Source organism: Mustela nivalis, assembly GCF_964662115.1.
Source record: "Mustela nivalis genome assembly, chromosome: 1".
NCBI classification, from domain to species: domain Eukaryota; kingdom Metazoa; phylum Chordata; class Mammalia; order Carnivora; family Mustelidae; genus Mustela; species Mustela nivalis.
This window is the reverse complement of record NC_139020.1, coordinates 187,281,625-187,353,713: the sequence shown is the minus strand read 5'-3', so window position 1 is coordinate 187,353,713 and position 72,089 is coordinate 187,281,625. Positions and strand designations below refer to the sequence as shown.

The 72,089-nt window shown below is 38.9% G+C and overlaps 1 long non-coding RNA gene and 1 pseudogene across 2 annotated transcripts; both read left to right on the top strand.

Annotated features, from left to right (window-relative positions):
- Positions 1-18,639: 18,639 nt before the first annotated feature.
- Positions 18,640-70,904, top strand: LOC309846997. Its single transcript, XR_014302246.1, has 3 exons — positions 18,640-18,716; positions 54,009-54,178; positions 70,748-70,904. It is a non-coding gene; the product is annotated as an uncharacterized lncRNA (long non-coding RNA).
- Positions 44,249-49,312, top strand: LOC309842380 (large ribosomal subunit protein uL1 pseudogene; annotated as a pseudogene). Its single transcript has 2 exons — positions 44,249-44,362; positions 48,835-49,312. The product of its transcript is annotated as a large ribosomal subunit protein uL1 pseudogene (transcript).
- Positions 70,905-72,089: the final 1,185 nt, after the last annotated feature.

The window sequence follows — 72,089 nt, the reverse complement described above, 5'->3', positions numbered from 1 at the left end:
GGTCATGGTGGATAATCTTTTTAATGTGCTGGTGGATCCTATTTGCTAGGATCTTGTTGAGAATCTTAGCATCCATATTCATCAGGGATATTGGTCTGAAATTCTCCTTTTTGGTGGTGTCTTTGCCTGGTTTGGGGATCAGGGTAATGCTGGCTTCATAAAAAGAGTCTGGAAGTTTTCCTTCTGTTTCAATTTTTTGAAACAGCTTCAGGAGAATAGGTGCAAAGTCAATGTGCAGAAATTAGTTGCTTTCTTATATGCTAACAATGAAAATACAGAAAGGAAAATTAGAGAATCGATTCCATTTACTGTAGCACCAAGAACCAGGAGATACATGGGAATAAACCTAACCAAAGAGTTAAAGGATCTGTACTCGAGGAACTATAAAACACTCATGAATGAAATTGAAGAAGACACAAAAAGATGGAAGACCATTCCATGCTCTTGGATCGGTAGAATAAACATTGTTAAAATGTCTATACTGCCTAGAGCAATCTATACTTTCAATGCCATTCTAATCAAAATTCCACTGGTATTTTTCAAAGAGCTGGAACAAATAATCCTAAAATTTGTATGGAATCAGAAGAGACGCCAAATTGCTAAGGAAATGTTGAAAAAGAAAAACAAAACGGGGGCATCACGTTACCTGATTTCAAGCTTTACTACAAAGCTGTGATCACCAAGACAGGATGGTACTGGCATAAAAACAGACACATAGACCAGTGGAACAGAGTACAAAGCAGGAAAAAATATACAGTGGAAAAAAGACAGTCTCTTCAATAAATGGTGCTGGGAAAATTGGACAGCTATATGTAGAAGAATGAAACTTGACCATTCTCTTACACCGTACACAAAGATAAACTCAAAATGGATAAAAGACCTCAATGTGAGACAGGAATCCATCAGAATCCTAGAGAACATAGGCAGTAACCTCTTTGATATCAACCAAAGCAACTTCTTTCAAGATATGTCTCCAAAGGCAAAGGAAACAAAAGTGAAAATGAACTTTTGGGACTTCATCAAGATCAAAAGCTTCTGCACAGCAAAGGAAACATGTAGCAAAACAAAGAGGCAACCCACAGAATGGGAGAAGATATTTGCAAATGACAGCACAGACAAAAGGCTGATATCCAGGATCTATAAAGAACTTCTCAAACTCAACACACACAAAACAGATAATCATGTCAAAAAATGGGCAGAAGACATGAACAGACACTTCTCCAATGAAGACATACAAATGGCTATCAGACACAGGAAAAAATGCTCATCATCACTAGTCATCAGGGAGATTCAAATTAAAACCACATTGAGATACCACCTTACACCAGTTAGAATGGCCAAAATTAGCAAGACAGTGTGTTGGAGAAGATGTGGAGAAAGGGGAAACCTCTTACACTGTTGGTGAAAATGCAAGTTGGTGCAGCCACTTTGGAGAACAGTGTGGAGATTCCTTAAGAAATTAAAAATAGAGCTTCCCTATGACTCTGTAATTGCACTACTGGGTATTTACCCCAAAGATACAGATGTAGTAAACAGAAGGGCCATCTGTACCCAATGTTCATAGCAGCAATGGCCAAAGTCACCGAACTGTGGAAAGAACCAAGATGCCCTTCAACATATGAATGGATAAAGAAGATATGGTCCATATATACAATGGAGTATTATGCCTCCATCAGAAAGGATGAATACCCAACTTTTGTATCAACATGGACGGGACTGGAAGAGATTATACTAAGTGAAATAAGTCAAGCAGAGAGAGTCAATTATCATATGGTTTCACTTATTTGTGGAGCATAACAAATAACAAGGAGGACATTGGGAGATGGAGAGGAGAAGGGAGATGAGGGAAATTGGAAGGGGAGATGAACCATAAGAGACTATGGACTCTGAAAAACAATCTGAGGGTTTTGAAGGGGTGGGGTGTGGGAGGTTAGGGGAGCGAGGTGGTGGGTATTATGGAAGGCACATATGGCATGGAGCACTGGGTGTGGTGCATAAACAATGAATTCTGTTGTGCTGAAAAGAAATTTAAAAAAAAAAAAGAAAGAAAAAGGTTTTCCTCTCTGATAGTGACAAAGACAGAAAAATTCTTGCTTTCATGGAAACCACATCCTACCTGGAAAACATATACAGAAAGAGCAAATACACAAACGAATACTTACAGATTATAACATTGCAGTGAATCAAATTATCAGGTGGGTCATGAAGAGCTAGTATTCACTGGTTAACCCCAGTACAAGGACACTATTTGTTAACACTGGAGTCTGTTCTGAGTGGTTGGTACCTATGCCTAAGGACGGTTAAATACATAGAACATCACACGTGCTGGTCTAGGAGGCTCTCTTCAAAGGGATGACTTGGAGGCTGAGTCCAAAAGCGTGAGACAGAACCATCACTGGGAGAGATAGGAAAGAGCATTGCAGGCATAGGGAGGGGCATACACGAAGGCCCCTGCCCCTCAAGCGATTAAAAAAAAAAAGACTTCAAAACAGATCAAGCAAGCCTATTGAAGAGAGTCTTTCTGAAACAGGGTTAGGAGGCCACAGGGAGGAGAAATTTATGTCTGTCCTCATTGGAAGAACCATGAACTTTTTGCCAGCTACAACCCCTCAGCCTGGACTTAACCCCCTACTCACCATGACACCTGCCTGAGTTGTGGGCAATCTTCATTTGGAAAGGAGTCAATACATTCCTTGTTTGCATATCGACTCAACGAATTCCCATTAACCTGGTTCCTATTCCTGTTTTGCTAATGGGCCTGGTTGACAACTGCATTCCAGAACCTTTCACCTTTATAGCCCTGGCCCCTCTTTGTCTTCCTGGGAACACAGTTCAAGTTTCTACCTGAATCTCTGCTCCCAAATTGAAATTCTAATTGCCCAAATAAATGCCTATTTGCTTAAACGTTCAGTGAATTCATCCTTGGTTGACAAAACTGGAAATGCCAAAGTGAAGTAGAACAGGGGAGGGTGAAGGGTAGACAAGGCCACATCACACAAGACATGGCGACACCTCTGTTTGGGACTTCAGAATCTGGGAGGGTCACCCCTGAAATCGTCAGTCTCTCTGATGATTGTGGATGCTTATAGATAAGTAAAGGGAGATATCAAGGAAAAAGAGAGGGGGCACTTAGAAAGTCAGGACAACAATGAACTACTAGACAGTCAATTAAAGAGTAAAGACCTGGTGGGAGCTACAGATATCAGTTAGAAAGTGGAAGTTAAGGCGCCTGGGTAACTCAGTTGGTTAAGTGACTGCCTTCAGCTCAGGTCATAATCCTGGAGTCCTGGGATCGAGTCCCACATCAGGCTCCCTACTCAGCAGGGAGTCTGCTTCTCCCCCTGACCCTCTCCCCTCTCCTGCTCTCTCTCTCTCACTCTCTCTCTCTCTCTCAAGTAAATAAATAAAATCGTTTGTAAAAAAGGGGGGGTGCACCTGGGTGACTCAGTGGGTTAAGCCTCTTCCTTTGGCTCAGGTCATGAACTCAGGGTCCAGGGACTGAGCCCTGCATCGGGCTCTCTGCTCAGCAGGGAGCCTGCTTCCCAGCCCCCTGCCTGCCTCTCTGCTGACTTGTGATCTCTCTCTCTGTGCAATAAATAAAATCTTAAAAAAAAAAAAAAAAAAAAGGAAGTAAAAGTTATCTGACCTTCAGAAATTGTGGGGGTAGGGGTAAGAAAGAGTCCTGATAATTATTTTGGCCCCTGCAACCCAGACTCTTACCACTTTATCATGTGGTATGTTTGAATACTGGGGAGGAGGCCAGTGGAGCTGAATTCAGAGGCAGAAATATAAAGATCGAGGGCTTTTATCAACCTGTACAATATGGTTCCCAAACTTCTGGCCTGCCAATGTGCTTTGGTTTTCTTTTACAGGAAATGTAAAGAAAGGAAGGGTCACACAGTGATTTCTGAACTTAAAAGAAATAACATTAAAAAGGTCTCTTTAGCTCTCATCAAGTAAGAGGGGTCCTGATCTCTCCTAGAGATAGGCCCTAACACCGGGGCCTCCTAGAAAGTAGGCAGGTCTGCTGAAAGCACTTTTTATAATCAACAATGAAGGGAAGAGCCTCCAAAATTACATGACTCCAATATTCCTCGAATTCTGTCTGGCCTCATTTATTAAAGACTTGGATTTATTTTCTCTAAAGGAGAGTAAATTTTATGTCATCCTCGAGGAAATGCAGTATTTAAAGTTAACCTTATTACAAGAGGGATTCCTGGAAAGATATAATGAAATCCAGCAGTTGGCGGATTGAAGCTGGAGGTCACTCTAATTAAGAAACTAAAGAGTAAATGGAATGCAAACAATCCTATTTCACACTAAACAATTTAACGTGGGGGAATCATTTTAACATAATGACTCAAGGGCAGATTACATTCTCCCATGCATAGCCACAGCCCCTACTGACTACCACCCCAGACACTGATGCATATCTACAAACAGTTTGGGGCCTAGAGGCTGGTGAAATAAATTGTGTGAATCAATTTAAAATGCAGCCAGATGTTTTTGACTCAGAAAGCTGGGGCTGGGGGCCACGGGGCAGCGTAGATCCCCAGAAAGCCCACCCGACAGAAGACTGAGGCAGAAGCCATTCTCCCATGGTCAGTAATTGGCTAACGTGACCTCTTTCCTACCTTGCTATCTTTTCATTCCATTAAGGAAGAATTCATATCAAGAAATTATTTCATTTGATAAGCATTCTTCCTCATTTTAGAGAACTCTGAGGAAAACAAAGATGAGTTAACCTGAATGTTGATCTCAGGAAGTTTCGTTATTAAGAGAAATGATGTGTGCATGTACAAGTTTAAATAAGGAAGACAGTCAGAAAGTAATGATCGATGTGTGAAAAAGTCACCTGCAGGGATTTCATGGAAACATTACTGTAGTGGGGGAAAGAAGTTTTAAATAGGTAGTGAGGAATGATACTGTGTTTTAAAAGTACCTATTAATAATGATGGGATAGTTTGTAGCCATTAAAAAGGATGTTGGAGAAAGTATTTAAGAACGTGGAAAACTGTTGACAAAATATTATTAAGTGAAAAAAAGCAGCTAAATAAATGTTATCTACAGTGTGACTCTGTTTTTTAAAGAAAAAAAGAAAACATGTTTTTATATTGGTTTGTTTGTACAATGGAGGAAAAAAATATTTACTGAAAGATGAACAATGCTTATCTTTTGGTGGTATGAGTGGTTATTTACTTTCTTTTAATTTTTTGGGTTGCCTATATTTTCCACAGTAAGTGTATACTATTTTTTGACAACTGAAAATGAAAAAATATATTAAAAGAAGGTTTTAAAAAGAAGACAGAAATGGAGCACAGAACAATTTAGAAGAGGCAGAGAATGTCTGACTACCAGGTACCATCCATTTATTATTCCAACATTTCTTACTGAGCATCTCACAGGGAAAGTTGGTCTATAACTGGCAAGAGCAACTAAATACTCACATTTTTAGGGCTTAAACTACAGCATGTCTAAATACAGAAAGAATCTGCTGATAAGGATTCCCTTTAAATACTTTCCTGTGTGCTTGGATCATGCCTTGCTCAAGAGATGTTACTTTAACAACAAAAACAAATAGAATTAAAACAGAAGAAAAGGAAGGCGGAGGAAAAGAGATTGTCTAATAGATTTCAGGCTCTTGTTTTACTATGAATTTAACCATCATTTGGGAATAAAACAAGCAGTCTTAGAACGAACTCACAGCTTCATTTTACTACTTCATTCTTAAAAAAGGTTAATACTTGCCCACCACCTTACATGATTTTGTCTGTTTCCTTTCTCTTTCTCTCTGTGGCTTTAATGAGTTACCTTCAAAAGATAATTTGGATATTTGCTTCAGTTTTCTTGGGGGTTTTTTGGCCACCCATGCCTTGGCAGGTCTCACCTTGTGTGGATATGAGTACTCATGCTACATCTCGTCTGCACCCACTATTTCATGAATCAAGTGTTAACTAACTTTGTAGCAAAACAAATCCATCTGGAAATTGGCATTTCCACGATGTGTTCTTAAAACTGATGTTCATCATTCCCGACGTGTGAGCATATGTGAAAACTCTGAATACATTTAAAGCAAGGAGCCCCGGAAAGGCTAGGCATACGTTTAGAAGCCCGAATGCGTGCTGCAAGGGGAGGGCATACTCCGAGAGCTCTGAAGGTTGACTGTTGCTGGTATCAAGGCATGCTAAATATTTGACCATTTCAATGGAGTGCCACTATTCTGAACATGTTCCACCTTCTCTATTTACCAAAAGATTACTTCCCAATTGGAAAAAGGATTACAGTTATAACAAGTTAAAATACATAGCCTTTTTTCTTCATTAGTTAATTTATTTATACCCGGCCCTGCATCTGGCAAGAGGATTTGAGGTAGCTCAAACAGGACTTGATGAACTGAATTATCCAAGGATGCATTCCTTTCCCATGCTGATTGCTACTTCCAAATGGATCACAGTAGTAAACTTAATAGCAAAGTAATGATTCAACACCATTAACATCTTTGTACTGCCTACCATTTGCCAGACTGCCAAGTACTCTGCAAACATTTTCTTATATAACCTGCACAACAACCCTATGAGTAGACAGTATCTTTGTCCCCATTTCATTAAAAAGTAAAATGAGGGTTTTTTGTTTTTTGGGTTTTTTTTTTTGTTAATATTGTATTCATTTGAGAGAGAGACAGAGAGAACACATGTGCATGTGCATGGGTTGGGGTAGGGCAGAGGGAGAGGGAGAAGAAGACTCCCCACTGAGCAGGCAGTCCAAGTCTGGGCTCGATACCAGGACCCCAAGATCATGAACTAAGCCGAGGACAAAATGCAGATGCTTAACCAACTGAGCCACCTAGGCACCCCTAAAATAAGGCTTGGAGAAATGGAATACTCAACAACATTTAATTAGTAAGAGGTGAGGCTGGGATTAGAATCCAAGCCTTTTCCAGAAAGTTGCCTCCCTACCAACCCCTACCACTATGTTCCTGGTGGGAGGTGTTAGGCTAGAAGAAAAGTTTCTCATCAGTCACTTGAGTCCAGAAGTCCCTGAATGACAACCTGGAGATGGATGATTAAGGTCGAAGGTACAAAGACAAAACGTGTGATTATCTGGAGTTGCTCAGACTGGTACAGAAACAAAATATAATGAGTTCTTATGTGCCGTGGCACCTGAGGCATCACCTGATTTGAGGATGGTGACCACATCTATTATCCTCACCAGTCTATCCCCAGTCCCCAGCATGTTTCTTGCAGGGAATATGTGGTGAATGAATGAATATACTATTAGGTTCACCAGATCAGAAAAGGAACCTTCTTAGGAGGTGAGAATGTTGAAGAGCTATGACCTTCAGGAATTAAAGAACAGAGCAGAAAGATAAGTGACTTTCCCTCAATAAGTCTACCTCCTGATAACCACACTCCATATAATCCTTCCCATGATTATTGGCCAGGCTTATTGTTTTGCTTTTAATAAACAGAATACAACAGAAGTGATGGGATGTCCCTTCCAAGATTAGATTAGAAAAAGGCTGTGTGTCTTCTGAATTTGTCTCTTTCTGGTGCTTTCTCTCTCCTTCTCTCTCAGATGACCACTGTCACTTCCTGTGAATAATCAGGCCCAGATGGAGAAAAACCTGGGGCCTGCCAGCAACCAAAAAGGGAACTTAGAAATAGAACTTTAGAAGCTTATTATCAGCCATAAAAGTAAACTTGGACATGGATTCTGGAGGTCCCGGCCACATGTGGCCTGCACCCTCATGAGAGAATGAACTCGGAGCACCCCCCTTAATCTGTGCCTATATTCCCCACCCAGAGAAACTATGAAATAATAAACAAGTATTGTTTTAAACTGCTCAGTTTTAGGGTAATTTGTCATGCAGCAATCTATAACTAATATATTCACTAATAACTTTCGATGAAATGAAGACCATTAACAGGTGCTGAAGCTATGAAAGGGGTATAGGACCACTTAGAACTGCCCTGTTTGTCACTTCCTGGTTGGTTTCCTCATAGTGATTATCTATGAACATCCTTACAATAGAGAGGGACCATGCCCTTATTTTCAGGGGCAGCAAAGGTGTGGGGCAGGCTGGGGATTCTCAGACAACAGGTCCTAGAGAGGGAGGACCCTCCAGAGGATGTACACATCACGGCATAGGGAATACAGTTGATGGTATTGTGATAGCGTTGTATAGTGACACATGGTAGCTACATTTGTGAGCCAAGTATAAGGTCTAGACTTGTCGAATCACAATGTTGTACACCTGAAACTAATGTAACATTGTGTGTCAGCTAGACTTCAATTTTTAAAAAAAAATGTACCTGTTGTCATAGCTTTGAAAAGGGAAGACAGCCAGACATTCCACTCCTGGAATGTATCCAGGACTAAAAATTAAGTCCGTGGAAAATTCATCTTGGTTCCTTTGTGCTCGTAACACTTACACTGGGTAATGTATCAACTAGAATTAGGTTTAGCTATATAAAACAGGAACCTTCCCAAGTAACACTGCCTTAAAGGAAAACAAACTTATTTCTCTCTCTTTCTCTCTCACGTAGGAAACTTCTCACATAGGAGGAAGCCATCTGAGGACTAGCCTAGCAGTTCCAAAAAGTCATCCAGGTCCAGGCTCCTCCCATCCATCCTCAATGAGATGCCTAGAAGGCAGCCCCACCCTCCCTCTTCTGACAGAACAGTTAGATCTCTGCACCAAGATCCTCACTCCAGCAGCTCCAGGCTGGAAAGGGCAAGCAAGAGCACACCCACCACTTTCAATAGAATTCCTAGAGTCCCATGAGACACTTTTGTTTATATCTCATTAACCAGAACTTGCTCATATGGGCATGCCCAGCTGCAAAGGACACTGGAAGTCTTGCCCAGCTGGATTTCAAGGTCCTGTCACTAAAAAGAAGGGGAGAACAGACATTGGGGAGGAAAGAAGTACCCTTTACTACAGGTATTCAGAATAAGAAAGCACCAATGGTTTGTCATTCTAAGAATTCCATGATCTGACTCAGCTCATATTTGTAACTTTCTCATGTTTCTTTAATTTCCTCAAGCAGGATTACTCAGCACGTTTTATGCCTTCCCATGCTGGCTGTACCACTGGAGTCCCAGTCCCCAGGTAACTATGTATCCGCCTCCCATACGAGTTCCTCTGTGGTTCTTTTCTCAGTCCTCACCTTCCTCTGAAAGTTCATAGCACTGAATTTGTGCCTTTGTCCAATTTAATAGGGAGGAAAAAATCATGTACTTTTCAACTGCCAGACATTGCATTAGGAATGCAAATGTGAATTTAAAAAAAGGACCCAGCCCTCAAAAAATGTATCATAATCAATTGATAAATGTTTCTTAAATAATGAATGACTAATCTGCTTCAAAGTCTCACATCCAACTTTGGTTACATATAGTTTTTATAATCATGTGTGTAACAAAGGATGAAGCATGGCTCATGTATACCTAATTCAATACAATTTTGCTTTCATCTCCTAGGTGCTTGGCATTATGTTTTCCCATGACCCCTTCAGCCTTCATTCACACATATGTGCAAGGCAATGGGCATAAAAAGAAAAACCTGATCCCTTCATTTGGGGATTTGGGGAAGAGACAGACAAATAAATACATTATTACAATACAATACTGTGAGATAATAGAGAATATATATATATAGAATATATATTTTTGAAGAATATATATATATTATAAAGAAAAAAAAATATATATATATAAGTCTCTGCCCCTGGTTCCTGGCACAGAGCTCCTAAATGCTTGTAATTTCTTGGGTAATAAGAGCATCTTTGGTTCTAATGAGGTGACTCTGGGTGGGGCTCTTGGATGGAGCTGGTCACCAGAAAGACACAAGTCATGAATAGAAGCTTAGAATTTTCAGTCCTGCCCCCACCGTTCTCCCAGAGGGGCTGCAAATGGAGTTAATGATCTATCATGCCCATGTGATGAAGCTCTCAGATAAGTCCAAATACTGCAGGGGTTCAGAGAACTTCCAGGTAGATGAACACATCCACATACAGGGAGGGTGCTGCCCTCTAACTCCAGAGAGATGGAAGTATGCAGTACGGTATTGTCAACCTTGCTGAGACCTTGATTTTTTAGACTTCTGAACTCCTGGAATGTGAGAAAATAAACTTGCTGTTTAAGCCACCCAATTTGTGGTAATTCATTATGGCAGCTCTAGAAAACTAATTCAAGATTTAAAGAAATGTTAAGGAAACCACATCGACAAGACTGAGTGACTATGAGGGAAGATTTCGTGGTTTCTGGTTGAGCCAACTGGGCAGATGGAACTTTGAAATAAAAGCTTTTTCTCTCCACCCAAGAAAGGACGGAAGCGGGAGGGGGAAAATGTTGCAGCTGTAGACAAGTGGCTTTGGAGTTGCCTAAGGGCCACGGAGGTGACAGCTCTGGGATGAAGATTAGACGTAGCAGCCCTTGAAACTATTAGAGTGAATCTTGCCCACAAGTTGAACCTTTCACATGTGAGGTGATTTGGGAATATTCTACAACAGTATGCACTAAACTGCTACAACGTGGAGCATAACTATTTCGAGAAGCTTGACTTCAGGGAAATTAATGTTAATGTGGAAAAAATGGTCCACTTTTCTATAGTAATGAGCAGGGTTGTTTCATTTTTATTATTAATTGGCACAGACCTACATTAGCCTCTGGCCAAGCAGGCTGTACCAACTCTGAGATCAGTTTTCATCATCTATGTGGTTGGTCACAGAACGTTAGATCCAAGAGGACACATAGTGTCCAGCTTCCCTCCTTACAGATGGAAAAGCAGAGACTTCAAGGAGAATGACTTGCCCAGGGTCAGGAAGAGGACCAGGTGAGATCCCAGCACAGGCTTGCCTTCATCCTGAAGCTCACATAATAAAGTAAATCATGAAAAACCCCATCTGAAGGAAAACAAGGTGTAGTTGGATCTATAAAAGTCGAGTGATGAAGAAAATGAACAGATGAAAATATTGTCAAGCTCCAGAGCCAGAAAGACCTCATTTCAAATCCAAATAACCATCCAGGCATATCACTAAGTATGCTTTTGATTTTTTTTTTTTTAATCTCAACAGTGAGAAAATTATTGGTTGGCATAATTGAAAAAGTCCAGCATCAGGGAGGGGTTTGAATGTGGTTTGAGCAGGGCTCCAATTTGTTTCCACTGCCTTCTAGGTTCCCCTCTGCCTTTAGCGGCTTCACCGTCAACTTGTTTCCCACAGTAGCGACGTGGGTCCACCTCATGCCCGGAGCACACAGAATCTGCATGCTGGTATGCAAAGGGCAGGGAACAGGGAGAGATCTGCCATGGTTCCCACAAGAGGGGGCATATGATCTGCAGAGAATTTTAAAATAACAATAAAACCTACACAAGTGGTTCTATTATTATCATCACAAAGCAGTGGCAACATGAAACCAGGTCAGTGATCAAATGCTTCTCCCAGCTAGGTTTACCGCAACCACACCCAATGCCTGGCCTGTCAGTACATCTGTGCTCCAGAATTTCCAATGAAAATTCCGACAACCACACAGATTGGACTGGATTAAGTCAAGTACTTGCACTTAAACTGATAATCCTGGCCCAAAGGAGCTTGGAATGTGCTGATTAAGTCACTGGCTGATTCCCAAGGCAGGATCAGCTTTCCCAAATGCCTGGAGCTTCCCAGTTGGTTTGGAATGGATGAGATGGGGAAAGATCAATCACACCTGTGACCTCGGGCAAGTTACTGGGCCTAAATCTCAGATATATGCTAGATACAGTCCTAGAAGCTCTACATATATGTAAATTCCAACAGCAGGAGGTAGCTAATCTGATTATCCCTACTATCAATCAGTAGCCTAACAGAAAACAAATAGCACACTCAAGTTAAAGCCCTTGAAGGAAGGCTTATTTGCAAAGAAGCTCTTTTTAAAGGTGTAGGTTGGGTGTAGGGAATCACTAGGGAGCCTGCAGAGAGATCTAAGAATACAGCAGCTCAACTGTCACTACCCTCAGGCCTACAAGGACAAGGGGAGATGGTTTCAGCAACCAGAGAGAAGCCATGACATTCGGCTAAGAGCATAAGGCAAATTCCCAGGACGGGAAGTGGGAAATAAAAACCCCACCCTTGTTCTCCTTCTCCCAGCTATGGCAGGGACTCCTGTTGGCCAGTCCCAACAGAAAGCATAGGGTGCCATAGCGTGCTGATGGCATTCATACAGCTAGCTTCTTGGAGCAGAAATTGGAGTAGAAAGTATTTGGATTTGGGGGGACAGATTTGGAAGGACAGAGAGAAGATATCTAACACACTCCATTTTATGGACAGGGAAACTAAGATTTGGAGAGGTTAAGTCATTCATCTGATCCAGAGCATATACTCTTTTCTTTTTTTAAAATTTTTGTTTATTTGTCAGACAGAGCACAAGTAGGGGGAGCAGCAGAGGAAGAGGAAGGAAGCAGGATCCCCGCTGAACAAGGAGCCTGATGTGGGGCTCAATCCCAGGAACCTGCATGACCCAAGCCAGCAGCAGACACTTAAAGGAGCTCCCAGGCATCCCAAACATAAACTCTTTTTATTCCTTTTTCTTTTCTCCCCCTCCCCCACCGGCTTTACTGAGGTCTAATTGCCAAATCGGAGTATATACTTTTATACTGTACAGTCTTTCAGAGCAAGTAAAACCGAAGGTGGAGGGCCAGATACATAATATATGCTTCACAGATGTTATTTTTCCACTTCATTTTAGTCTCCACTGGCAAAAAGAAACCACTGATAAAATCAGAATGTCCAGATCCTTCCCAGGCAGGAGCTCCCCCCAGCAAATGAACTAAGGCTCCCTCCCAGGGAGTGGGCCCATCTTGCAATCCACACTGTGCCGAAGCGCCCCAGAGACCACAATATAAATGTAAAAGACATGCTGCTTTTCCTCTCTGCATTTCTAAACTAACTCGAATCACTGACTATACACGAAAATAAATCAAAATGTGAGAGTCTGTGAACAGTATCCATTCAAGGTGCAATTGATTTGTTACACAATGCACACCATAACCAGAGCCACACAGACTAAGTAAACAGGATGTCTGACTATATGCACATTCTCCAGCAAGCAGTGCCTGCATGGCCCCTCTTCCCAAAAAAATCAAAGTGTCCGACTGGCTTCCTCTTAATCCAATTCACACTTGCCTCATTCTTGTAGGAAAGGTATTATTTATCATTCCAGTGTCACCGGTGGGCTCAGAAGGGTGACATGATTTACCTATTGTCAAACGAGTTTTCATAACAGCCAAACTCCATTTGACACATTCCTTTCAGCAAACCAAATATGCTGTCGGTCCATACCTTGAATGTGTCAAAATAATTTGCAAGCGACACCCACATCCCCATTCCGTTTGATAGACTTGGGTTAGTCATTTGGAAGAGTTGCTAAGGAGATTATTCAGTAAAGAGGAATGCCAGAAAATCAGAGCTGCGGGGGCTTCGCCTCACTTGGTTGAGGCTGATAATTAATTACAATACTGCCGTGTACAAGAGCTGATGGTGGGCAGGGTGTGGCTGCTAGTCCCCAGGTTCCCATATCTCTTCAAATGCTCACAAGCACCCAATGAGGGGGTACTTCTGTCTCTGCTGTTTAACAGAGGAGCAGTATGAGTCTGGAGAGATTGTCACTGGCCTGGAGGCAGGGTCAGCTTCTTGAGCATACAACTTTAGAAAGGACTAATACTCAGCTCAAAGCTCTACTGTTGCCATCTTGAAATCCTTATCAACTTCTGAACAATGGGACCTGCATTTGCATCTTGCACTGGGCCCTGCAAATAATGGAGCAAGCCCTGCCTGGAGTCGGGACTAGGCACTGGACTAAGCAGAGGGGGTCAACAAGAAGGTCAAGTGCCTGCTTTCATGGAACTGCCATCCCACCAAGGTTGAGAAAGATGGCAATAAAGGGAACAGCAAGATAACTAGAGATCATGACGAATGCTGTGAAGAAAGTAAACTGAGGAATGGGATCAAGTGAATGTGGGTGAGCAGGGCGCCACCTTATACAGGGTGATCCCCTCCAAATAGGTGACACTTACTAAGGTGTGATGCTGAGGAAGAGCCAGCCCAGCAGGAGAGGAGCCAGGAGAGAGGCTTGTGCCAAGAGAGTGCCAGCGAGAACAAAGATCAGAGGAGGCAGCAGTCAGACATGCTAAAGAGCCAGGAAGAGACCGAAGTCCCTCAGCTGTATGATGGGGCTGAAGCATAGCGAGAGGCCAGGTGCAAGGTACAGTTGGGAATCAGAACCCAGATCTCACGGGAGCTTTTATTTATTTATTTATTTTTAAGATTTTATTTATTTGTCAGAGAAAGAAAGGGAGAGAGAGTGAGCACAGGCAGACAGAATGGCAGGCAGAGGCAGAGGGAGAAGCAGGCTCCCTGCCAAGCAAGGAGTCCGATGTGGGACTCGATCCCAGGACACTGGGATTATGACCTGAGCCGAAGGCAGCTGCTTAACCAACTGAGCCACCCAGGCGTCCCTCACAGGGCCTTTTAGGCCAAGGGTGGAAGCTTGGATGGGAGGCCAAGGACTCACACTAAGATAGCACCAGAAGTGCCACTGAAGCATATTTAAGATTACTCAGATTATTAGGTGGAAAATGGGGGTGAGAGGAGGACAAGGGGCAGAGGAGCAAATCCCAGTTACAGTGCCACCACCCAGCACAGCGTCCAAAAGGACCAGCCGGCTAGAATGTGAGGATTGCATAAAGGCGTCCAGAGAGTCTACACATGTAATAACAACACACATCTATATGGTACTATGTGTGTATAAATATTTCTAAATAAAACGAAAAAAATTCAATATGCACAAATATATCATATTGCAAATTTATATCCGATGTGTTACTTTGTGCTAGGTTAGTGCATTTTTGTATAGAAACTCAAGATTTGAAATTCCTTTGCCATCTTTGCTTATTTGAATAGTCTCCTAGGATTGCATGACGAGATGATTAACAACACCATCACCATTTAAAACTATTATTAAGCACTTCCTAAAACTACACAACCAGATCAAAATAAATGGGATTCTGGGCCCATAGAAAACAGTAATTATCCCAAATCCACAATTTCACATTTGGTGTTCCCCAGCTTGTCACTTGCATAGCTTTAAAGAACACAGCATGCTACATATTTAAAGACATATTTGGGTTTTGTATTCTTAAAGACTGATTTGTCTATTCTATGTCCACTCAGCAAATGATAATAAAGAGAATACTGACAAACAAGGTGGATTGCCTGTCCTAAAGCTTCACACATATTTACTTATGAAATCTGACAAGGTCAGAAAAACCCCCCATCCCTTTCACAGGTGAGACAACTACGTTTCACAGAATTAGTAACTCCTCCTGTGAAGGACATAATAATAAGTCATGCAGCTATTTGCTGTCAGGGTTAGGATAAACACCCAGAAAGAAGTTCTGCTCCTGTGCCATGCTCTCAACTAGAGACTGGCAGCCTGAGTTGGTAAACTATATAGCCCATGGGCCAAATCTGGTCCTTTGCCTGGTTTTGTTTGTTTTTTAAGATTTTATTTATTTGCCAGAGAGAGAACAAGCAAGGGGAGCAGCAGGCAGAGGGGAGAAGCAGGACCCCTCCCTCACCCTCTCCCAACCCCCAAGAAAGGAGCCTGATGCAGGACTCCATCCCAGAATCCTGAGCCAAAGGCAGATGCTTAACTGACTGAGCCACCCAGGCGCCCCCTTTTGCCTGATTTTGTAAATAGTGTTTTATGGAAAGTTACTGGAACAGCCAAAACCATGTTGTCTACATCTACTTCGGCTATAACAGCTGAGCTGAATAGTTGTGACAGAGATTGTATGGCCCATAAAGCCTAAAATACTTATTACCTGGTCCTTTCTGGAAAACATGTGCTGATCCCTGCTTTAAACCACATAGAAAACTTATTGTCTGTGTGGCAGCCACTGTTTCAGGCATTCAGGGATAGAGAGCACGTAGAATTAATGAAGTTCCTGCTTTCATGGTGCTTATAATTATGTGATGGGTTGTGCAAGATTTTGTGTATGTGTGTACGCAGAGGGGCCATGTTCTGCTGCTAAAAATTTTGACCATCAAAAGTTAGATGATCCCTTACATCTCATTTCTTTGTTTAAAACAAACAAACAAAAAAATCTGGTAGTACCAGAGCCTTGGGTGTCTTAAAATTACTTAGGAAGAAAAAGCAATTGATATGATTCTAGGGACTTCTGTCACAAGCAAGTTACAAGGAGTGTGGGCTCTGACCCAGCAGGGTAATTCTCATGTATAAAATACACCTGCCTATTAGAATTGTACAGCTGGTTTGTTCTTGACAAGTATGCCAATAAAAAGATAATTAATAGAAACAAAGATTGCTAAAATTGATAAACATTTATATAACCAAATCTGAGCTTGCAACCGAAAAGGAAAGCTGGCAAATACTGCAGGAATTAAACTACTTTTGAATCAAAGCTCTACCTGCAGTATTTACTTTTCCCTCACGTCCTCAGTAGTCTCTATTAAGAATTTGTGATTGTGAATGTTACCACGGCAACCTGTTTAAAGGGGCTGCGAAGAGATGCACCTCAGGCTTCCCTATAGCTGACACTCGCCAGTGATGCTCATCTTTGACTAGAGGGGTAGAGTACAGACTCGTGATATAACCAGCATCCTAACTGAGGGACTCGGGTGGTTTTTTTTTTTTTTTTTTTTTGGTCGTGTTATCAGATAATAAATTAAGATTCATTGAATTCCTAATATGAGCTGAATCCAGGTAAGATTTCACATTTGTAATCAAAATGTGGTAAAAATCCCTCAATAGAGAATAGTTTGCTGATCATATTATCATAATTGTGGATTGAGTGATAGATGACATTAACAGTCTAAACACAGATTTTCTTCTCTTTTTAAAAATTCACTCTTAATTCTAACTTGTGGCCTTCCTTCGTGAATTTTAAAGCCACTAATTTGGGATTTGTGATTCAAATTCAATCAAAATGTATTGAGTTCCTAGCAGGTGCCTTCACATGCATCTTTCATTTAATTCTCTAACTACACGACTATTCTTGGAAGTAGATATTATCTCATCTATTTTGTAGATGAGTAAACAGAAGCTCAGAGAGGTTAACTAACTTGCCCAAGGTTACCCAGTGAGAAAAGGGAAGAGCTGACAAATTAATTAATCTACTGATGACATTGCCAGGTCCAAGCTAATGTCTATCATTGCTTAGCAATATTTTCTTCATAGATTGTTGATGATGTATGGGGGGGGGGAAGGATGGATATAAATGAAGCCATTATTTTCACATCTCTAACATCTCTATTCAAATCCCTAACATGTTTGATGATGACAAATAACTCCCTTACTTATCAAAATAGTTTAGAGGATTTTCTAGAAAATACTTGACTTATAGTTGAACTTCCTGAATAACCTTGAAAGAAGTTCCAGATATTCTCCTTTTGTTCCTCCAGACCCATCTGTCATCATTGTTCACCCTATTCTATGCTCTGGGAGGCCTTGGCAGACCAAATATCCCTTTCCTTCTGGCTTCCTTCTGGGTTCAGTCAATGGGCAGCCCCATGGAAGATCAGAGGACAGAAAGAAACCAGGGTATTTATTTCCTTGACGCCCTTCCCACATGTTGACAGTGCTGCATTACTCAAGCAAATGCCAAGTTCCTTCCAGGTCACCTTATCATAAAGCTGTAGCTCTCACCAGCTTTCTGTAGAAACTCCCTCTTTTTGTGTCTTCAGGCATAAAGGGTGAACTTTCTCCCACTGCTACACTTGGGATGCTTCACCATTCCTTCTTAGTTTCCTTTAAGCCAGCCATGATCTTCACCAACAGTCCCTTTACTGACTGCTCTTAGATCCTGGTTCTTGAAAAGAGAGCTTAGATTACAGGTTTGAGACCTTCCTCCTTCCTAATACAAGAATTAATGCTATAAATTTTCCTCTCACTGCTGATTTTTCTATGTCCCATAAATTCAACATGAAGTCTTGCATTGAGTGCAATGTTCTCTTTTTAAAAAAGATTTTATTTATTTGAGAGAGAGCGAGCATGAGACGGGGGGAAGGGAGGGGCAGAGGAAGAGGGAGAAGCAGGCTGCCCCCCTGAGCAGGAAGCCCAGTCGATGCAGGGCTCGATCCCAGTGGGACCTGAGCTGAAGGCAGACACATAACTGCTTAACTGATTGAGCCACCCAGGTACCTTTGTTTTTTCTTTTAAATTTCCCTTGTGACTTCCCTTCTGGCCCATGGATTAGTTAGAAGTATGTTGTTCAGTCTTCAAGTGCTGGGAGATTTTTCTTTATCTTTCTGATATTGATATCTAGTCTGATTCTTTTGTGGTTGAAGAACATGCTCTGTATGGTTCCAGTTCTAAATTTGTTAAGTTTGTTGTATGGCCCAACATGTGGCTTATGTTGGCATATGTACCATGGGCACTCACGAAGTGTGTATTCTGTTCTTGTCAGGTGGTGTGTTCTAGGAATGTCGTTTTGGTTCTGGTGGTTGGTGGTTTTGAGTTCTTCTATATCCTTACTGATTTTCTGTGTAGCTCATCCCCCCATTAACTTTTCAGGTGTAATTGTGGGTTTGTCCACTTCATCTTTCAGCTATACCATTTTTTGTTTCCTGCATCTTGGAGCTCTGTGTGTGGCACCTCGGTGACAGCCTGGCGAGGTTGGGGCTCAGCTCCTCATACCATCAGTGGAGACGGAGATAAGGGTAGGGCAATAATTTTTTCTTTACAGCTATTGCTTTCTAAACGTTTTCAGTCTTGTTAGGTTACCCTTTTCCTGGTCCTTTGGTTAAAGAAAGCAGGTTTTTGCTAGGACTCATTTGATCTGTCTCAGTGGTCTGGAACTGCTGGTTTTTTCAGCATGGTCTGAGACATATGAGTTAAAAAAGAAAACCCATGTCGTTATTTGGGTCCTGAGGTCCCTAGCCAGTCTGCCTTCTGGCCACCTTTCATAGTCTTCTTATATTTGTTTTAAATTTATAATATGCTATAGTATAATAATAATTATATAATATAGAATTTATATTTATAATATACATCATATAATATTATATTACATTACATTATGTCTAGGGCTTTTACTTAGAGTAGAAAAGGATAAAATATGTTATTCTATCTTTCCAGAAGCAGAAGTCTTCATGTCAGGAACTTTGAAAAAAAATTAATACAAACAACTAGCTACAAAAGGTTAGATGAGCTGAAAAGCTAAACAGAGAACAGTGAAGCCACCCCAAGATTTGCAATATCAGAAAACAACTATTACTCTAGAACAGGTGGCACAAAGAGAGTACATGGTGTTACTGGAGCCCAAAAGCTGGAGCTACTCAATGGGATATTGGACCAAAGAGGGAAGGGGTATCCCACAGACAGCAGGAACTGTGCAGGAGATATAGCCAGTAGTTATATCTCCACCACAGGTAGAAAGAGAGAAAGGAAAATACATTGGCTTATCCCCTCCTCCTTACCTCCAGTCCCCTTCCAGTGCCTTTCAGTGGCCAAACTCAGCCAGAAGCCACTTGTCAGGGAAGTTGGGGAAATATCATTTACAGGGGTCATAAATCTGGACACCGAACAGAGCAGAGGGAAGGATGGAGCAGATCTGAAGGGGAGCAGGTACATGACCGGTACAAGGATGAATAGCTATTTCAGAAGTGCCTTGGATTTGGAGCTGAGAATCCCTAAAAGAAGGATGGGATAATGGCAAGAAAAAAGTAAGTGTGTCAGAGGCCACACGAAAATATCATTATTGGGTGGCTCAGCATGTACTGGGGAGGAAGATGACCGGCATACCCAAAACATCCAGATAATTTCCTGAAAATCCATTCACTTTCCTCTAGCTATCACCACCTAGCCTGAAAGATAACAACCTCCCAATATTTATTCTTGTGATTCTGCTATCTTTAGACTCCAGTGTTCTGAGAACTGAGAGGAAAATAGCTCTAGAGGAATTAGGTGTGTCTCCTTCAGTGATCCTTCTCATGATGCTTTTTTTTCATTCGTTATGGAAGCAACTGCATGTACAGGAGTTTTTATGCACCTAGGAGATCTGAGTAGAAATTAGTTATGCTACCACTTTCTGATGGGTATATGAAATTATAAAGATTTATAAAATTTATAAGATTTATAAAAATGCTCTGTTTGAACAGGAAAAGGTCAACATTGCTATGAACAGATGTTCAATATCTCATGGGTAGTCTCATGGGTAGATCCATCCACGGAGAAAATCAACAGGCTTCAGATGGACAACTACCACTGTACCAATGATATTAATTTGGTGGCAACTCATGTGCAATTTCTTGGAAAGGGTCTAGGATAAATTTAATTCAGCAGTATCAGTGACATTAATAACAGAGAATGATGAATGGAAGAACTTCAGCCAAGTATTTTTTTAAAAAACATTTTATTTATTTGAGAGAGAGAGAATGAGAGAGAGGAGTGAGCATGAGAGGGGAGAAATCAGAAGGGGAAGTAGACTCCCTGCTGAGCAAGGAGCCAGATGCAGGACTCGATCTCGGGACTCCAGGATCATGACCTGAGCTGCTGCTTAACCCACTGAGCCACCCAGGTGCCCCTAGCCAAGTATTTTAAAGAATGCTTTCAAAGAATCCATTTTAATGAACAACTACTATAGTCATCAAAATTCTTACCCTTTTATTATATTTGGAAAATATATATGTATTTCTAAATCTAGGAGATTAAATCAACATTTTTATAAAAATATTGTATAACTCAGAGTTGTTAGGATACTTCTCTCAGTGGTGTAGAGGGGTTGGTTGGTTAGATAGTATATGAAGGAATCTATGTACTGGACAAATAAGCTATGTCTCTTCTCACAAGTAAGTAACTGTTTCAATTAAAGGTTTTCTCTAATTAGTAGAACAAGCTACAGCTGACTTTAGGGGTGTTGGAAGCCCAGTACAATAAATTATCCTTTGACTGTCATTCAAAGCAAAGAAAGAGCTACACGTTAGGCAGGGGGAGAAAAAGCACCATATGCATGGTTTATTAATAATGTACAGGAATGGCCAGCATAGTACTTGAATGAGACGAAGGTGACAAAAGTCAATTAAAATCTTGAGACAGTTTTTGAGATTTGGAATATTAATTAGAGAAAGCAACAGCAGAATACTGGCATAACCAGGCACACATTTGAAATCTTATTTGTAGTTCAAGAAGCCCATTTTTTAAAGCACACTTGAGAGACTGAAAGATGCATCCAGAAAAGAAGCAATTAAACTCATTCAGAGCTGGAAGACATTAGGTCAACTCGGCACACGTAGTACAAAAGGATAGGGTGGTCATGAGGACGCTCCAGGAAAACTACCAGCACTGCTAGTTCTGTGGGACTCTTTAGTGGTTTTTGTTATAGGTTGTTTTTGGTTTTTTGGTTTTTTTGTTCTTAGCAAAGGACACTTTAAAAATACAAATACGAAAAAGTCAGTTACCAGCGTGTAGTGTAGCAAACTATTATGAATAGCTTCTTTCAACCGTAAGTGAAAGAAAGGCCATTTCCGCTCTGGTTAAGCCAATCATATCTGTTTACAATAGAATTAGAGATGCCACAGACTGGGTAGCTTGGCTTTATTTCTGTGACAGGATGTCTACTCTGCAAAAATAAAAATAACTAACATCTTTGAGAACCTTCTTGTATACCCAGCCCTGCTGTAAGATCCTAAATGCTTCAGGCTCTCCAGAATATAAGCAACAGGAAGACAGGGAAACTTCCTTGTTTTGTTTTGCCCCATGCCTGGCACATAGTAGGTACTTGATAAATACATTATCAATGCATGGTGTTTCTCAATGAGTAATTTTTTAAAAAAGATTGTATTTACTTATTTAAAAGAGAGAGCGTGCACATGCAAGCAAGTGAGGGGAGGGGGAGCAGAGGGGAGGGAGAGGGAGAGAGAATCTGAAGCAGACTCTATGCTCTGCATAGAGACTGACACGGGGCTCGATCTCACAACCACAAGATCATGCCCTGAACCAAAACCAAGAGTTGGATGCTTAACCAACTGTGATACCTGTGATACGCAGGCACCCCTCAATGAAATAGGTAATTTTTCTCTGTATGTATTACTTTTGTAATCTGAAAAAAAAACAATTGTTTTTTTTATCATCTCTTGGTGGACATGCCCTTGGGCAAAGTCCCTCTCCTTGAGGCTTGGCTGGATAATCACTTACTTGTAATAAAGAACTAATGGAATACCACTTCTGAGATTATGTTACAACATGACCTGGATTTCCCACTTGTCTTCTAGCTCTCTCACTTGCTCTTTCTGATGGAGGCTGGCTGTTATGTTGTGAGCTGTCCTGTGAAAGGGTACAGGTGGCCAAGCACTGAGGAGACCTCTGGCCATCTTCAGATGAGGAACTGAGGCCCTTAGTCCAATGTCCCATGAGCAACTGGATCCTGCCACCAAATATATGAGTGAGGCTGAAAGCAGATTTCTCCAGCCTTACTTGACTCTATAGATGACTATGCTCAGCCTTGACTATGTAATCTTGTGAGAGACCCTGACTTCTCTCCCAATCCATAACTGGATTCCTGACATATAGAAACTATGAGATAAAAAGTACTTGTTGTTTTGAGCTAAGTTTGTGTAATTTATACATGGCTATAAATAGTTAATATTTCTTTCAAGACATATCTCCAAAGGAAAAGGAAACAAAAGCAAAAATGAACTTTTGGGACTTCATCAAGATCAAAACCTTCTGCACAGCCAAGGAAACAGTCAACAAAACAAATAGGCAACCCATGTAATGGGAGAAAATATTCACAAATGACACTATAGACAAAGGGCTGATATCCAAGATCTATAAAGAACTCCCCAAACTCAACACCCAAAAAACAGATAATCACATAAAAAATGGGCAGAAGACATGAACAGACACTCCTCCAAAGAAGTAGCTAACAGAAACATAAAAAAATGTTCATCATCATTAGACATCAGGTAGATTCAAATCAAAACCACATTGAGATACCACCTTATACCAGTCAGAATGGCCAAAATCAACAAGACAGTAAACAACAAGTGTTGGAGAGGATGTGGAGAAAGGGGAACCCTCTTACACTGTTGGTGGGAATGCAAGCTGGTGCAGCCACTTAGGAAAACAGTGTGGAGATTCCTGAAGAAATTTAAAATAGAGCTATCCTATGACCCTGAAACTGCACTACTGGGCATCTACCCCAAAGATACAGATGTAGTGAACAGAAGGGCCATCTGTACCCTAATGTTCATAACAACAATGGCCATAGTTGCCAAACTGTGGAAAGAGCCAACATGTACTTCAAAGACAAATAGATAAAGAAGATATGGTCCATATACACAATGGAGTATTACGCCTCCATCAGAAAGGATGAATACCCAACATTGTATCACATGGACGGGACTGGAGGAGATATGCTGAGTGAAATAAGTCAAGCAGAGAGAGTCAATTATCATATGGTTTCACTTACTTGTGGAGCATAAGCAATAACATGGAGGACATTGGGTAAAGGAGAGGAGAAGTGAGTTGGGAGAAATTGGAGGGGGAGACAAACCATGAAAGACTGTGGATTCTGAGAAACAAACAGGATTTTGGAGGGGAGGGGGATGGGGGTTGGGAGGGCCTGATGGTGGGCATTAAGGAAGGCATGTATTGCATGGCGTACTGGGTGTGGTGCATAAACAATGAATCTTGGAACACTGAAAAAATAAAATAAAATTTAAATAATTAAAAAAATAAAGTATGCAATTAAGGAAAAAATAAATAGCCAATACACGAGTCTACAGGAAAAAATGGTCTTTTTAAAGTTGGGTTTTGGGTGTGGATTTTTAAAAGATTTTATTTATTTGAGAGAGAGAGAGCAAGCAGGAAGAGAAACAGAGGGAGAGGGTTAAGCAGACTCTATGCTGATCATGGAGTCCAATGCAGGGCCCAATCCTGGGACCCTGAGATTATGAACTGAGCTGAAATCAAGATTTGGTCGTTTAACCTACCGAGCCATCCAGGGACCCCAGTGGCTTTTGTTGTTGTTGTTGTTTTGGGGGTTTTTTTTGGTAACAACATTCTAATTTTCTACTTTCAGCTCTTTATGAAATGAGCTACTATTTCTCAAAAATTGGCTTTGCTTTGGCAATGTGGTAACAGCTACTCCTTCCATGACCAAAATATGGAGGCACTATTAGAATCGAAAATTTATTTTCCCATTCTAATATGTAGTATATATCCACAAAAGGGGCTTTAAACCATTCCTAGAAAATTATAATCAAGTCCAAATTCTAAAAATACTTTAAAAATCCATTACATTTATTCAACACTACATTGCACATACCATAATAATTCTAAGTATGAAAATTATCTTCAGACACCTTCCTATTAAAGTGAAAATGGGCTCTATCTGGTTCTATCTATGATATAATGACATCTGTCTGTTTCATTCCTTATAGGCAGACAACAGCTGTACAAAGAAGTCCCAAGGAGTCACACCATTTCACCATTCCATTCTAAATACGGTATCCCCCCTTACCTGTGGGGGATACTTTCTAAGACAGTCAGTGGATGCCTGAAACTGTGGATAGTACCAAACCCTCTATAGAGTTGGCCCTTGAACAACATGGGTTTGAACTGCATAAATCCACTTATATGCAAGTTGTTTTTTTGATATAGTACAGTACTGTAAGCACATTTTTTTCTCCCATATGATTTTCATTAGTTTATTTTCTCTAGCTTCCTTTATTTTAAGAATACAGTATATAGTATATATCACCTCAAAATATGTGTTAATCAACTGTTTATCAATTAGGGCTTCCAGTCTAACAGTAGCCTAGTAGTTAAGGTTTTTTAAAGATGTTATTTATTTATTTATTTATTTGAGAATGAATGAGAGAGAGTGTGGGCGGGGAAAGCAGACAGAGCTGGATAAGCAGACTCCAAACTGAGTTTAGAGCCCAAGAAGAGGCTCAATCTTATGACCCTGAGATTATGGCCTGAAACAAAATCAAGAATCAGATGCTTAACTGACAGAGCCACCCAGGCTCCCCACTATTAGTTAAGTTTTGGGAAAGTTAAAAGTTTAGGCAGATTTTCAACTGTACGGGGGGCTGATGCCCCTAACCCCATGTTGTTCAAGGGTCACTGTATATTGTTTTTTCCCCCTATACAAACATATGTACCTATGACACAGTTTAATTTATAAATCAGGCACAGTAGGTTAACAATAATAATAAAATAAAACAATTATAGCAATATCCTGTACTAAAAGTTACGTGAATGTGGTCTCCCTCTCTCAAAATATTTTATTGGAATGTACTCACATTCCAATAAATGATGATGATGTGAGATGATAAAATGCCAACGTGATAAAGTGAAGTGAACTACACAGGCCTTGTGACCTAGTGTTAGTCTACTACTGACTGTCAGTCAGTAAGTCAGAAAGGAGATCACCTGCTTCTGGACCGTGGCTGACAGCAGAATAATTAAAACCATAGAAAGCAAAACCCAGATAAGGGAGGATTACCATATGGATAACACCCTGTTTTCTGGCCCCCAAGTTCTAATGCTTCCTATACATTATAGCTTAGTTTTGTACTACCAATGTTATAAACCTTACATTTTATAAGATACATCTAATACTTTAATGGAACCAAAGAAATTTAAGCTTTGACACTGGAAGGCTCTTAGAGTGCCAAACACACTGAGTCCATCTTTGGTTCTGCACCTCGTTCATGCCCACGCAATGAACTGTCAGGCTTATGTGCTCCAGACCCCAGTGGAGGTTAATGTATATCCTAACTGGAATGTGGGAAGGCTTGTTCTGATCTTCCGTAAAGTGTCATGCAGAGGGCTCCACTTTAGATAACTACCTGTGACCGTACCACCATGCCCCTCACTCCACAAAAGCCGGGGATTAAGGTCTGGACTGGGCAAAGAATGAGGGTAGAAAACACCACTGAATCATCTGTCAGCCCGATCCCCTTTGTCAGTAAGTTATCCTAAAAAAACTCTGTGTAAATGGTATGAAGTACCTTGCTTTGTTTTTTCTGTCTCAAAATACCTGCTCAGAAGAATACTTTACTGAACCTCTTCTACCTTCTAACACAAGGATCTTAGAGTTAACATTACGAATAGCAAGTATTATTCTACTTAATTAAAATAAGCCTCTTAGCATGTAGCTTTACCAAAGCCCTTTTACTTGTCTCCTCAGACTGGAGGTATTCTGTTTTATCACTGACAAGTACCTGGCATATGGTAGAAACTCAGAACTTTATGCCTAATGAATCCATATGTGAACTTCACCCTCCTTCATTCATTCAAAAGTACTTCACCATAGTGCTAGCCCTCAAGGCCTGATGGGAAAAGGAAGGAAATACACAAATAACCATGATATAACGTAGTAATAATAATTACTTTGAGACGTGTTCAAAATGACATTGAGGATTTATTAAAAATATACAAATCCCTGGACCCCAGCCTTCAATTTATTTTATTTTTTTAAGATTTTATTTATTTATTTCACAGAAAGAGATCACAAGTAAGTAAAGAGGCAGGCAGAGAGAGAGGCGAAAATAGGCTCCCTGCCGGGCAGAGAGCCCTATGTGGGGCTTGATCCCAGGACCCTGAGATCATGACCTGAGCCGAAGGCAGAGGCTTAACCCACTGAGCCACCCAGGTGCCCCCATTTTAATGTTTAACTTAGAATGTGTGGGGTGTTATAGTCAATCATTTTCCATAAAGGGTCAAAGAGTAAATGTTTTTGGCTTTGCCAGCCATACAAATTCCGCTGTAACTACTCAACTCCACAACTGCAGTGTAGACAACACATAAATGAATGGATGTGGCCATGTTCCATTAATGCATTATATATAGACACTAAATTTCAACTTTTATGATTTTCTCATACAAAATATAATATTTGGAATATAATATTATTCTTTTAATTGTTTTCAACCATTTAAAAATATAATAACCATTCTTAGCTTGTGGACTATACAAAAACAGGGAGCGAGCCAGATTCGGCCTGTGGGTTATACTTTGCCAACAAATGGCAGAGAGGAAAGAGTACAGACTCTGGAATTATCCTGACCTCACTTGATTCCAGCTTTGCTCTTTACTAGGTTGTAACCTGGGGAACTACTTACCCATGTGAGCATGCTTCTCCACCTGAGTGATGAGTACCTTCAGGAATACCTACTTCATCCTTGAGGTGGCAAGAAACTGGATGAGAGACAAAGAGAAGGAGAGGGAGGGAGAGAGAGAGGCTAAAAAGGCCTGAATGCTAAAACAACAACTGTGCTACTTGAACTATCACAGTAAACATGTTTTCTTTTTACATGCCAATCAGGGAACTAATTTGGACATGGGATTTAATTAAATGCATTTGGCTGCATCACTAATATACTCCTTTTTCTTCATCATATTCTTTTACACAGTAGTCATTTCTTCTTGACATTTGTTATTGTAACATGATGAGACCTCACCATAACGTGTCATGGAGTGCACCAGGCAGCATCTTTTATTTTTATATGACTAGGTTTTAATGGGATTTTACAATTTAGCTCTAGGATGTCTAGCCTGCCAAATCATTCAGCAAATGCTAAGGAAATTGTCTTAACTAGCACACCGCAAGTAAATGGTTCAATTTAATACATCATAAAAATAATTTTTTAAAAAAGGAAAATAAAATGGGTAGGAAAAAATCATTTTGGAGAAAATCCTAGATTTCTCTTCAAATAAGATTTTAAGGAACAAAGTTTACCTTATATTTCTTCCATTTAAAAAGGGACAGGCATTATAGCTACTCTGATCATGATTCCTCCTCCTTCCCCTCAAAAAGACACTCTCATTGTTTAATCACATTACTTTGCACTGTGCCTGACAAGTGGTCAGTCCTCCAAACTCATTTCAACAATCTGTACCTGACAAAGGGGAGTCTTACAGGAATAATGCCTTAACCAGAGACAATGAATGTTCTAATAATAGAATATTATGCATTAGACTAGAAGCAAATGGATAGTGGTGAGAGTGGTAAGGCAGTAGAGTTTTTGACAGAAAATAAGCCCATCCTTGTGATATGTGGGATCCAAGAAAAAAACTACAAATGGAGACCACATAGCACATTGAAATATATAGAAGTTATAAATCAGCCTATCTCCCAGCTAGCAACTCACCCATGGCTCTGTAGCCCAATGTCTAGGAATAGTCCTCCACCCTGGATGTTAAAACAGCATGGGAATACTGGGTAGGACAGGGTAAAAGGTAGACCTGAACTTAGGGCCAAGCCTTCTGAGGAGTGATGGGACTAAAAAATTATTTGGATTCATGATCAAGTTCAGCTAGGTTTCAGGATCAACATACAAAAAGTTATTTGTATTTCTAGTCACTAGCAATGATCAATCCAAAACCAAAATTCAGAAAATAATTCCATTCCTAGTAACATCAAAAAGAATACTTAGGCATAAGTTTTTAAAATTTAAATACAATTAGCCAACATAGAGTACATCATTAGTTTCAGATGTAGAGTTCAGTAATCCATCAGTTGCATTAAGAGAGTGTTCATCACAGCCACATGTGCCCTCTTTAATGCCTGTTACCTACTCCCTTCCCTCTAGCAATCCTGTTTGTTTCCCAGAGTTAAAATTATCTCTCATGGTTCATCTCCCTCTCTGATTTCTTCCCATTTAGTTTTTCCTCCTTTCCCCTATGATCCTCTGTGCTATTTCTTATATTCCACATATGAGTGAAACCATATGATAATTGTCTTTCTCTGACTGACTTATGTTACTCAGCAGAGTACCCTCCAGTTCCACCCATATCGATGTAAATGGTTAAGATTTCATCCTATTTGATGGCTGAGTAATATTCCATTGTATATAAATACCATATCTTCTTTATCCATTCATCTGTCAGTAGACATCTGGGCTCCCTCCACAGTTTGGCTATAGTGTACATTGCTGCTATAAACACTGGAGTGTAGGTGCCTCTTCAGATCACTACACATCTATATCTTTAAGGTAAATACCTAGTAGTGCAATTGCTGGGTTGTTGGGTAGCTCTATTTTTAACTTCCTGAGGAACCTCCATTCTTTTTCCATAGTGGCTATACCAGCTTGAGTTCCCACCAATAACGTAAGAGAGTTCTCTTTCTCTGCATCCTCGCCAACACCTGTTGTTTCCAGAGTTGTTAATATTTACCATTCTGACTGATGTGAGGTGGTATCTCTTTGTGGTACTGATTTTTATTTCCCTGATGTCAAGTGACGTTCAGCCTTTTTCATTTGTCTGTTGGCAATCTGTATGTCTTCTTTGGAGAAATGTGTGTTTATGTCTTTTGCCCATTTCTTGACTGGACTGTTTGTTTTTTAAGTATTGAAGTTGCTAAGTTCTTTATATTCTTGCCTTTTAACTGATAGGTCATTTGCAAATATTTTATTCCATTTCTTAGGGTGACTTTTAGTTTTGTTACCTATTTCCTTTGCTGTGCAAAAGCTTTTTATCTTGATGAAGTCCCAATAGTTCATATTTGCTTTTGTTTCTCTTGTCTTTGCAGATGTGTCTAGCAAGAAGTTGCTGCAGCTGAGGTCAAAGGGGTTGCTGCCTGTGCTCTTCCCTAGGATTTGGATGGATTCCAGTCTCACATTTAGGTCTTTCATCTATTTTTAATTTATCTTTGTGTATAGTGTAAGACAATAGTCCAGTTTCATTCTTCTGCATGTGGCTGTCCCAACACCATTTATTGAAGAGGCTGTCTTTTTTCCATCGGATACTCTTTCCTGCTTTGTCAAAGAGTAGTTGACTGTAGAGTTGAGGGCCCATTTCTGGGTTCTCCATTCTGTCCCACTGATCTGTGTCTGTTTTTGTGCCAGTATCATACTGTCTTGATGATTACAGCTTTGTAATAGAGCTTGAAGTCTGGCATTGTGATGCCACCAGCTTTGCTTTTCTTTTTCAACATTCCCCTGGCTCTTCAGGGTCTTTTGTGGTTCCATACAAATTTTAGGGTTATTTGTTTCAGCTCTGTGAAAAAAGTGGGTGATATTTTCACAGGGATTGCAATGAATGTGATTGCTCTGTAGTGTAGACACTTTAACAATATTTATTCTTTCAATCCATGACCATGGAATGTTTTTCCATTTCTTTGTGTCTACCTCAATTTCACTCATAAATGTTTTGTACTTTTAGACTACAGGTCCTTGGGCGCCTGGGTGGCTCAGGTCATGGTCTCAGGGTCCTGGGATCGAGTCCCGTGTCAGGTTCTCTGCTCGGCAGAGAGCCTGCTTCCTCCTCTCTCTCACTCTGCCTACTTGTGATCTCTGTCTGTCAAATAAACAAATAAAATCTTTTAGACTACAGGTCCTTTACCTCTATGGTTAGGTTTATTCCAAGTTATCTTACGCAAATGATTTCTGCACATCGATTTTATATCATGCCACATTTCTGAATTCCTATATGAGTTCTAGCAATTTTGGGGTGGAATCTTTTGGATTTTCCACATACAGTATCATGTCATCCGCAAAGAGTGAGAGTTTTACTTCTTTGCCAATTCAGATGCCTTTTATGTCTTTTTGTTGTCTGATTGCTGAGGCTAGGACTTCTGGTACTATGTTGAACAACAGTGGTGACAGGGACCATCCCTCCCATGTCCTGACCTTAGGGGAAAAGCTCTCAGTTTTTCCCCAGTGAGAATGATATTTGGTGTGGGCTTTTCATAGATTCCTTTTATGATAATGAGGGATGTTCCCTCTATTACTACACTGTGGATAGTTTTAATCAAGAAAGGATGCTGTATTTTGTTAAATGCTTTTTCTGCATCAGTTGAAAGGATCATATGGTTCTTGTCCTTTCTTTTATTAATGTGATATATAATATTGATTGATTTATGGATGTTGAACCACTCTTACAGCACAGGAATTAATCCTACTTAGTTGTGGTGAATAATCCTTTTAATGTACTATTGGATCCTATTGGTTAGTATGTTGGTGAGAATTTTGGTATCAGTGTTCATCAGGAATACTGATCTGTAATTCACCTTTTTGATGGGGTCTTTGTCTGGTTTTGGGATCAAGGTGGTGTTGGCCTCATAAAATGAATTTGGAAGTTTTCCTTCCATTTCTTTCTTCTTTCTTTTTTTTTCAAAACAGCTTCAGAAAAATAGGTATTAATTCTTCTTTAAGTGTTTGGTAGAAATCCCCTGGGAGTATATCCAAGCTTGGACTCTTTGTTGGGAGATTTCTGATTACTGCTTCAGTTTCATTTCTGGTTACGTGTCTGTTCAGGTTTTCTATTTCTTCCTATTCATTTTCTGATAGTTTATATGTTTCTGGGAATGCATCCATTTCTTCCAGACTGCCTGTTTCTTGGCATGTAGTTGGTTATAATATGTTCTTATAATTGCTTGTATTTCCTTGGTGTTGGTCATTTTCTCCCCTCTTTCATTCATGATTTTATTAATTTGGGTCCTTTCCCTTTTCTTTTTGATAAATCTGGCTAGGGGTTTATTAATCTTACTAATTCTTTCAAAGAACAAGCTACTAGTTTTGTTGATCTGTTCTATTATTCTTTTGATTTCCATTTCATTGACTTCTGCACAAATTTTACTAATTCCTGTTTCCCACTTGGTTGAGGCTTTATTTGTTGTTCTTTCTCCAACTACTTTAGGTGTATGGTTGGGTTTTGTATTTGAGGCTTTTCTTATTTCTTGAGAAAGGTTTGTGTTGCTGCTATGCACTTCCCTCTTGGGACCACCCTTGCTGCATTCCAACGGTTCTGAACTCTTGTGTTTTCATTTTCATTTGTTTCCATGAACTTTTTAAAATTCTTCTTTAATTTCCTGGTTCAGCCATTCATTTTTTAGTGGGATGCTCTTTAACCTCCAAGTATTTGAATTACTTCCAAATTTCTTCTTGTGATTGAGTTCAAATTTCAAAGCATTGTGGTACAAATATGCAGGGAATAATTCCAATCTTTTGGTATCCATTGAGACCTGATTTGCGACCCAGTATGTGATCTATACTGGAGAATGTTCCATGTGCACTAGAGAAGAATGTATATTCTATAGCTTTAGGATGGAATGTTCCATATATACCTGTGAAGTCCATCTGATCCAGTGTGTCACTCAAAGCCTTGGGCATAACTTTAAAAAAGTAAATGGAAAATGTATACTCTGAAAACTATAAAAACATTTTTTTAATTTAAGAAAACCTAGGGCACGTGGGTGGCTCAGTGGGTTAAAGCCTCTGCCTTTGGCTCCAGGTCATGATTCCAGGGTCCCAGGATCAAGCCCCATCTCGGGCTCTGCTCAGCAGGGAGCCTGCTACCCACCCACCCCCCCCCCCCGCCTGCCTCTCTGCCTACTTGTGATCTCTGTCAAGTAAATAAATAAAATATTTTTTTAAAAAAAGAAAGAAAGAAAACCTAAATAAATGGAAAGACATCCCCTGTTCAGATTAGAAGACTTAGTATTGTTAAGATGGCAATACTTCCCAAATCAATCAATCAATAGATTCAACACTATCCATGTCAAAATTTCAGCTGGTGACAAATTGATCCTACAATTTACATAATAATGCAAGGGATCCAGAATAGCCAAAAAAAAAATAAAAAACCTTGAAAAAAGAAAAGCCAAGTTAGAAGACTCATACTTCTTAATTTAAAACACACATACACACACACACACACAAAGCTATGGTAATCAGTAGTCAAGGCAATGTGTGTATATCTATAAGGGTAGATAGATAAATAAAATAGAATTTTAAAATCTAGAAGCATAACCTCACATTTATGGTCAATTGATTTTCCACAAAAGTGCCAAGACAATTTAATGAGGGAAATAGTATTTTTTTCAACAAATGGTGTTGGGATATTCACAAACAAAAGAAGAGATTTGATCTCTACCACATAGAAAATTTGATTCAAAGGGAATTACAGACCTAAACTTAAGAGATAAAATTTTAAAACTCATAAAAGTTAGGAGTAAATATTGCATTAGGCACAACCTTCTTAGATACAATACCAATAGCACAAATGACAAAATAAAAATAGATAAATCAGACTTCATAAAAAATTAAGACCTTTTGTGCTTCAAAGGATGCCTTCAACAACAACAAAAAAGACAACCCACAGAATGGGAGAAAATATCTGCAAATCATACATCTGATAAGGGACTTGTATCCAGACTATACAGAGAACCCTCACATCTCAAGTGTAAAAAAGACAAATAACCCAATTTTAAAATGGACCAAGAACTGGAATAGACATTTCTCCAAAGAAGGTATAGAAATGGCCAATAAATACATGAACAAATGCTCAGCATCCTAACTCATTAGGGAAATGTAAATCATAGTCCTAATGAGATTCCACTTTACACCCACTAAAACAGCTATAACAAAAAAATAAATAAATAAAAAGATAAAACAAAAAAACATGACAAAAATGTGTGTTGGCAAAGATGAGGAGAAAATCAGAGCCCACATCCATTTCTAGTGTGAATGTGAAATGGTGCAGCCACTTTAGAAAAACAGTTTGGCATTTCTTCAAAAAGTTAAAAACATGAGCAGGGAATGCTCTTCCATCTTTTTGTGTCTTCTTCAATTTCTTTCATGAGTGTTCTGTAGTTTCTCAAGTACGGGTAGTGAGCCTGGTGGTGGGTATTAAGGAGGGCACGTATTGCATGGAGCACTAGGTGTGGTGCATAAACAATGAGCTTGGGAACACTGAAAAAATAAAATAAAAGAAGTTTAAAACACTAATTTATTGTATTGCCTAGCAAAATGCACATTTAGGTAGCTAAAAGAAGTGAAAATACATGCCCACACAAAAACTTGTATCTGAGTGTTCACAGCAACATTATTCCTAGTAGCCACAAAGTGGAAACAAAGCAAATGTTCATGAACTGATGAATGGACAATGTAATATTTGACAATAAAAAGGAGTGAAGCACTAGTACATGCTACAACACAGATGAACCTTGATAACATTGTGCTAGGTGAAAGAAGTCAGCCACAAAATACCACATATGATATGATTCCATTTATATGAAATGTCTGGAATAGGCAAATCTGTAGGGACAGAAATGAGAATACTGACAGCCAAAGGCTGAGGATGTTGGGAAGAAATGGGAAATAGCTGCTAATAGGTGTGGGTTTCTTTTTGAAACATTTTTTAAATGTTCTAAAATTCATTGTGGTGGGATGGCTGGGTGGCTCAGTTGGTTGGGCCGCTGCCTTTGGCTCAGGTCATGATCCCAGGGTCCTGGGATCGAGTTCCACATTGGGCTCCTTGCTTGGTGGGGAGCCTGCTTCTCTCTCTGCCTCTGCCTGCTTCTCTGCCTGCTTGCGTGTACTCTCTCTCTCTGGCAAATAAATAAAATCTTTAAAAAAAATTCATTGTGGTGATGGCTGTATACTAAAAACCATTGGATTGTACACATTAAATGAATTGTGTGGCATGTGAATATATCTCCAAAAGCTATCTTAAAGACCTCTAAAACTACAGCACCCAATTATTTGAGTAACTGAGTCTGTCTAGACACCACCTTAGGGTGACCCAACTTGAAACAAAACACAAAGACTGTGGTTTTCTCTTCCTATCCCCCACCCCCATATGTGCAAGCTCTCAGTCTCATATTCTCAAGCTGTGAGATCCCAAATAAGTTCAAAGGCCATTCTTCTTTAGTTGTTGATCACTCTCAAGTGTTTACTCAATTTTCTTACAAGAGTAAAAAGAAAAATAATCTTCAGACTTGGATATTTGTCACATGTGGGGTCCTTTAAAACTTGGGTTCTTCTTATCTGTGTCTAAGGGCAGAATGAGAAGAAATTTTTAGGAGGCCCACCAAAGCACATGGAGAAGATCACTGGAAGCTAGTGGACCCCTAGTTACTTCTCGTTAGCCCTTTAGTTCTCTTGAGAGAACATGAAAAACCTGTCAGTGTCCCCCTTTTTTTTTTTTTAAAGACTTTATTTATTTATTTGACAGACAGATCACAAGCAGGCAGAGAGGCAGGCAGAGAGAGGAAGGGAAGCAGGCTCCCTGCAGAACAGAAAGCCTGACGCGGGGCTCAATCCCAGGACCCGGGGATCATGACCTGAGCTGAAGGCAGAGGCTTTAACCCACTGAGACACCCAGGCGCCCCTCCTCCTCCTGATTGAAGGCTGAGCATTGCCAGGTTAGATTAGTTGCCTTGACTCCCACACTACTCATGGGTGAAAATTGAGAGGGTTTGTTTAAATGTATTTTAACTTAAATCCTAAGACAACCTAAATGGTCTAGGATGAGAACTGGCAAACCTTTTCCTCAAGGGACAGATATTAAGTATCTCAGGCTTGTTGGCCATACATTTATATAGTCTATGACTGCTTTCAAGCAACAACACAACTTAGATAAATGGGTATGGCTGTTTTCTAATGAAACTTTATTTATAAAATCAGGTAAGGGGCCCACAAGCCTAGTTTGCCACTCCCTGTTCTATGGAAGCCCTGTACTATCTTAAAACCAAGACTTCTGATGTGACAGATCACACAGTTGAGAGATAATCTGTCTCTAACTTTCATGGTATTTTTCTCCTCACCTCTCTAAAGTGGATCCAGGCTTTATATCCCAAAGAACTCAGCTCCCCTTGCCCCAGGGGAGAGTTAAAGACGGTATTTTTAATAACCTTCCAATCACAGAGCAATATAATGATAATTATAATGACAGCTAACATTTACTAAAGGTTTAGTAAGTACCAGGCATGGTGTAAAGCATGTTTTATGACAATTAAATTATTTCATCATCACCATAACCCTATACAATGGACGCCATTAGCTAGGAAACATGTTAGAGAGCTCCAACACATAGATGGCTCTGGAAAGAGATTTCAACCTGGGCAGAGCCCATAATTTTAACTGCTACAAGTATTAGAGTGCTAGAACCTGGTGTGGCACAGATAGAAGTTTTTAAAAATTGAAGGAAAGTTAAGTAGTCTGATCCTAGAAAGCTGGAGTCCCCTAAAGCCAGGGAAATGGAAAGGCTCAATGAAGATGAAGACCTGTGCGCCTTTCCTACACAGAGCTTACAGGTTGACAAAAGCTTTGGTGGGATAAGTACATGGGTCTCTGGGGGACTGAGCCTCAAAGTTTAATCGTATTGAAAGATGGTATGAAGTCCCGGTAGTTAGGTCTGTCATGGAAAAAAGGAAAGAGGGGTGCCTTCAGAATTCCCTTCCCTCAAGTAAACCCAGGTGAAGGAGAAACAGAACAGTCACCACTAACTGGTTTTCCCGGACTCTTATAAGACCTTAGAACCATTTTCCAGTACTGAGAGGAAGAGTGGCCAAAATAATGCTGAGTAGACATCATGCCAACTAGATTGCTGAGATCTAAGTTAATGCAATTTAATTTGGCAAGCTAAAAAAACAAATGTTTCCTTGACACCAAGAATCACAGAACAAATTTCATGGTACAAAATTGGGGGAATGCTGGAGACATTGGAGAGGAATGATGAAGAGATCCAATCTGGTGACAGAACACAGAATAAGTTTGTGTGTCTTTTTTTTTTTTTTAAGATTTTATTTATTTATTTGACAGACAGAGATCACAAGTAGACAGAGAGGCAGGCAGAGAGAGAGAGGGAAAGGGAAGCAGGCTCCCTGTGGAGCAGAGAGCCCGATGCGGGGCTCGATCCCAGGACGCTGAGATCATGACCTGAGCCGAAGGCAGCGGCTTAACCCACTGAGCCACCCAGGTGTCCCAAGTTTGTGTGTCTTAACTGTTTAAAGGAGTAGTGGAGTAGTAGTCATTGGAGGAAATAGTTCTGAGGAATGAGTGGAGGAGAGGTTGATGTAAATGACCTAATCAATCTTTATATATCATAGCAGGAAGTTACTCAGTACCTAAGCACCCAGACCAAAACTCGCTTTCTGTTTCGGTGCTAAACAGTACTGGGACAAAACTATAAATTTAGTTCCTTTCTCCAAGGAATACCTGCTGCTGGTAGGTAAGACCAAACTAACTACTCAAGACTAACAACTTGCTCATCAACATTTGTTTCAAAGTATCATCTCGTGCCCACCAATCTAAAATTAGTATCCCCTTAACTCAGCCCAATTCCAGTTTCTTCCTTGCAAGACTTGCCTTAAATCACCCAAAACTTTAAACATATCTGTCTCTCTCATCTCCCCTTTCTGAGACTCTAGTAAGATTCCGGGAAAGTGACCTTCCTAAGCAGTAAATCTAACAAACTGAAATTTGCCTAATAAAAAAGGTTTTCTAGTGGTTTTTCTGAGTGTCAGTTGACAACCCAAAGAAGATAAATTAAAAAGTAGTAGGAAATGAAAAACTATTAGAGATACTGAAGTAATCCCCCAAAACAAAAATGGTTAAAAGAGTCTCCCTCTGGTGGTGGGGGGGGATAGAGCAGGGGACAACTATATTTCCTGTTAAGCCTTTCTGTACCAATAGCTTTTTTTTTTTTTTTTTTGTACCAATAGCTTTTTGAATCATGTGAGCATATTTCTAGGGTAAAATATATTTAAAAGTTTTAAATATTAGTAACAGTAACACGTGGCTAGGAGACCATTTCTCGAAACCTTTGTTTATACCAGGAGAGCTGGTATTCCTCTTCCTGGATTCAGCCCTGAAAACATAATACTGAGCTAACAAAGAAACATTACAAGTTATGTCCATCCCTGTGGCACAAACATAAAAGTCATAGCTAATAGACATATTTTACAAGCACAGAAATGAGGCCAAGAGAATTGAAATTATTGCCCAGGTCCATAATGCACCCTTTACCTGCTGCTGTAGAACTATCTAGGTAATCATGATGTGTGTGAATTGGTCTTACCTGGGATTGGATCCCTCTCCCCCAGCTGCTCTCACCACACATTTTCCCAGCCAATTCCTACTCGTAACTCACCTTCAGTAAGAAAAGATCACAGGGAAAGAAGTCATTTTTCTTAGAGGACAGACCTTTTCCCTCAGCCCCAATTATTTTTTAATCTCAAACCTTAGAGAAGAAATTACCTTTTCAGATTGGAAACCCTGAGTTTCTGCCTCACTCCAGCCTGAGTTTACATACTGAGTACCCTGCTGTGAAGGCACTCTGTTGCAGAAGTATTTGAAAGCCTGATGGGGGAACAAGTCGGGGGTTATGGAAGTTCGTTGAGAGGTCTCAGCAAACCAAATGCACATAGGCTTCAGTTCAAAGAATAAATAGGTATGTGAAGAACTTCTTTGAAAGTACATTTTTGGATAAACACACACACATACATACACAAATGGCATGTGCAAACAGCTTCTTTCCACAGCCAAACACCATAAAGTAAGTTGAGTCTGGATCTCAGAATGTCCTCTTCCCTGAACCTGGAAACAAAAAGAAGCTATCCACTAAGTCAAGTTCCCCTCACTTCAGAATCCAATCCCAGAACTGGCTAAGAGACACATTCAGGACAGTGATACAGCTTACTTTTTTAAATACTCCAACCCCTTGTTGGGGTGAAAGCTAGTAGAAATACCAGTAAGTATGCACTGAACAATCGTTCATTTAACAACATCTACTAAGTGTCTCCACACAGCAGACATAGCTTGAGACACTAGGGGTCGGGGTAAACAAGACCAGAGTCTCTGACAACAGAAAGTCCCAAACTAGTCATCTGTACACAGTACGCACATCATAAATATCAGTGATCAAATGAATCAATAAATAAATTTAAACATTAAGTCAAAAGATAACAAAATCACTCTCGGGTTGGACTTTTCCAATTATCTTATAACACATTTTAAAATGCTAATACAAAGTAGCTAGGGTGGAAAAATAGTCAATTATAGGAAATATATATGATACTACCTTAGAGAAAAAGGACAATACAAACTCTATATATGGTTTTGTTTGTTAACAAGAAATATATAGGAGGGGGAAAAACCTATAATGCAACAATCCAAAATGTTAACTGTGCTTTTCTTTAAGTAATTTCTAATTTCTTATTTTCATATTTTTACTTTTCCCTTTTTTTCAATTTTTCTATAGTAAGCACACGTTGTTTGTATGGGGGGGGGGGGCAAACTGTTTTCATAAGAAGAAAACATGGCTATGGTGATTCTGCACTTAGCAATGGAACTCTTAGTTCCATTAGATCTCCATTAGAACTCTTAGTTCTCCACTGAGATCCTCAGAAAACAGACTGGTGACAGCTCAGTAGTGTCTCTCAGGTTGGCCCTCCATATCACAAGACAACTTTATTTTTCTTTCTCTAATCTCTGTGGCATGATGGAGTTGCTTGTGTTCAGAAAAGGAACCAGCGATGCTGGGTCCAGGAAGAAACCGCCACAGGACAGAAGGCAGGAAACAATGAGGACCTTGTTTCAGGTAGCATGCATCTGGCACAGGGGAGCTCTTAAAATCACACATGGCTGGAAATGTTATCAAATAACCACTTGTTGTTATTTTTTTATATTTATTTCTTCAGTTCCCTAACTTATGAAACTGTAATAGTATATTTCGTATTTACCTTTGTAGGTCTCATAGAACAAATGGATACTAACAATTACAGTAATAGCTAATGTTGATGCTTACTTGCTGGGTGCCAGGCACTGTGCTGTACTTTGTACGTGAATTATTTAATTTAATTCTCAGTTCCATGAAATATGACTATCAGCCATCACACTGAAAGATGAGGAAACAAAGAGCGATGGTAAAGAACTTGCCCAATATCGAATACAAGGTCGCAGAGGTGACCTCAAACCCAAATCTGGCTATGTCTCAGACTCCTAAGGACTAATATTCTTAATTATTTACTGTGATTTTTCTCTGCCTATGACAAAAATTTTCCAGACATGATAGTCGATATTTTTTCCCAAAAACTGGGATGAAAAAATAAAAGGTTTAAGCTTTACAACCTCTACTCTACCCTTTTACCCATCTCATTTTTTTTTCTTTTTCCTTTAAGATTTTATTTATTTATTTGACTGAGAGAGAGATCACAAGTAGGCATAGAGGCAGGCAGAGAGAGAGGGGTAGGCAGGCTCCTGCTGAGCAGAGAGCCCAATGTGGGGCTCGATCCCCAGACCCTGAGGTCATGACCTTAGCTGAAGGCAGAGGCTTAACCCACTGAGCCACCCAGGCACCCCCATCTCATCTTTTTCAGGAAAGTAAGGCTTTGGAGATGGAAATGTGCTAAATAATTTTTTTCAGACTGAAAGAATTAACTGTTACATATGATGTGTTCATTTCCACATTACTTTTTGTCTTGTATCTTATACTGAAAAAACACATGCCATATCATTATTGGGTATTTCCACCAGTCTCAAGGGTCCAATATAGAAACTGTGTAGGCAGGGTAATATTCCTTTTGATGAATTTATTGCTTCAACTTAAAATTTAGAATGTAGTGAAAAGAATCAATAAGCGTATACTCTTCTTGGGACTCATAAACATTATTTAAACAAACTCAAAGTTCCTTTTGTGTATATTCAACACATAAACAGCCTGAAATTAGAAATTGGATCTATTCCCTTAAAAACCTCAGGTGAAATCATAGTAAATGGAAAAGGGATTGCATGAGACAACACTGGCATATATACACTCAAGGAGCATTATCTCCTTCTATTATTTGATAACTATGCAAACTGGAGAGGTCAGATTTGGATAAAATATACCACTTCTATTCATGGTCATTAGAGCAAAAAGGAGTGGTTCTCAAACACAGGGCTCTTAGGAAAAATTGAGACCCACAACCTCCCATTTTAGAGATTCTGCCTGCTTTGGGCATCTAGGTATTGCTACTTCACAAGTGTCCCCTAGGATTTCAGGCAGGTGGCACATGGCTCACACTGTTAGATACTTCTGTGAACAACAGTGAATTAAAAGCCTGGGCTCAAGAGCCCACTACACCTTTGTAGTTTGCATCAAAGGTGTTTGCATCATGGTCCTGTCACTTATGAACAAGGTGTCTTTTGTCAAGTAACTTAATCTAGAGTCTCCAAGCCTCAGTTGCTTCATTTGTGAAATGAAAAGATAGCAAGAGTATCATTCAGAGTTGTGATAATTTAAAAAAAGATTTTATATATATTGTAATATTTATATTGATTTATATATTTATATATATTTACATTTTAAAAATATTTATATTTTTATATAATATGTATATATAGAGAGAAAGAAGCTAATCACTATCCAACACAAAGTAAATGCTCAAACACTCTAACTTGCTGATAATAAATTATTTTAAAAGAGGATTGCCCAAAGCTCTATAACCTCCTGCTGTCATTTTTTTTTTTTTAAATTTCTCAGCCTCCTCTCAGGGATATTGACTTGCCTTCATATTTTCTCTTTGTTAAATCTCCCATGAATATTAACTTGCTTTGATCATGAGGTCCCCAAATTTTGTAAATGCAGTATTAGGCATTCAAATTATTCTCTCTACACTTCAAAATATTAGAACATTAGGAGAATCTGTTGCCTAATTTGGTCTTAGTTGGTACAATAATTCTACCTGGTCTCCCTGGATCCCATTTAGGTGGTGCATAAAATAAATCCCGAAGATCAGAAGATCAATGAATTAGTTATCAAAGTATTGTGCAGACATTTTCTACTAACAGCATTCTGCATATGTTTGATTTTTTTAAAAGATTTTTTTAATTTATTTGTCAGAGAGAGATCACAAGTAGGCAGAGAGGCAGACGGGGGGGGGGGGCGGCGAAGGGGAAGCAGACTCCCTGCTCAGCAGAGAGCCCGACGCGGGGCTCGATCCCAAGACCCTGAAATCATGACCTGAGCTGAAGGCAGAGGCTTAACCCACTAAGCCACCCAGGTGCCCCTATGTTTGATTTTTTAAATAGTACATATATGCACCCAAGAATTGATACTGTTTTGTTTCCTTCCATTGTCTTTGAATAATACTTAGATTTTCTGTGTCTAAACATTATAGAATCTTTGCCTCAAACATTATGCTATAGTTTGGATTACAGAGCATGGTAAAAATGTTTTAACATTGAAATTCAGGTTTCCAGGGGATTTGTGTTTTTAATTTTTATTGGTATATAATATTCATATAGTTAAGTACACAAATCGTAAGGACACTGCTCAATGCATTTTGACCAAGTGAACATATTCCTATAACCACCAGTGCAACTGAGATCTAGAACATCACCAGCACCTCAGAAGGCTCCCTCTTGCCCCTCAGTCATTACCACCCCCACAGGAAACCACTATTCTGACCTCCATCACCCTAACTAATCTGATCTACTTCTGAAATTTAAATAAATGGAATAATGAAGTACGGATTTCCTCTTCAGTATTAAGTCTGTAAGATTCAACTCTATTTTTGTTTGTAATGGTAGTTCATATTTCTTTTGTACATATATCTATGGGCATTTCTGTTTGGGGCTATTATGAATAAAGTGACTCTAAACATTCTTGCCCATATTTTTCAGCATACACGTACATGTAGGACAGAATTTCTGGGTGGTAGGGGAGGCAAATTTTCCGTTTTAGTTAACATTGCCAAAAAAAAAAAAAAAAAAAAAAAAGATTTTATCAGTTTACATTCCCACCAGCAGTATATAGAACTCCAGTCACTCAACATCCTTACCTATTTTGGTATTCTCTGTCTTGTCTTTTCATTCTACTCATGTTGGACAATATGTAGTAAAAATGCACTGGGGTTTTCATTTACATTTTTCTCATGACTGATTAAACTGATCATCTTTTCTTGTCTGTATTGGACATTTGTATATAATTTTTAAAAATTCCTTGGGTTTTTGCCATTTTTTTCAGTTATCCATTTTTGTTTTTTATTTTTTAATAAATTTGGGGAGATAATTTTAGACTTACAACAAAGTTGTAAACATAATGCAAGGACTTCCAATGTACTTACTCCTCAGCTACTTTCACTTGGTGTTAACACCTTACCTTACCATGGTGCATCTGTTAAAGCTTAGAAACCCACATGAGTACATTTTATATTAACTACACTTCAGGCTTTATTTGGATGTCTCCACTTTTTCCGCTATAATGTTCTTTTTCTTTTCTACAATCCAAACCAAGCTAGCACATTGTATTTAATCTTTATGTATCATTAGTTTCCTCTGGTCTATAAGAGTTTCTTAGTATTTTCTTGTTTTTCATGATCTTAATGGTTTTGAGAGGTATCAGTCAGATACTTTGTAGAATGTCCCTCAATTTGAATTTGCCTAATGGTTTTCTAGTGATTGGATAGAGACTGTGTATTTTGGAAAAAATAACCTGACATTTGTCAACACTTGCTTTATGACTCAGAGAATGGTTCATTTTAATAAACATACCATGTACTAACGGGCATTATACTAAGCAAAATAAGACAATCAGAGAAAGACAATTATCGTATGATCTCACTGATATGCGGAATTTAAGAAACAAGGCAGAGGATCATAGGGGAAGAGAGGAAAAAATGAAACAAGGTGAAACCACAGAGGGAGACAAACCATAACTGAGGTTTGAGGGAGGGGAGGGAATAGGAGAGGGGGTGGCTTGGAGATGAACATTGGGGAGGGTATGTGTTATGGTGAGTGCTGTGTGTTGTGTAATACTGATGAATCACAGACCTGTACCCCTCAAACAAATAATGCATTACACGTTAATAATAAAAAATTAATTAATAAACATTCCACGTATATATTTTGCAATATTTGTTGAGTGCAATTTATACAACACACACATCCACACACAAGCAAATTTGTTAATTATATTGCTTAAATATTCTATATCTACTAAATTTTTTGTTTGAGAGAGAGGTGTTAACATCTCACTATGATAATTATGGATTTGTCTATTTCTCCTTTTATTCATATCTGGTTTTGTTTTTATATGTTAGAGTATATGTCATAGGTCTACACAAATTTAAAATTGGTATATCTTCCTGTTGAAGTGTCCCATTAATCATTATAAAATGACTCTTTTTATCTCTAGCAATAGTTCTTGCATGAAAATTTGTCTACTACTGGCACAGATAAACCACATTTCTTTTTTTTTTTTTTTTAAGATTTTGTTTATTTATTTGACAGACAGAGATCACCAGTAGGCAGAGAGGCAGGCAGAAAGAGAGAAAGGGAAGAAGGCTCCCTGCTGAGCAGAGAGCCCTATGGGGGGCTCGATCCCAGGACCCTGGGATCATGACCTGAGCTGAATGCAGAGACTTTAACTCACTCAACCACCCAGGTGCCCCTTAGCGTCCAACTCTTGATGTTGGCTCAGGTCTTGATCTCATGGTTGTAGTTCAAGCCCCACACTGGGCTCCATGCTGGGTATGGATTCTTCACTTGGAGAAGAGTTTCCTTTTCAACTTCATGTGACACAGATGGACGTGTCCAGCGGCTCGCAGGATAGCACCTCCCAGTTCGCCAACTTGAACCGGTCGCAGGCTCGGTGAGCTCGGAGCGCGAACGGAGGTCAGGCAGACAGGAGTAATTGGGCACTGTTCTCTGAGGGCGCACTGAGGAGTGGGGCCCTGGGCTCTCAGCTCCTCCGGGCCGGAGACCTAAACCACATTTCTATGATTAGCATTTATATGCTGAATCATTTTCCAACTTCTTCATTTCAACTTTTCTGTGTTTTTAAGGCATATCTCTTATAAGCAGTATATAGTTGAGTTGTTTTTAAATCCAGTCTGACAATCCTTGCTTTTAATTGAAATATTTTACCCACTCACATTTAATATATTATATATCTTCCTCGAATTTATGATGGCCTTGCATCCCAATAAATCCATGGTAAGTTGAAAATATCCTAAGCTGAAAATGCATTTCATGCACCTAACCCATCAAACATCGTAGCCTACCTTAAACATGTTTAGAACATTTGTAATGGCCTACAGTTGGACAAAATCATCTAATACAAAGCCTAGTCTGCAATAAAGTATTGAATATCTCATGTAATTTATTGAATACTCTACTGAAAGTGAAAAACAGAATGGTTGTCTGGGTACAGAACAGTTGTAAGTGTATTGCTTGTTTACCTTCATGATCCTGTGGCTAACTGAGTGCCAGGGCTGCCACTGGCCAGCAACACAAGAGAGAAACAGGCTGCATATCACTAGCATGGGAAAACATCAATTTTCAGAATTTGAAGTACAATTTCTACAGAATGCAGATTGCTTTCATACCTCAAAAATCAGAGACTGTACTAAAATATTTGAATTCAAATCTACCATGTTACAGTTTTTCATTTATCTGATCTTCCTGTGTTCCTTTTTTCTTCTTTCTTGCATTCTGTTTGATTAATCAATTATTTAACATTTCCTGTTATTAGATTATTAATGATTTTTTATTCATTTACTATTTACTTTAACTATTGCAACATACCCTTAAATTAGTAATTATACCACTTCTCAGATAATGCAAGAATCTTACACATTAACTCCCATTACTCTTTTCCTGCCTTTTGTGCTACTGTTGTCATGTACTTCAATTCTACATGTTGGGTTTTTTGGTAATTATTTATTTATTTTAGGGGGGCGGGGTAGAGAGTCTTTGAGGTACAAGGCAAGCTCAGGGTCCCCCTACTACTTCACCATCTTAACTCACTCCCTGGAGGGAGAGAGATCTTAAGCAAACTCTGTGCTAAGCATGGAGGCCCACGTGGAGCTCAATCCTACAACTCTGAGCTTATAATCTGAGCTGAAACCAAAAAGCCCAACACTTAACCAACCTTGCCACAAGGCACACCAATTCTGCATATTGTTTAAACCCAACAGACCTTATTATTGTCTTAAAGAGTCAATATTTATTTGGAGTTATTCACATATTTCTCTTTTCTGCTGCTTTTTATTCCTTCCTGCATTTTCATGCTGAGATCATTAACTTTTTTTTAAAAGATTTTATTTATTTGCTTGTGAGAGAGAAAGAGCACAAGCCAGGGTGAGAGGCAGAGGAAGAATGAGACTCCCTGTTGAGCAGGGAGCCCAATGTGGGGCTTGATCCCAGGACCCTGGGACCATGACTGGAGCTGAAGGCAGACACTTAACTGACTGAGCCAGCCAGGCACCCCTAAGATAATTAACTTTCTGCAAAGAATTTCCCTTAGCACTTATCTTAGCATGGGTTTCTAGCAATGATTTCTCTCCATTTTTATTTGAATAAAAGTGTCCTTATTTCGCCTTCATTTTTGAAAGATTTTGTCATGAGGCATACAATTCTTCTTTGGCAGTTATTTTCTTCCTGATGTTTATATATATCACTGGTTATCTGCTAGCTTTCATCGTTTCTTTTCTTTCCCCCTTAAACATTTTTTTAAATTTAAATTCAATTAATTAACATACAATGTATTATTATACATTATACAGTTTCAGAGGTAGAGTTCAGTGATTCATAAGTCTTATATAATACCCAATGCACATCACATCACATGCCCTCCTTAATTTCCATCACCCAGATACCCCGTTCCCCCAACTGCCCTCCAGCAAACCTCAGTTTGTTTCCTATGATTAAGAGTCTCTTATGGTTTGTCTCCCTCTCTGATTCTGTCATTTTATTTTTTCATTTCTTTTGAAATGTCAGCTGTCAGTTTATTCTTGCTCTTTTAAAGGACACTCACCTGTTTTTTTTCTTGGCATATGATTTAGATTTTCTCTTTATAGGTGTCATCATTTTTTTCCAGTGATATTTTGTATTTATTCTGTTTGGGGTTTATAGGGCTTCATGAATCTGCAGTTTGATATCTTCCATTAGTTTTGGAAATTATTTGGCCATTGTATCTTCAATATTTCTTCTTTTCCATTTTCCCTCTTGCACATTATTAGATTTTTTAAAAAAGATTTTATTTATTTATTCGGCATAGAGAGCAATCACAAGTAGACAGAGAGGCAGGCAGAGAGAGAGAGTGGGGGAAGCAGGATCCCTGCTGAGCAGAGAGCCCGATGTGGGGCTCAATCCCAGGATCCTGAGACCATGACCTGAGCTGAAGGCAGAGGCTTACTCACTGAGCCACCCAGGGACCCCCATTATTAGATACTTTTACAAAGTCTTGCGTGGGCTCTATGCTCTTATTTTTTATTTGCTATTTATTTTTCTTCTCTGCACCTCAAGCAATATTTTCTACCTACCTACTTTCAGTTCATAATTCTCTATTCTTTGTGTCTAATTTGCAGTTAAACTCATCTTTTGATTTCTTAATTCTTTCTGTTCTAGAACTTTAGTTATACTTTCAGATTTTAATTTTATGGTGACATTCTCTTTTATTTTACCTCATTTATTTAACATGTTAACCATGTTATTTCTAAATTATATCTCTGTCAACCCTGATATTGCATTACTTACAGACCTATTTCTATTGTCAGAGTTTTGTCATTTTGTCCTGTTTCCTGGAATAGCTGGTAATTTTGGACCAAATGTTGACATTATGCACGAGTGATTATTAGACTATATATGATGTTAAAAGTTCTCCAGAGAGCATTTTCCTTTCTTCGCCTAACAGGCAGGAAATTTTGATCCAATTAAAACTGAAATAACTGGAGCCCAGTCTTAAGATTTTGTGAGAGCCAGAGTGCCTGGGTGGGGTCATCCACTTAAGCATCTGACTCTTGATCTCAGCTCAGGTCTTGATCTCAGAATCATGAGTTCAAACCCCTCATTGGGCTCCATGGTAGGTGTGGAGCTTATTTAATAAAAATAAAAAAAGACTTTGTGAGGGCTGATCTATTACTGATTTATCCCTATCACAAGCCATGATACTTCAGAGGTCTATTTTTAAAACCTGGGGAATTTATTGAGATCTCTTCTCCTTGGCAGGTTCTAAATTAAAACTTTTTTCTCTCCTTAGCACCACGAGGCTGCCAAAAGCTCTGATTAGCTCTTTAAGTGCTTAGCAACTACTTTTTTCTGGGTTTCTTAGGCTTTCACTCCACGCATGCTCAGCTTAGGAATTAGCCTTATGTCTGATTTTATGTTAGAATAGATAATTCAATGCAAACTTAGATTTGGTTCACCTTTCCCTTCATCTGAGGGGAAATGGTATAGAGAATTCTGAATCACTTCTCTGAAATTCCTGTTTCTTCAGGATCTTGGCCTCATAAGTAATGGCTACATTTCAGCTACATGGCTGAAGTTAAGTTTGTGGTTCCCCATCCTAGTGATATTGCTGCAAACTCTAGGTCTCTGCTTTCTCTTCAGTTTCTATGCCCCACAAGAGAAATTAACAATGTCCCAAAAGCAAAGGCACAGTAAATGTAGTCTTCACCTCATCTTCTTGAGATCCTGACCCTTCAAGTTTTAGACACCTTATTATTGTCTGATACCTTCAAACAGCTATTATTTTGCACTTTACTAAGATTTCATAGCTTTCTCAATGGAGAACTTAGTCTCATACTACAGAATTTGGTTTTATCTTACTATTGCTCAACCTCTAACAAAGTTGAAATCAACCTTTAAGTAGAGTGATACTATATCTCAGTTTATTATCTGGGATGCTTCTGATTTATGGCTCTTATTCTGAAATAACAATCACCAGTGCCCTCTTTCACTCTCAAAAGTGTCCAGTACATGCAATAAAGGGTATGATGATTATCTTACCTCTAAAGGTTATTTTATTTTTCTTCTGGCCTCCATTAAAATAGTCATTAGTTATTTATAAAAGAATGACAAATGACAAAAAAAAAGTAAAAAATAAGAAGAGAGAGAATTTGCTCTTTTGCAGTTACTGTGGCATGAGGCACCATGAGCAGCAAAGTCTCCTGTGATACCCTCTGCAAGGCAGTGCAGAAAGTCCCACACAGGAACCAGTGGATGCATCAGAAGTTTTTGGACACAATGGAGCAGCAGATCAACTTGAGGAGCTATGACCCTCAGTAGGACAAATGTTTCTTGGGCACCACTTTAAGTCCACTCCCTGCCCCCCAAGTTCTCTGTGTGTGTTGTGGGAGACCAGCAGCACTATGATGAGGCCACAGCTATGGATATCTCCCACATGGACACTGAAACTCAAGAAACTTAACAAGAATAAGTTCACAAGAATAAGAAATTCATCAAGAAGTTGGTCAAGAAGTATGATGCTTTTTTGGCTTTGGAATATCTAATCAAGCAGATCCCATCAATCCTGGGCTGAGGCCTGAATAAGCCTGGCAAGCTCCCTTCTTTATAAAACCACAATGAAAACATGGTGGCCAAAGACAATGAAGTGAAGACCCATAATCAAATTCCAAATGAAGAAGGTGTTGTATCTGGCAGTGGACATTGGCCACATGTAGATGATAAAGGATGGGCTTTTGTACAATATCTGCCTAGCTGTCAATTTCCTGGTGTCATTGCTCAAGAATTGGCAGAATGTCTGGGCTTTATACTTTAAGAGCACCATGGGCAAGCTCCAGTGCTTACACTAAGACACAGCTTAATAAACCTTACTGCCACCATTAACACCCCCACACCCACACACAGATTTCTTATATATTATTTGTGCACGTATTAGAATTAGTATTTCTTCTATTTAGTTGAATATCTGACACATCATTCTGGAATCAGAAAAAGAAGTTCAGGGGTGCCTGGGTGGCTGAGTGGGTTAAGCCTTTGCCTTCAGCTCAGGTCATGATCTCAGGGTCCTGGGATCAAGCCCCACATCAGGCTCTCTGCTCGGCAGGGAGCCTGCTTCCCTCCTCTCTCTCTCGGCCTGCCTCTCTGCCTACTTGTGACCTCTCTCTCTGTCAAATAAATAAATAAACTCTTTAAAAAAAAAAAGTTCATAAATTTAAAAGACCAACAAGATTTCCACATGTTTAAGTGGATAATCAATTCCAATGTCTAAAAAGTTGTAATATCATCAGTGAAAATATAAACATGGGTAAGAATATGATGTGTTCATTTACAAAAATCTACTGTTTCCCTACATATATAATTTTCATAATCTCATAGGACTACAAGAAACCTTAAAATGATTGAGCTCAGGGACGCCTGGGTGGCTCAGTTGTTAAGCGTCTGCCTTCAGCTCAGGTCATGATCTCAGGGTCCTGGGATCAAGCCCCACATTGGGCTCCCTGCTCGGGGGGAAGCCTGCTTCTCCCTCTCCCACTCCCCCTGCTTGTGTTCCCTCTCTCACTGTGTCTCTGTCAAATAAATAAATAAAGTCTTTTTAAAAAGGCAAATTTAAAAAAAAAAATGATTGAGCTCAGCCAAATATTCCTTTTACAGATAAAGACATTGTGGTACCAAAAGTTAATTTACGGTGACCTGAATGATTTATCCAACATCACAGATAGATCCTGAGCTCTTTTGACTCCCAGTTCAATACAATCCCACCATTCCACCTCTATAAACTACCCCACCTAGTGATATCTTATTAGCAAACTCTTCCTGTTCCTGTAACAACAAACACTCCCCATGCCTATGTCCTAGTACACAAAGATAAAAGGTTTGGGAATCCTTCCATATTGAGTTATATACAGACAAGATTTATAAATTATAAAAAGGGTAAGATTTAGGCCTCTCATACTAGGATATAAAGAGCAAGAGATATTCCTGTGAATTTCATAAAGTAATCATTAATATTTCTATTCACTAAACATTTGCCAGAGTACCTACTAGGTAGTCCCCAAGGATTTTGAGTTGCAGATGGTTCATTAGGATTCTCTGTTTATTTCAAATAGAAGAATTTACAGAGTACATGATTTATTAGGTAGCTGCAGCAGACACATCTGGTACCCTGAGTCACATCCACCTAGACTTACATCTGATTTTAACCAGGGTGGAATAGATAATTCCATGCAAAACTGGATTTGCTTCACCTCATAGCATCTCACCTGTAGCCCACACAGTATCTCTAGTTTCTTCCCCGTGGTTGCCCTAGATACTACCGGGAATTTTAGGATATTTCAGTAGAATGAAGCTCTGTTATCCACAATCTCAAAACATCACCCTTATGTTTCTCCTTTTTCTCATTTCCAATCTCAGTCTTCCTGCTCCCTCATTCCTGTTCCAATATGACCTCTCAAATAAACATGTATACAAGTCTTTGTCTTGGAGTAGGCTTCTGGAGGAACACCAGCCACATAATGCTCAAACACTAAATCCTCCACTTAAGAAGTGTCCTTGTTTCAAACCTCTCAACTTCACTTCCAAGTATGAAGGCTCCTCCATAGTTTCTATTTCTATGGCATGTTTTGCTAGACAGTAAAGGATAACTCTAATGAATGTGTTCTATTATGATGCCATCTAGTGGCAAGGATGAATCAAAACTCATGGCATCCAAGTGACCTGCTGTAAATATTAAATTTAAACCCTGGTAATTTCACATTACATGAGATAGATAGATGCATTCAAGAGCAGGCAATCTTACCACAATTCCATTGAAGGTCAAAAAGATAAATGTTTGTGACAGGATATTAAAAGGTTGGGATAATTTTATGATATGTAGGTAACACAAGCTAAGACAATGATAAAGATAATCAAATCTCACGCATGAAAAGGCAAAAGCTAATCACCTACAAGGTCAGGTAGATCTCTACCTCTATGTTTTGATTTAGCTGAGCATAAAGCCATAGTAAGCACAGTAAATTGGTTCACACAGTATAGAAATGTGCCCCAGCACCCAGTGCTAAGGTGATCTCAGGGTAGAAATAAGCAGTAACATGAAATAATAATAATAGTATTATTAGTAGTAGTAGTAGTAGCTACCATATACTTATTATGTTATAGACTCTGTGCTAAATATTTTATCCATGTGATCTCATTTAATTTTTACAACAACCCTAAAAGGTAGGTACTACTAATATTCTCATTTTCAGATATAGAAAAGGAGACTGAGAAGATTTTTTAAAATTCTCAAAGTCATACATCCAGTAAAGAGCAGAAAGAGATCGAAACCCAGGTCTGTCTGTCTGCAAAGTCTATTCTCTTATCCAGTTCCCATTTCAGGCTGCATCAGAAATCATGACTAATTTTATGCCATGTACATTGTTATGATTGTTATCAATAATGACCCCCCTTTTTTATAGATAGAGTGCTAAAACTGTCACAGTTAAATATCTTGCCTCAGGTCACCTAGAAATCAGTGGCCCGCCTAAATCAAGACTCTTTGTTCACTGGACTCTGGTCAAAACTTATATTCTTTCTCTTGACTGACTTCTGCCAGCAATTAATTTATATCCCTAAGCAAAAGATTTGATTGCTTTATCTTGGGTTGCATAACTGCAAAGGCTATTATTAGATAAGATATTCTACAGAACCATGAAAAAATCCATCCTAGAGAGTTTAACTCTGTGACATCTTCTGACAGTGAGTTTCATAGTTCAGTCAGGTTCGGGGTGAATCAGATCCTCAATGGTCAGCATATATTTTCCTAGCAGTTCATCCTAACACAAGAATCAGGGAGGAGATAGATTTATCATCACATGGTGTATGGAGTTTGATCATGATAAAAAAAAATAGAATCTCCCCAGTTACAGACATATCCTCTTAAGAGAGAAGAAAAAAGCTTCTGGATTCTGTTAAACAACTATTACTGCAATTTTGGGTGAAATTTTTAAATTTTCTGGACCTTAGGTTTTCATCTTTGAATAAGAAAAATGAAGTCAATGCTACAGAGTGATGATGAGGATTCACCTACATAAATAACCAGAATAACACATGAGATGTAGTTGTAGAACCTTAAATAATTTTTCTTTTCTTTTATATCCTTTCTTTGTTCCATTAAGGATTGCTTATTTTTACTTTTTTTAAGATTTTCTTTATTTGAGAGAGAGAGACAGACAGTGAGGAAGAGCATAAGCAGGGAGGAGAGGGAGAAGCAGGTTCCCCAGAGCAGGTATCCCAATGCGTGGCTCGATTCCAGGACCCTGGGATCATGACCTGAGCTGAAAGAAGATGCTCAGCCGACTGAGCCACCCAGGTGCCTCTCATTAAGAATTGTTTAAGTTGCTGATGAAGAAAGTCTCCAAAAAAATGCTATCTCTCTTCTTCTTTCTTCTAATCCAAAGAAGAATGTTCTTTTAGCAAGTTGAACATTATATACAACTTGAGAGATTAATACTTTTGGATTTCTGGGTTTCCCGATAGAGGATAATTTAGCAATATCTAACACCTTACAAATGTAAATACTCTTTGATCTACCAATTCCATCTGTAGGACTTTTTCCTGCAGATAAATGATTGAAGTACAAGGGTATTCACTACTGCATTAATTTTTTTTTTTTTTAAAGATTTTATTTATTTATTTGACAGAGAGAAATCACAAGTAGGCAGAGAGGCAGGCAGAGAGAGAGAGAGAGGAGGAAGCAGGCTCCCCGCCGAGCAGAGAGCCCGATGCGGGACTCGATCCCAGGACCCTGAGATCATGACCCGAGCCGAAGGCAGCGGCTTAACCACTGAGCCACCCAGGCGCCCACTACTGCATTAATTTTAACAGCAAAATTTTTTTTAAACTCTAAATGCCCATCAGTAGAAGACTAGCTATATAAATTATGGTACACAGTACATCTATAGACAAGAATGATACACAACTAGAAAAAAAAATCCAGAATGCATTTTTAAGTGAGAAAGCAAGGTATATAGAACATTATGCATAATATACTACTATTGTATTAAAAAGAAAGAAGATAAATATATATTAATATTTGCTTGTATGTGCATAAATAAAACTCTTGAAAGATACTTGAAAATTTGTGGTTTCTGGTGAGTGGGGTAAGAGAAAACTGAATCCATGTGTGAAATGAATAAGAAGGAGATTTTCACTGTATTTCACTTTTTCTAAACCAGTGGCAAAAATTTAATAAACTAATTAAATTTGGGGGCACCTGGGTGGCTTAGTGGGTTAAGCCTCTGCCTTCAGCTCAGGTCATGATCTCAGGGTCCTGGGATCGAGTTCCACATCAGGCTCTCTTCTGGGCAGGGAGCCTGCTTCCTCCTCCTCTCTCTCTCACTCTCTGCCTGCCTCTGTGCCTACTTGTGATCTCTGTCTGTCAAATAAATAAATAAAATCTTTAAAAAAAAACTAATTAAATTTTGAAAATATTTAAATTGGCTTGTACCCACTTCCAAAAGATACCAGGATGTTAGAGTTTTCCACCTTACCTCACATATCTTCTAATAGACAAATGGGTGAGCTGAGCCACAAGCTACTGGATTTTTCCATATGAAGACCATCATCACATCTTGGAGACAGAGAAATACCCAGATCTAGGACTATTTCCACTATTTGTATTTTGGTCATATTTTTCTGATGCTGTTCCAGTAATAGAACCATACAGTGGCCATTGGAAGGTAAAGTACAGTTTCACTACTGACCTTTAACATAACTGGCAAAAGATGCCCATGCCTTTAATCTCCTTTAAATCAAACAGAAGTCAGAAGACTGCATGATGAACTCTTTTCTGATGGTGTTCTATTCAGTGAGTATTTCCTTATTTGAACTCTTATTTTTCTACTTCATATGTATGTTCTAACAAAAAAACATGAGAACAATACATTTCTTTCACGATGCCGAGAGTCCTCTCTTGACTTCCTTAATACACACTCAACAATATAATTTATATGCTCAGACCTAACTTCTTGGCTTAACTTAAACAATGCTATTACCCAAGCATTCCCCACCACAGCACACCACATACCAGTTCACCTTGATGCTTAGGTTACAATCCTTAGAGCCAAACTTAATTACCTCTTTCTCTCATGTCCCACATCTGGTCTACCAGCAAGGTGTGCCAGCTCTACAATAAAACATAAAGAAAAGAGCAAAGATTTGTAAACTAAAGAATATAATTCTAAGTAAATTATTATTGGCTATGATTGCAATGTACATAGAAGGAAGAAAACAATAATGATAAGAGAAGAAATTAATGACATACGTCACACAAAATAATACCAAAAAATAAACCAAAAAAGAAAAGTTGGCTCTTTGAAGAGATTGATCAAATTGATAAACCCTGAATAAGACTGACAAAAAAAGAAAAAAAGCCTGGAAATTACAAATATCAGGAATAAATGAAAGGTATTAAAAGAGATTCTGGGGGTGCCCGGGTGGCTCAGTGGGTTAAAGCCTCTGCCTGGGGCTCGGGTCATGGTCCCGGGGTCCTGGGATCGAGCCCCACTTTGGGCTCTCTGCTCCGCAGGGAGCCTGCTTCCCTTCCTCTCTCTCTGCCTGCCTCTCTGCCTACTTGTGATCTCTGTCTGTCAAATGAATAAATAAAATCTTTAAAAAAAAAAAAAAGAAATTCTGTAGACAGAAGATAATGAGGACTAGCAATTTTATGTCTGTAATATTGACAAGTTATAGGAAATGAACAATTGTTTTAAAAACACAACTTATAAAAACTTATGGAAAAAAAATATATAAATTTGAATAACCCAATAAGTAAGCACAAACGTAAAGCACAGGAGTTAAATAGTATTTATTCACAAACGATTTGGCTTTCTACATGGAAAACCAAAAACAGTCTATTATTTTAAAACTAGTAGAATTAATAAGTGAATTTAGTGAGATTATAGGATATATGGTCAATATGCAAAAATCAGTTGTATTTCTCTATATTAGAAAATTAAAACTTAAAATACCATTCTAATAGCATAAAACCATAAAACTTAGGAATGAGTTTAAGTGGGAAAACAGTACAACTTGTACACTGAAAACAACACATTGTCAAGAAAAATTTTAAAAATCATAAATAAATGAAGAGGCATACCATGATTAGAAGATTCAATATTATGAAAATGTCAGTTCATTTCAAACAGATCTACAAATTCAACAATCCCAAACAGAATTTCCTTGGGAATTTTTTTTGTAGAAATTGACAAAAGTAATTCTAAAATTTATTTAGGATTTCAAAGGGGTTAAGGATAACCAAAATAATCTAAAATAGAAAAACTAAATTGAAAGACTTCTATTGCTTGATTTCAAGACAACTATAAACCTATAGTATTTAAAACAAAAGTTACAAGATTATTCACTGGGGAAAGAACAGGTTTTTTTTCAATAAATTACACTGAATTAAATGTATATTGTGCAAAGAAAGATGAAACTCAACTTCTATGTCACATTATAAAGAAAGGTTTACTTGAAATGAAACAAAGACCTAAACATAAAACTAAATTTGATACTTCTAGGAAAAGACATAGAATACCTTCACAAGGTTTTTGAGGTAGGTAAAGATTTCTTAGATTTAATAGGCATTACTCATAAGGGAGTTTTTTCCAAAATTCTAATTTTCTGCTTGAAAACTCAAGTTTTATCATTGGCAACAAATCTGTCAGTTGTTTTGAAAAGACGGGCTCACATTGTTCATTCTTGAGAAAAATTTTGACAGAATGTTTGCCAAACACCTGAGTCTAAATAGCCATAGTTTTTTTCTATGAGAAAACCAGCTAGTTCAGCTTGCAACTCAAAACATCACCCGAATGTTCCCTAGCCTAGACACAGACACTGAACTTCGTTATGCAGCATAAATAACTACTTTATGCAAAAATCCCCCATTTTGTCACACAGAATATTAGAAAGACTCATATTCAATAGAGGAGATTTAACAAGAACTAATCATTTATACTTTTTCAAAAAAGGCATCCTTAAGTGAAGCTGGAGTTTTTGTTTTTTCTTTAACTGTACTGCATGGCAGTGAGGAACACAATGTCAAGGGCGGTTTGGAGCACTGCCTTGATGCATGCTAAGGCACTAACAGTTTTACCCACCCTTGCTTTTGCACCATTAGTACAAATGTCAATACAGTGAAGTCAGCAAATAACATTTTAGTATCATAATGAAAATTCTTTGGACCTTATGAATTGCCAGGGGTCTGCAGATTCTCTGAGCTACTGTTAGAAATACATGTAAAGGCCTTAAGGAGACAGATTAACCAAAGCCATAAAATCAGCTACAACTTACATTCGTTCATTCAGTCAAGTAATTAGTAAGTGTTTGCTATGTTCCAGGCCCTGCTGGCACTGCGAATATAGTGATGAACAAATTTAGTCATCTCTCTTCTCAAGGAAATTTCATGTAGGCAGGGGAGTAGGTAGGCTGAGGGGTGGGAACAGAGAAGAAAATACATGAATCAGTCCAGTCTATGAATATATTAAAATTTATTTATCCATTTACCTCTTTTTTTAGTGATTTTATTTATTTATTTGACAGAGCAACACAGTGAGAGAGGAAACACAAGCAGGGGGGGTGGGAGAGGAAGAACAGGCTCCACACCACTGAGCAGGGAGCCCTATGCAGTACTTGATCCCAGGATCCTGGGATTATGACATGAGCTGAAGGCAGACCCTTAATGACCTAGCCACCCAGGTGCCCCTCCATTTACCTCTTAAATGACATTTGATTGTTTCCATTCCTGTTGCTATCCAGAATAAACATGATGTGAACTTTTGTGCACTAGCCTCTTCCCGTATTTTTTTTCTAAGTCATTTCTACACCCATGGTGGGCCTCAAACTCACAACCCTGAGATCAAGAGTTACATGCTCTAGCAAGTGAACCAGCTGGGCAACCCCACTAGTCTCTTTTTGAATGTATGCTTTCATTTCTCTTGAGTAGATAACTAGTTGTGCAATGACTGGGTCATAGCGTAGATAAGTAGTACTCAGCTGGGGACAATTTTGGCCATGTCTGGGGACATTTTTGTCATGACTGGGAGATGCTTCTAGTGGGTGGTGGTCAGGAATACAGCTAAACATCCTATAATACACAGGACAGCATCCATGGCAAAGGACCAAATGGCCCAAACTATCAAGCATTGAGGTTGAGAAAACTTGGGTCAGAAATATGTTTAAATTTTAAGGAAACATCTAAACTGTTTCTAATGGAACTGTGCACTTTTGCACTCCCAGTAGCAAGGTATGAGAGTACCAGTTGCAGAGAGAGTGCTAGTTTCAAGAAGTTTTTTATCATCCCAATAATTTCTGTATCCATTAAATAATGACTCCCCATTCCCACTGCCCTCCAGCTCCTGGTAACCTCTGTTCTTCCTTCTGTCTCTGTGAATTTTCCTACTGTGGATACCCCATATAGGTAGAATCATACAGTATTTATTCTTTTTTGTGTTTGGCTTATTTCACTTAGCATAAGGTTTTCAAGGCTCATCTGTGTTGTAGCCAGTATCAGAAACTGATTCCCTTTTTTTTTTAAGGCTTTATTCATTTATTTGAGAGAGAGAGAAAGGCGCAAGTGTGCATGAGGAGTGGGGAGGGGCAGAAGGAGAGGGAGAAGCAGACTCCCCACTGAACAGGGAGCCTAATGTGGGGCTCCATCCCAGGACCCCTGGATCATAATCTGAGCCAAAGGCAGATGCTTAACAGACTGAGCCACCCAGACGGCCTTTTTTTAAGACTAATACTCCTTTGTGTGTATATACCACATCTTGTTTATCTATTCATCTGTCAATGGATGATTTTTTTGTAAATAATATTGCTATGAACTTTGCTGTACAAGCATCTGTTTGAGACAATACTCAATCCTTTGAGCATATACTTGGAAATGGAATTTCTGGATTGTATAAAATTCTGTTTTACTTTTTGAGTAATCCTCAATAATTTGGAAGAGTATAAAAGGATTGGAGAACAAAAAAGTTTGCGAATTGCTGACTCAGAACACCCCAGCTTTGTCTGGATAAGTCCTGCTTTTTATTCAAGGTAAAGACCAGCATCATTTCTTAAGAAGAATGTCAAATCCACCCCTCCTCTGCATGGCCCATGTGTACCTCCCTCTTGGCTCTTAGTACATTGTATTTTATCACCTGTTAACGTCAGTTTTCCTCCTCTAAACTCTAAGTTCTTTGAGGGTGACATTCAGATCTCTTCCATTTGTGTGTATGCTCAATGTCTGGAATATAATGATGCCCAAGAAATATGGTGACATATTTGAAGGATATTAAAGATGATTATTTGAAATGCTCTATAGGAGGACTGATAAAGAATTTCACTTATATGTCACCTCTAATTACCTGATAATGGCTGCTTGGAAGGCTGTGTTGAGAAGGATTCTGAGGGCATCTACAGGCTTAGCAGGAAGAAATACGGGGACAAACTAGCAATGCAAATGGGCTATAGAAAGATCTATACCTAAACCAGATGCTTATTGCCTTTCAGTTTAACATTCCATGCAGGAAAATGTCATTATTTTTGTCTTCAAATCTTCTCATTAGTTTAGTCTAAAAATCTGATACAGATTTTATTAGTAAATCAAACTGTGGAAAGAACCAAGATGCCCTTCAATGGATGAATGGAGAAGGAAGGTGTGGTCCATACACACTATGGAGTATTGTGCCTCTATCAGAAAGAATGAATACCCAACTTTTGTAGCAACATGGACGGGACTGGAAGAGATTATGCTGAGTGAAATAAGTCAAGCAGAGAGAGTCAATTATCATATGGTTTCACTTATTTGTGGAGCATAACAAATAGCATGGAGGACATGGGGAGTTAGAGAGGAGAAGGGAGTTGGGGGAAATTGGAAGGGGAGGTGAACCATGAGAGACTATGGACTCTGAAAAACAATCTGAGGGGTTTGAAGTGGCGGGGAGGTAGGAGGTTGGGGTACCAGGTGGTGGTTATTATAGAGGGCACGGAGTGCATGGAGCACTGGGTGTGGTGAAAAAATAATGAATACTGTTATGCTGAAAATAAATAAAAAATAAATCTAAAATTAATTAATTAATTAATTAAATGTGGCTATTGCAAAATCCACTGGATTAAAAAAAACAAATATTCCCTCCTGTCTGCATTTCTACCCTTGGATCCTACCAAGATCAAAAGTTCCTTACAGAATTCTTCATGGATTTTTACAAATACATCAATGCAATTTTATGATAATATGAGGCTGTTAGACTTGAAATGACTCACACTGCTTTCATCTGGGGACACATTCCTTACCCGAGTAGCATTCAGACACAAATATATACAGCCTACATTTCAGTTTATTTCTAGTTTCATGTCTTTGGTTTTATTTACAAAAGCTATACATGGTTAGAAAATGAAAAACATTTGAGTAGTATTATTATATTGTTTCCCCAATCTCTCCTGTTACAAATAGATATTTATTGGAGTTAAAGAAATTACTGGCTAGGCTAAAAAAAAAAATGTAATGATGTCTTAGAAGAAAGACTTACAGGACACATTTGAATGGAGAGTCTGAAATCTTTATGGCCTCCATTTCAGAAAGAAAAAAAAAGGAAGACATCTATAAATTAAGTGTGGGTATGTTATTATCCATGTGGGTGACATAACACGCTGGTATATCACTATTAATTTATCAACAGATTGATCCATAGATGTTCAAATTGGACTGAAGATGTTACTCCCAGAGAGATCCTTTCATTTGTGCTGTTTAGATGTGTTCTAAGATTACTAGGCCTCAGAGAATGAGCTATGTACTTATCTTAAACTCACCATGGACAGTGCAGAATCAATAAATGAGGAATTGAGAATATCGTGGAAATCTAAGTGATACTACCTTCATGAAGGTAGTATCTAATTTCTTTTTTTGTTTGTTTATTTTAAGATTATTTATTTATTTATTTATCTGACACAGAGAAAGAGAGAAAGCCAAGCAGTGGGGAGCATCAGGCAGAGGGAGAGGGAGAAGCAGCTTCCCACGGAGCAGGGAGCTCAATTCTAAGACCCTGGGATCATGACCTGAGCTGAAGGCAGACACTTAACCAGCTGAACCACACAGGCACCCCCCAAAAAATCTTCTAATTTCTTGAGGATAGAAGAAAAGGAAGAGGGGTGCCTTTTTCACATGCATATATGTGGGGGAACAGCTGATAAACAAGGAATAGGATACAAAACAACTTAGCAACCAAGGCATCAAAAAATACTGCCCTGAACTTTACAACATTTTTTGCTTTTTGAAAACACACTCACATTCATTATTCCATTTTATCCTCCCAAGAAACCTGTGAGGTAGGTAAGATAGGTTTCATTATCTCCCAGATTTATCTAACACTCTTGCCTACTATTTTATGATAGGACTCATGGATCCAGAGAGAAGTATGCCTCGAATTATGGCCATATCTGTTGACTCACAAGAGCTGGAAAAATCCACGAATGAGTGTGTATTACGAGGGACAGGAACACACTTTCTTCACTGGGAGTTGGCTTTCCCTTATAAATATTCTACCAGCAAAATTAGCAATAAACACATTTGTTCTGCGATGTGGAAGTGGAGATTTCCAGGCAAACCGCTTTTGACTTGCCAGCACTGGGGATAACCATAAAAGGTGACCCCAGTGACTATGTATGTGTTTCACTGGTTCTTAATTTCTTACCCCCTTCTTAACTCTTTCTCTTATTTAGCCCTCTTTTCAGCCTGTAGATGATCAAAAATTAAGAGAAGGGGAATAGGAACATTTTAGTTGAGATACTGCAATGACTAGAAATTGCTCTGTGTGGACAGAGCCCCTATTTCTATTTAATTTAAAACTAATATATATTACTTATTCCAAACCTTATTAGAAATACAAATGGATAGTATTTATTGACTGTAAATTATATACCAAGCAGAGTAAAGAAATCTTAAAAAATTTCTTTCAAAAATTAAGTAAAAAAAAAAAAAAGGCTTAAGTAAAAATGTTGCTTGTGGGGCGCCTGGGTGGCTCAGTGGGTTAAAGCCTCTGCCTTCGGCTCAGGTCATGATCCCGGGGTCCTGGGATCGAGCCCCACATCGGGGGCATCTGCACATCTGCTCGGTAGGGAGCCTGCTTCACTTCCTCTCTCTCTGCCTACTTGTGATCTCTGTCTGTCAAATAAATAAATAAAATCTTTAAAAAAAAATGTTGCTTGTAAAAACACTAGCTCCATCTCAAAATGTACTCTTCTATTACAGTGAGCTGAAGCACTTCTTTAGGAAAAGAGGGGGAAGAACAGTGGGTCAGCTGTGTTTATCAGGATGGCCTGCTCACTTGTCTAGGGTGAACATCATTCTGACAGATGACTGATGCCTGCTGGACATTCCACATACCATCTGTGACATAAATGTTTGCTATTTTGTCCTCCTTCCTTTTGTATATGCTTGAAACTATCCACATGCACACACACATGTATGTACATGTGGATATATATTATACCTCTGTTTATATGCATACAAAGATACATAACATGTATATTGCACATTTTTAAAAGAAAAACAGGTATCTATAAAGCCTGTTCTCTTGGCTTATACAGTGAAGGGCCCCACTGCATGGGGGGAGGGGCCCTGCTCCAGCATCCACCAGGTTCTGATCTCTACAACCTCACTCACAAAGTTCACGAGTCTGTCCTCCACACTGGATCTTAGAACCAAACTCAGTTGCTCTGCAGATGCCTTCCATGTTTGGAGGTAATAAGAATGTTACAGAGTAGTATATAATAAGACATACACTTTAATTTAATATCTCAGGAAGCCTCTACTGACTCTCGCTGGGCCTACAGATGAACAAATCTGGCCAAAAGGTTTTCTTGCTCCTTGTTATCCCCATCAATTCAGCCTGATTGGGTAATACTGTTTAAGGGGCACAGCACGGCTGGACTTGGTCCTAGCTATCTGCAGTTTACACTTAATAAATGATAAGGGAATACCATCTCCTCTCCCTCTTACACTGGTAGTTAGAGCCTAGGTTCTGGAGTCACATGAGCCAGGATTCATATTCTAGCACCTTTCCTTTCTGAGTGACCTTAGAAAAAACAAAATATGTGGGCCTTAGTTTCCTGATTTGTAAAATGAAGACACTGAAAGGCTCCACCTCAGAGGATGATTGAGGAAATTAAATCCTTTGAACACAGTGCCCAGAAGATAACAAGCACTTGATGCTAGGAAGGCATATGTATGTAGCTGTAAAACAATGGGCCTTGACTCTGACAGCAGACTGTTATGAAAGGCAGAATGCTCCAGTCTAAAAGTCTTATATCCTGACATTCAAGGTGAATACATACCTATACTGACTTCTAAAGCCATTCTAAAGCTTAATATTGCCTTTTTATACCTTTTGCAATCAATTATTACCTATCTCAATTCTACCTTGTACCTCACGCACACTTACATATTATTCTGCATGAATACTTGTCCTGTCCATTATTTTGTCCTGTCTTAGAGAATGAACACCTGGAGAATGGGATCTTTTACTGAATATTAGCTTCTGTTACTCTAGTGCCACTCTAGTGTGGTTAATTTGACTGTCTAAAACTTCTATAGGGTAAATAACCAACATACTTTTCAGTCTTGATATCCTGGGTCTACTTCGCTATTGGACCCAGTTGACTACTTAGGTCTTCTCAAAACTTTCACTTTCTGAGATGCTACTCTTGACCAATTCTCCTCCTGCCCACATCTCTATTTCTTCTTCTCCTTTCTCCCCAACAGCCAAACACTGGTATTCCCAATGGGCAGCAGCTTAAAAAAAAATGAAGTAGTTCTGTATGTGTTGATATAGATAGATTTCCCAAATACTTGGTAAAGGGTGGGGGGCTATTTTCACTAATAATTTACTCTCTTTCCTTTTCTTATTTTTAAATATCCTAATCATGGAAATGTGTATTAGTTTCCAAGGGCTGCTGTAATAAAGTACTACAAACTAGATAGGTTAAACCACAGAAATTTATTCTCTCATTGTTCTGGAGGCTAAAAGTCCAAGATGAAGGTATCAGTAGGGCTGGTTCCTTTTTGGAGGCTCCGAGGGAGGTACTTTTCCTTGCCCTCTTCCTAGCTTCCTGTTCTTGCTAGAAATCCTTGCCATTCCCATTCTTTGGCCTATAGATTTATTGCTCCTATTTCTGCCTCTGTTTTCACATGGTATCTCCCTGTGTGTCTCTGTCTTCATACAGCATTCCCTTCTCCCTGTGTTTGTGTCCAGATTTTCCTTATTTTACGAAGACACCAGTCCCTGAATTAGGACCCACCATCCCCAAGCCTGTTTATAACCCTGTTAATATTTAAAAATAGTATCAGGAGTGCCTGGGTGGCTCAGTCAGTTGGGTAATCTACCCTTGGTTTTGGCTCAGGTCATGATCCCAGAGTCCTGGGATCGAGCCCTGTGTTAGGCTCTGTGCTCAAGAGGGAGTCTGCTTGAGGATTCTCTTCCTCTCTCTCTGTCCAAAAGAACTACTTCTTTTTTTTTTTAAGCTGCTGCCCATTGGGAATACCAGTGTTTGGCTGTTGGGGAGAAAGGAGAAGAAGAAACAAAGATGTGGGCAGGAGAATTGGTCAAGAGTAGCATCTCAGAAAGTGAAAGTTTTGAGAATAGCAAAGTAGACCCAGGATATCAAGACTGAAAAGTTTGTTGGTTATTTACCCTATATAAGTTTTAGACAGTCAACTTACCCATGTACCCACATTCTCTCTTATTTTTGTTCTCTCTAAAACAAGTTCTGGAAAAAAATTAAAAGCATATAGTTATGGGTTGAATTGTATCCATCAGAAAGATATTTCAAAGTCCTAACCCCCTGAATCTGAGAATGTGACCTTATTTGGGAATACCTTTGCTATGTAATCAAGCTAAGATAAGGTTAGACACATACATAGATATATATTTACATATTACATATTAATTAGTACACTGTAACTTTCTGTCCTGCTTCTTCATTCTCTATCCCCATCCTGTCCAGAGACATCCAAGCAGGAAAACTGGGATTCCTCCCTTGAGGACTCCTTCTCACCAACCTGGCTGATTCTGTCTCATTAATATCTCTCAATCCAAGCCCTCCTTTCAGCCTTCTTGGGCTGTGCTTGGGTCCAAGCACTCATTATCTCTTACCTGCACCATTGTAATCACTCACTAATTAGTCCCCTGGCATCCAGTCTTGACCCCTGAAATCCATCACTTCCAGGATAGCTAGAGTTATTTATATAAAATGCAAATTAGATAAGTTGCTCTGCCGCATACAATTCTGCCTTGCCTTCCTCCCCTCCAGTTCTTCAATCTATACATCCCATCCTCATTACCTACTCTAACCCATCCCTTCAGCCTTATCTCTTGCCTCTCCTGGCCTTCAACACTAAACTACTAACGTCAGTGAATTGCAGATGCTGTTCACACTTCCTTTCCTCTGCTCTGCTCTCCTCTCTGAGGAATGTCCTGCCCCTGTCTAACTTCTATCAACCTTCAGGATATGTTCCAAGTGGCCATGTTCTCCATGAAGCCTCTCTATCTCTGGCAAAGCAAAGGGTTTTTCATATGTGTGGCCCGAGAACGTTGAGCACACTGGTCTCTTAAACTCTCCCATACATATTAAACACCAAATTCTATCTGTCTTTCTGTTGATAAGCACTTGAACAATGAATGTCATATATTTTAAACCATCCCTGGCACAAAACAGGTGCTAAAGAAATGTTGGTTGAGTGAACAAAGGAAGATATACTTAGATATATTTTATTATTCAAGAATTTCCATAAACTGTTAATAAACAAGAGAATAAAATGACTAAGTGACTATTTAGTTTTATTTTAATAACATCACAAAACACTTATTTTATATAGATCGGGGTTTCTCAACTTTAGCCCTATTAATACTTGGGCCAGATAATTCCTTTTTACAGGAGCTGTCCTGAGTATTATAGGATGTATGGCCTCTACCCATAGACAACAGTAGCTCTTTGTCTCTAACTGTGACAACGAAAATGTCTACAAACATTGTCAAATATCCTGGGAGGGGAAGGGAAGACATAATTCAAAAAGCACAGATTGATGTTCAATATATATTTTGAATTTCATAACACATGTAAAGACAGGAATTTCCAGAACATTTCATTTTGTCCCTCAGGATATCAATTAGGCTTTGTAAAAGAGAATCTGCCATAGCTTATCATATGTTTTTAAAGACATTTAAGGGGCACTTGAGTGGCTCGGTTGGTTGAGTGCCTGACTCTCAATTTCAGATTGGGTTGTGATCTCAGAATGATGGGACCAAGCCCTGCATCGGCCTCCGCACCTAGTAGGAGTCTGCTTCTCTCCCTCTCCCTCTGCTGCTCCCCCGACTCACACTTTCTCTCTCTAAAATAAATGGATGAATCTCTATATAAATACATACTTACATACATAAAAGCATTTAAATCAGTTGTATGTAAAACTTTTAAGAGTTTTTCTGATATAATTATCTTGTAAAAAGATGAGATCATGTCATTTATTATTCTATAAAAATGTAGGTTTGTTTTTTTAAGTATAATATAAAATATAATTTTAATTTGAAAGATGGTCTTCTCTAGCTATTAGAGAAGGAAGGAGGAAGAGAAGGAGGAGAGGAAAGAGAGAGGACTGTTTTACTGTATTGTTTTTTCCTTTAAGTAAGCTCTGCACCCAACATGGGGCTTGAACTCCTGGCCATGAGATCAAGAGTCACATGCTACCCCAACTGAGCCAGCCAGGCACCTCAAAAGAGAATTGTTTTAATCCAAAACAATCTAGGAGGGAACTTTTTTATATTAACTCCCCATTTTATTTGCTCTCCATCTGATTCTAATTCACTGTTACAGACCAGTGTGGTCAATATTAAATAAAGAAAAGCGGACTATGTTACACAGCCCGGTCAGGCGAAGGTCAGTCCAATACACTGCCTGACAGAGAGTCTGCAATGTGCAAAGTTGTCTACTATTCACAAACACACCAAACATGAAAACTACACTAAAACACTTTAGAAGTTCTGTGAGTGAAAAGAAGTAGCTCCTATGGGCCAGGAATTATCAACTATTAAAAATGAGCCACACAAACATGATCTCTTTTCTCTGAAAGTTTATGGTCTAGTAAGTAAAGATAAAAGATTAATGAAATAGTCACACTGGTGGGGGTATAATTTAGAAACTGTATAAATAAATGCTATGAAGTAAAGTGATTAAGGAACATGATCTAAACTTGAAGTGACACTGGAGTTGAGACATGAAAAAGAAATCTAAGAAATTAACTAAAAGAGACAGAAGCAAAGCATCTGAAGGTGGAAGGGACAGCATAAGTAGATGCCCTTATGGAGGAAGCATGTCAGGGACTGAGTGAAGAGAAGAGTAGAGCCTACTGGAGCTGGGGGAGGAGGGTTGGGAGGAGCTAGGGCAAGGCAACTAGGCGGGGCCTTTTGAGCTGTGTTGAGGGCAGATGGAAGGGTCATCAACTGATGTAGGTGGAAGAAATCACTCTGGCCGTGATGTGGCGAATGGACAGGTAAAGTATGTAGGGAGACAAGCATCTGGCCAACATCAACATCCTTATTTTTCCCCAAAGCTCAAGCCAAACACTCCCTGTTCTACAACATGGGTGAATCTTGAAAACATCATGCTAAGTGAAAGAAGCCAGTCACAAAAGGCCACATAGTGCACAATTTCATTTATAGGAAAAATCAAGATAGGCAAATCCATAAAAATAGAATGTAAATGAGTGACCGCCAGGGGACACAGTGAGAAGGGATGGGTGACTGCTAATGGGTACTGGGTTGCTTTATGGAGAAATTAAAACATTTTTGAATTAGATAGTGGTAATGGCTGCACAACCATGTGAATATGCTGAAAGCCAATGAATTGAACACTTTATAAGGGTGGATTTTATGGCATGTGAATTATATCTCAATAAAGCTATTACCAAAAAAAAGCCTTCTTATTGTGCCTTGGGAGGAACCAGGTTCTAAATTCCTAGGTAAAAACAAGGTTAAGAGCTGACTTTTCAAATCCTTAATTTTAAAGTCATGTTCTTTAAAATGATCCTTGCATTCTAAAATTCAATTAGCTGAAATATAAGAATCATATTGAAATGGAGGCATTTAAACAAGAGCTGCTGATCAATGATTTAGAGAGAGCCCCATAATTCCCAAATCATAGTTTTTGTTAAGAAAAATTATAAAAGCACCAGCCACTGGGGATTAGATCAATTGGAATTTTACTATTTTGTCAATTCATTCAAATAGTGGATTTTAAATTTCTGCACGATTTTCATTTTCTACCCAGACAGCCACTTAGCAGATATGTGATATCAATCTTGATTTCCAGCCTCAGCTTTCTCTATGAATTTAATGGGGGAAGTAATTGTGCAAGAATGTGTTTTAAAACACAAATCTCAACTACCCTATTATTACATTTACAGCTGATTACCATGTGAATTGCTTTTATGCTATATAGAATATCACTAACACTGTTCTATCAAGGGGTACAGTATAAAATGTAAGATACAAGGAATAGCCTTTAATAGTGATGACACTGCCTAATATTTATTTTTAAATTCATATTTGCATTAAAATTATTATCTAGAAAAAAGAACTAATGTGAGAGGTCCCTTTCTACACTAGGACTCTTTTTGGTGTAAGTGACAGAAAATCCAACTCAAAACAATGTAAGTGAAAATAAAATTTAACAGCTTTCTTAACTGTAAAGTTCAAAGGTGATGCTATCTTCAGGCACAGCTGGACTGGTTTTCTGCAAATTGTGAATTAAAAATTTTCTGCAAATTTCCCCAGTCGCCAAACTCAACCAGAAGACAGAAAGTGCAGGAACTTTGCCCATTCAAGTCAGCCTTTGGAACAGACTCCAAATTCGTTTCATTTTTATACTCCAGGTTTTCCAGTTTTCTGCAAATTTGTTTTATTTTCATGCTCAAGGTGCCTTTCCTGATGGCAAGATGGGAACAGCAGCTCCTCCTTTCTCTCTGCCTTCATTCTTGGCAAAAGAGTCATTGTCTCTCTCAGGTTCTAACCAAGCCATGTGTTCAGTTTGGGACCAACCACCATAGCCAGCAGGACTGGGCATATTGGTTAACTCAGGCCTGGGTCACATGTTCAGCCTTGCAGGACGGAATCCCACTGCAACCCTACAGGCTTTCAGTAGGTATGGATAGGTATGGATGCAAGTAATGCTGCTAGGAAAAAAAAAAAAAAACCCAACAATGGAAGATGGAAGAGAAAATAACAAATGTCTGCCAAAGCTTCCAGCTAACAGATGGGCCAAAGGCAATGGGTGGGCAAACTGACAATAAGCTAGGAAGTTGAGTGGACCCCTCCTGGGGCATCTTCCTACCTGACCACCCTTCTCTGCAAATCTCTCCATTTGCCTCATGGGTTGAGCCAATATCTTCCAACTTGCCCCTCTGGCTCCACTCTGCACCTTTCTAAACATGCTTTCTGTCCCAAAGGCAGACTTGAATGGACAAGAGTACCAGTCTGTACACCTTTTGACTTCTGTTAAGTTTGGAGAGTGGGGAACCCACAGTAGATCTAAAGGAGGGAGGAAGAGGTCCTTACAGTCTAGTTACAACCATCAGCCAGCCAGTACAGTACCTGTTTCCTTCCCCAGCTTTATTGAGATACAACTGACATGTGATATTATGTACGTTTATGATGTATAACATGATGTTTTGACACACATATATATTACAAAATAATGACTACAAGAAGGTTAGTTAATATGTCCTTCACCTCACATAATTACTTTTATTGTTGTGGTGGTGATAAGAAAATTTAAGTCTATTCTCTTGGCAACTTTCAAGTATACAATACAGTGCTGTTGAATATTGTCACCGTGCTGTAGACTAGCTCTCCCTTTATGACCACCTTCTCTACTTGAACTTTCCTTCCTGGCTCTGGTAATTGCTCCCCAACTTGTCCTTTCAGGCATAGAGATGATAAGGGCTCCTGGGGTATACACTTTTCTTTGTAGGTTTCCTAAACCCTGCCAATAGCTTTGAAAATAGTCCCATAATTAAACCCTCCTTGAATTATCATAATTTGAGGGCATCATCTGTTCCCTACAGACCCTGACAGATATAAGTGTTGAATGTGGTGGACATGCACTTACTGTAAGACCCCACTTTATGTATTATTCCAAATATACACATTTATTCTATGAAATAGGTATTCTTAATCCCTGTTTCATAGAAGAGGGAACTTGGGCTCCCTACAGAAAGATTAAGTAACTTGAGCAAGATCCCATTGCTAGTATGGGACCCAGATGGCACTGGTTTAATTTCTCACTCTGTATGTCTGAACTGCATTATCTCTGGTCTGGACTATGACTTCCACTCTTGCCTTCTTAGAGTTTTTCTCCACAGACATCATCTGTTTCATAGATCTGCCAAGCTTGCTATGAGCAGTCAAAGAAATAGCAAGCAACAACACATAGTAAAGTGTTTTACAAATGTAGCATATTATTAAGAGTACACTTGTCTTTGTGAACACTGAGCAATGTCTAAAATTGTTGAATCACTCTATGCCTGAAAGTAAGACAACACTGGATGTTAACTATACTGGAATTAAAACTTAATATATAAAAATAATAACAATAAAATATAATATAATATACATCTATATCACTGAATATATATGTAGATCCTCTAGTCCTTCTCACAGTTAGATTCCTTGAAGTTGGAGACTTGAAGGAGACACCAGAGGAATTGAATCTAGGTGTCCAATCTCTCTGCACCCAGCTCATCCATCAGGTTCTCCAGGAAGATTTTTCTGATACTCCAGGATAGAGAGTTGCCACTCTGTGCTCCATAGTATCTATCCCACCATAGCAATTACCCCATGTAGTGTGACTTTTATTTGCATTCTTTTCTTTACCCCATTCTACACCATGATAATCATTCATTTACTTCTCTGTCTCTTACTAGATTACAAGCTTCCAGAAGGAAAGGTCATAGCTATTATTTTTGTATCAGTGGTGTCTGAAACATACATAGGTGCTAAATATGCATCTATTGAACATAGTTCTGAAAAAAATTCAGGCCAAGCATTCCTGAAGATGGGACAATATTAAAGGGATTTCCTCAGGAGCAAGATGAACTACGGTTTGATGACAATCAAACTAAAATTCTATGATTTTGGATAATAGAGCCATAAGCTAGTCAGTAGATGTGTTTCTTTCAAGGGTACGGTTTAATAATCTTAAAACCACTTTATGTATTATAGGAGACTCATCCAGAAGAAGAAAAAGGAGAAAATGGGGCAGAAAATTTATTTCAAGAAATAATAGCAGAAAACTTCCCTTATCTGGGGAAGAAAAATAGATATCCAGATTCAGGAGGTACAGAGAACTCCCATCCAAATCAATAAAAGCAGGCCAACACCAAGACATACTGTAATTAAATTTATAAAACATAGCAATAAAGAAAAAAATCTTAAAAGCAACAAGACAAAACAAGTTCCTAACTTGGGACACCTGGGTGGCTCAGTTGGTTAAGTGTCTGCCTTTGGCTCAGGTCATGATCCTGGGGTCCTGAGATCAAACCCCACATCAGGCTCCCCTCCTTGGTGAGGAGCCTGCTTCTCTCTCTCCCTCTGCCTGCTGCCCCCCTACTTGTGGAGCAAGTAGAAAGAAGAAGAAATACTCTTCTCACTCTCTCTCTCTCTATCAAAAAATAAATAAAATCTTACAAGGAAGACCCAGAAAGCTAGTTGTAGATTTCCCAAGAGAAACTCAGCAAGCTAGAAGAATGTGATATGACATATTCAACCTGCTAAATGGGAAAAATCTGCACCCAAAAATACTCTATCTGGCAAAGCTAAAATTCAGAATAGAAGGAGAGATAAAGACTTTCCCAGACAAACAAAAACTAAAGGAGTGACCACTAAACCACTAAACCAGCCCTGCAATAAATACTAAAGAGGACGCTTTGAGTAGAAAGGAAAGGCCAAAAGGGATGTAGAACAAAAAAGGAATAGAGAAAATCCCCAGAAACAAAAACAAAACAAGTCATAAAATGGGACTAAATATATATTTATCAATAATTACTATGAATCTAAATGGACTGAACATTCTAATCAAAAGACATAGGGTGTCAAAATGGATTAAAAAAAAAAGATGCATCTATATGCTTCCTACAAGAAACATCATTTTAGACCTAAAGAAAGCTGCAGGTGGAAAGTAAAGAAATGGCGAAATATTTATCATGCAAATGGGCATTGAAAGAAAGGTAGAGCAGCAATACTTACATTGGACTAACTGGACTTTAAACAAAAGACTATAAAAAAAGATAAAGAAGGGCACTATATCTTAATAAAGGGGACAATCCATCAAGAAGATTTGACAATTGTAAACATTTATACCCTTAACACAGAAGCACCTAAACATATAAAACAATTAATAGCAAACATAAAGGAACTAAGTGATAATACAATAATAGTAGGAGACTTTAATACCCCATTTATATCAATAGACAGATCATCTAAACAGAAAATCAAAAAGAAAATAATGGTTTTGAATGACATTGGACCAGATGGACTTAACAGATATATGCAGAACATTGCATTC